Source organism: Quercus suber, unplaced genomic scaffold, assembly GCF_002906115.3.
Source record: "Quercus suber isolate HL8 unplaced genomic scaffold, Cork oak 2.0 scaffold_321, whole genome shotgun sequence".
Classification (NCBI taxonomy): domain Eukaryota; kingdom Viridiplantae; phylum Streptophyta; class Magnoliopsida; order Fagales; family Fagaceae; genus Quercus; species Quercus suber.
Genome location: NW_027069775.1, coordinates 40,587 through 112,675, shown reverse-complemented (window position 1 = coordinate 112,675; position 72,089 = coordinate 40,587). Strand labels below are relative to the sequence as shown.

Sequence of the window (72,089 nt, the reverse complement as noted above, 5' to 3'; positions counted from 1 at the left end):
TAAATCTTCCAAAAAGTATGCCCCAATGCCAGCCCCTGAGGTAATACGATATGACCCTTCCCAATTAGGTCCTAATTTTCTTCAAGCTGGATTTCTCGCAGTGCCTACAACTTTCTTGAGCACTAGATCACCAGGTGTTAAAGGCCTTAGTTTTACGTTGGCATAAAAACCCTATCTGAGCTTTCGTTGGTAATATGCCAATTGAACCATTGCATTTTCCTTCCTTTCCTCAATCAAATCCAAGCTCCTCTCTAGCAGTTCATTATTGCCATTCAGACTAAATGAACTGGTTCTCAACGTTAGGAACCCAGTCTCTAGAGGGATAACAGCCTCAACCCCATAAGTCATTGAAAATGGAGTCTCCCCAGTAGACCTTCGAGGTGTAGTTCTGTATGTCCAGAGTACGTGTGGCAATTCTTCCACCCATTTACCCTTCGCGTCATCTAGCCTCTTCTTTAGTCCATTTACTATGACCTTGTTAACAGCTTCTGCTCGCCATTTCCCTGGGGGTAAGCAGGGGTGAAGTATCTGTTTGTGATTCCCAATTCGTAGCAATAATTTCTGAATGCTTTACTATCAAACTGAAGGCCATTGTTAGAGATAAGGGTATGAGGAATCCCAAACTGAGTGAAAATATTTTTTCAGACAAACTTCTTTGCGTCTACGTCTCTGATGTTGGGTAGAGGTTCAATTTCAACCCATTTGGTGGAATAATTTGTGCCGATCAAAAGATATTTCTTGTTTCCTGCTGCTTTAGGGAATGGATCCATGATATCTAAGCCCCATTGAGCAAATGGCCATAGGCTGGATAATGGATTAAGGATTCCACCTGGTTGATGTATGTTTGGTGCAAACCTTTGACATTGATCGCACTTTTTAACATATTCTTGGGCTTCTTTTTACATATTTTTGGGCTTCTTTTTGCATATTTGGCCACCAATAGTCTTGAGTGGTAGCTCTATGTGCCAAGGATCTACCATCGGTATGGCTTCCACAGATTCCTTCATGTAATTCCTCAAGGAGCAATTTGGTTGCTCTAGGATGTATGCACAACAAATACGGTCCTGAATAGGAGCATTTGTACAATTTATGGTCTTCGGATAGCCAGAATCTAGTAGCCTTTCTCCGAACTTTATCCGCTTTCAACCTTGCTTCAGGCAAAGTATCCTCCTTCAGGAACTGAATTATAGGGTCCATCCAAATTGGCTCAAATCTAATTTGATGAACTCAGACTACCACTTTTCTTATCTCCGTTGGTTTATGCAAGTCTTTGATGAGGATAACCCGAGGCAGATTCTATGTCGAGGAAGTTGCAAGCGTGGCTAGAGAATCAGCATGCGCATTACCACTTCTAGGGACATGTAGCAAATTAAAAGATTCGAACTGTGACTGGAGACATTTAACTTGGCTCAGGTACTTTTGCATTCTTTCATCCTTCGCCTCAAATTCCCTTTGTACTTGGCCGACGACTAGCCTCGAGTCCGAGAATATTTCCACTAATTTTCCTCCCATTCTCTGGATCATTGCCATTCCCATCAGTAGAACTGTATACTCTGCCTCATTATTTGTAGCCGCGAAGCCTAGTCTTAGTGACTTTTCAATAATGATCCTTTCTGAGGATATTAGAACTAGCCCCACTCCAGATCCTTTCTGGTTTGCTGCACCGTCTACATATACCTCCCAGAATGAGGGGCCTTTCTGAGAAATTACGCCAACTAATTTTTTATCCATGTTCTGTGTTGGTGTTAATTCTTCTAACGAAGGCTCAGTGAACTTGGCTACTAGATCTGTGAGGACGTGTCCCTTTGTGGAGGTGTGGCAGGGCATATACTTGATGTCAAAAGCCCCTAGGATAGTGCCCCATTTAGCTATTCTCCCTGTGCAATTTGCACTTTTGAGTCTGGTTTTAAGCGGAAGTTGAGTAAGAACAACAACCGTATGTGCTTGGAAATAATGAGGCAACTTCCATGTACCAAGCACTACTGCCAGGATGGCTTTCTCCAATGGTAGATGATGAATCTCGACCTCATACAATGACTTACTCACATAATAAACTGGCATTTGCACACCTTGGTCCACTCGTATTAACACTAAACTTACAGCATAAAGAGCCACAGCAATGTAACCAAACAAGACTTCATCTGACTTAGGACTGAACATGATTGGTGGCCGAGCTAAATAGTCTTTAAGTTGCTGGAAAGCTATAGCACATTCTTCAGTCCACTCAAATCCCTTCCACTTATTGATCCACAAGAAGAAAGGCCTACACATATCTACCGATCGAGAGATAAATCGGTTCAGTGCAACAGCCATTCCAGTCAACTTCTGGACCTCTTTGGGATTCCGATGAGGTTGTAAATTGTTGATGGCCTTTATCTGATCTGGGTTGACCTTAATTCCCCTATGGGTTATCATGTAACCCAAGAATTTTCCTGATCCCACACCAAACGAACATTTGGATGCATTTAAACGCAATTTGTATCTTCTGAGAACTTCGAAAATGTTTCCAAGATCTCTCACATGCTCAAAAACAATCTTACTCTTCACCACCATGTCATCTATGTAAATCTCAATACTTTTACCTAGTTGTGGCTCAAACATCTTCGTCATCATCCTTTGATAGGTGGATCCCGCATTTTTCAAACCAAATGACATTACTTTGTAGTGGTAATTTCCAATAGGAGTAACAAAGGCAGTCTTCTCCTGATCATCCAGAACTAATGGTATTTGGTGATAATCTTGGAAAGCATCCAGAAAACTCATCCGAGGATGGCCAACAGTTACATCTACTAGCTGATCTATTTTAGGCATAGGAAATGGATCTTTAGGGCAAGCTTTATTTAAATCAGTAAAATCTATGCATACTCGCCATTTCCCATTCTTCTTCTTTACCACCACAGTATTCGCTAGTCACTCAAGATAAAAAAACTTCTTTAATAGCTCTAGCTTGTTTGAGCTTTGTTACTTCCTCTCGCACTGCGTTAGCATGCTCCTTGGATGGGTGCCGAGAAGGTTGTTTCTTATGGGTGATCAATGGGTTGACCTTCAGATGGTGACATATGAATTCTAGATCCACTCCCGGGGCTTCATAAGTATTCCAGGCAAATACATCAATGTTCCTTTTGAGGAACTCCATCAGCTCTTCCTTCTCCTAGAGAGGTAATTGAGATCCAACTTGAAAAAACTTCTCCAGATCATCTCTGATAGCAATTTTTATCAAATCTTCACACCTTGCACCCTCGGCTGAATCATTGATGGGCAATGCCAAAGGTTTTAATTGCTATAAATCCTCTCCAACATGAGCCGAGGACTCAACTTTGGGCTTATGTTAGATGGCAGCCACTAAGCATTGTCTCGCCATAAATTGATCTCCCCGGATTTCACTAACTTGACCTTTAGAGGGATACTTAACCTTTTGATGCAGAAAGGAAATAGCCCCTAGCGTATAAAGCCAATGTCTGGCCACAATTGCAGTGTATGGCGAATACGCGTCCATGATAACGAAATCTACCTTTACTACCTCTATACCAGCCTACACGGGTAATCGTATTTGGCCCTTTGGGATAATAACTCTTCCTTCAAAACTCACCAGGGGAGAACTATATGGAGTTAAATCATCAGGTTTTAAGTTCAGCCCCTTATAGAAATCAGGATACATTATCTCTGCTGCATTGCCCTAGTCCACCATTACCCTCTTCACATCATACCTTTCAATTCTGAGGGTAATTACTAAAGTGTCATCATGGGGTTGGATGGTTCTAATCTTATCTTCGTCTGAGAACCCTAAAACTGGTGGAGTACTCGCTTTAGCTCTCTTCAGACCGTGATTAAAGTCTCCTATGGGTAACCGGGCTACCGACATTACCCTAGATGACCAGGATCCTGTTCTCCTTGATGCGGCAAAGATGACATTGATAGTTCCCAAAGGGGGCCTTGAAGCATCATCCCTTCGGGGCTCCGAGTTCATCCCTTCGAGGCATTGTTTCAATTTACCCTCGTGGACAAGTTGGTCCAAATGATCCTACAGGCTCCTGCAATCCTCTGTGGTATGCCCATAGTCCTGATGGTACTGGCAATAGAGATTATGAATATGCCTTTCAGGATTTCCCACCATCTTATTCGGCCACTCGAAGAATGGTTCATGCTTAATCTTTTCCAAAACTTGATGTACTGGCTCTTTGAATACAGCGTTGACTACTTGAAGATTTGATAATCCTGATTGCCCAGCAAAATCCCTACGCGGCTTGTTATTATTGTATCTATCCGACATGAAATCCCTCCTCTCTTGGGGGAGAACCTTGTCCTTTCCCTTGCCTTGCTGCTGATCTTCTTCAACTCTTTTATACTTATCAATCATGTCCATCAATTGACGCACACTGGTGACAAGTTTTCTAGTCAGTGATTTTCTTAAACCATGGTTGGCGGGGAGGTCGAGCTTAAATGTATTAAGGGCCACTTCATCAAAATACCCTTCCATTTCATTGAACATCTCCCAGTACCTATCTGAGTACGTTTTCAAGGTCTCACCTTTTTGCATGCTCAAGGATAGCAATGAAACTAAGGGCCGAGCGACTCTTCAGCAGGTGACAAAACGGGAACCAAATACTTGAGTGAGTTCTTTAAAGGAATTAATGGAATCTGCTTTCAAGCTGTCAAACCATCTCATCGCAATCGGTCCCAGACTGGAAGGGAAAACTTTGCACATTAAAGTTTCGTCCTTGGAGTGAACTATCATCCTTTGGTTGAAGTAACTCACATGCTCCACAGGGTTTGTTCTACCATTATATATAGTGAACGTCGGTTGATGAAAATGACGAGGAAGTCTTGCATCTTCAATCCTACGTGTGAAAGGCGATCTGGAGATTTGGTTCAAGGCCTTGCTCACAGCATTGTTCCCTACGCCTCCACGTGATGGGCTTCGAGGCTGCCGTTTACAATAATGTTCTTCTTCATAGGAAAAGGATTCACTAACTGGTGTTCAAAATTTCCGTTTATAAGTGACGTCTTGTTCGTTGTCAGAATTATCATTAGAGTATGAAGAAGTCTACCTCCTCCTTGCATGATGCAATTCCCTTTTTAACTGGTCAATTTCTAGTTGCATGTTTTTGTTCTTCTCTGCACGAGACACGTGACTTCCACCTTGTGGCTGGCTTCGGTCAGTATGCGTAGTATGTACACTACCTTCATGATCATGTCTTTGCTCCAAGTTGAGAAAAGGATCAATGTGTTGGGATGCCCTGGATTTTGCTAATTGTTGCCCTGGTTCAGCCATCATCAACTGTTGTTTCCACTCTCGCTCAAGCTCTTCCCACAGACAACGCCAATTGTAGGATCTATATTTGTGGCCTAAAATCCAGAGGTATAGAATATGAGCCCAACAAGCCCAATATAATGAAGTTGTAAAGAGTGGGTGAAAGAACTGGGCTGATAGTGAACTAAACAATGTCTAACAAAGATTCAACCAGTAAATAATTGCAAGAACAAACTTGAAACTTGAATAAATTGTTGTCCGAGGAGACAAACTTTCTTGTATATAGTTCTTAGAGCTACAGTAGACCTTCCTTCTCTCTTCCTCTCTCTTTTTTCCGATGCCCCTCTCATGAGAGGTCCTTTACATTTATATAGTTTTCTTTTTGTCTATCTTCATCATACACTTGTTCTTCATCTAAACATTCACTTGAATATATGTCCCATCAGGTATCGTCTTTAGCTCTCCATGAGTGGTGATAGCTAAGGCTGCACTATTCAGGGTCTTCTCTACATAAATGTGGCCAGAAAAGTTGCTGCAATACATTTAATGCGGTGGTAGCAGTTTTTCCTTTAGATATTTCTCAGTTCTTATTATCTTTATACGTGCATGAAGTTCATCCTTATTGTTGGAACTTCCTGGAAGATTGCCCAAGCTGCCCAGGTATTTGCTTGACAGTATTCTTCATATCCAAGAAGGATAATCTCCTCGGACAACATTTCTTTATCATTTCCTTACGTGATTTTCCACTTCGGGATCTTTTCTAATTATTTACTCCTTCTCGGACGGACCTCCATCTTCATATAGGGCCCAAGACCCAATATGTGAATTTGGGCCTTTATCTCCACATAAATAAACAAATAAACAAATATAGGAAAATAGGAATATATATAATTAAGATATTAATACAATGTATTTACAATGTAGAAAGTCAAAGTACTTCGTATTTTATACTAAAAAAGTATTTAGTAAGCACGTTGATGTTTGATATAAGCCTTGAACATGATATAATCAAGACAGCAGGATATAAATAAAATACAATTTTTTTCCAGGTTACTATTTAGCACAAATAGATTCGTGTTAAAGCGGATCTCACTTTGACACGATTAATAAATAACTCAATTTTGTGTTGACCTTTAGACCTGCAATCAACTTAAAAATGGCTCAAATTATTAGTTGTATCAAGACAAGTTCACTCCTTTTGACACATGCCCATTTAACCAAAATAAAAATAGTTGATTTAACCTACATATGACCTACTCGAAGCCTACATATTTTCTTGGTCACAATCCTCTTTTTTTTTTGTACGTGGATCCCATGTTTTGACCAATTTGATGTCCTATGTTGTGTTTGTGTGAAGCAATTGATAATTTCACATAAATTCACAAATGATCGGATTTTGCATCCCACTATTTAAAATTCCTTGACATACCAATGTCCTGATTTGGATATGAAATATATACCCAATGAAATTTCAACACCATATCACAGATCATAATTCAGAAGCTCTCTCTTTGCTATACCCTCTCCTTCTGATCCCACTTCCACCAACCCCTTCCTGAGGATAAGAAATTAAATTTTACATTCTTTAATTCTTTTTCTTTTTCTTTTTTCCACTAAAAAAGAACCTAACAAAAGCTTCAATTTCTGAAAGCAACTCCTGAACTGTGGCCATTGACCCCCACAAAAGGGGCTCTATAATGAATTGACATCTCACTTATGAAAATATTGTGCCTATAAAAGAAATACATATTCTTACATGGAAGAATAGCGACATGATCCAATCCTCTCTTTTACTTTTTTTTAATTTGGCAAATATTTGTTATTTATTTTTATTATGGATAATATACATATATACACATACACACATTTTTTTTTTATGAACCACACACATACATATCATCGTTATCATCATCATCACATTTTTCATCTCATTATTCATCACGGATGATAGTATCATCTTTACATCTTTATATACAAATTTAATTTAGAGAAGAAATGAAAAGCTATTTTCTTTTATATGTAAAATGTTGTTTGCCTCGAACTTTTTAGCTTCTCTAATTTTTAACAAATAATTTAATAAGAAATCAACAAAAAATTGCTTCCAAATAGACACTAATATTGAGATAAATCTCTCTCAAATTGGATAATTAATAAAAGAAATTAAATTCTATAAGGACGTGGTGTAAAATCCATGTTTTACCCATATTAATAAAAGAGATTAAATTCTAATTTTTTTTTCTAGGGTGCTCAATAACCCATATTAATTTAAAATTTTACTTTTTAAAGCGTATATATATAAATAATAAAAAATGGTTTCAATTCAGGGTGGTCCTGATTAATAAATAGAGCCACCCTTGGATCTAGCATTATTCATTATTATTATTTTGGGGTGGGTGTGATAAAGGTTGGAAAATCAATTTTCAAACTCAAAGACTCAAACAAGAAAAAACATAGAAACTCCAAAATATGGAGGCTAAAATAATATTTTCAAAAAGAAAAAAACTAGTAATTCATAATGTTATGAATTGATAGTTTTTTTTTTTTTTTTAATATGTGAAACCCAAATTCTTTGAGCTAACCCATTTGTGATTTTAAAAATAAATAAATAAATAAAATGGCTGCAATGTCATGTCATAGTTTTATAGATACATACTCAAAGAAACTAACAGAACTTGATGAATAGACCAATGATGCTCATTTTCTTAACTCCACATACCAATAAATAGTGCTCACTTGAAATTTTATGGACCAAAAACATTTAGTAGTTAAATTTTAAAGACCAGTAAAGCAATAAAGTATTTTGGCCTTATTCTAAAATATCATATCATATCATATCATATACTATATATAATAGCAGAAGCTGAAAGAAAGTGTCTATCTAAAATTTAGACACGTGTACAGTTAATCTTTAAAAAATCGTACAGTGCATCATTAGGAGAAACATCCTATTACAGCCTGATGGTCTCTAAATATAAATACAGCACTAACTGCTTAAATGGGTATATTACATTCAAAAGGCCTGCTCGTGTACGGAGAAAGAGAGAGAACAACAGAAAGAGGCAGAGTTCGCAAGGCCCCAAGAGAAGAAGAGAAATATCCAAGGCCGGCGATTGTTTGTTCCCTGGACAGACTTAGACCATCGGAATAGCAAGCACAGAAAGAAAATGTTAGGTCATATATCAACCACTCAAATCATTTGAACCAGCACCGGTAATTTTTTTTTTTTTTTTTTTTTCCATTTTTTAGATCTGGGTATGAAATTTGACTTTGAATTGAGTTTTTTTGTTGGATAGGTTTAGATTTGATTCATTTTTGTTTTGGGTTTTAGGGTTTTCTATCAAAATGTTTGTAGATATTTGCTTTTGTTTTGAGAAAAAAGGGAATAGTTTCCCAGTTCCTTTAAAAAATTCTTCCTTCTTCTTCTGACTTTTTGATTAACAATGCCTCCAACGAATCCCTATTCTTTCTCTGACTTTTTTTCCCCCACCAAATTTAAAGTTATATTACTTTTGCTATATGTTTTCCACTTATACAATCGTAGTTAGATTTTGGTTCCAAGAATTAGGGTTAAGGAAATCTAAATTATGATATGTGACTATTTTTTGTTAAATATTTTGGGTAATGGGTTTGTTTGAATTCTTCTCTTTTGGATTTAAATCATTCAATTTCTTTCTTTGCAAAAATGAAGTGGAATCTTTCTACAATCTAGAGTATCTAATTTAATCAAAGCAAATCGTTCGGTTAAGGTTTGTTGGAACCACAAGCACAGAGAGACATGCTGTTTAGCCATAACCAGTAAAGTTTTTGTTTTTGTTTTCATTTAATAAATCTAGGGATTGAATATGATTTAGGTTTGAATTTCTTGGTTGGATTGGTTTAGATTTAGATTTAGTTATCTGCCATGTACGAAAAATACCCGCTTAAAAAACAAACACGAGTAAAACAAACTTGAAACGCCACACTCAAAGGAAAATGATGCATTTATATTTTCTGCATAATCTGTGCTTAGGGGGGCTAAGTGTAATATCTGTTGCTATTTCTGTGATGTATGTCCATGGCTGTATTTCTGCTACTGCATATTCTATTTTCTGCCCAACAGGTTCAGGATTTTCTGCATAATCTATGCTAACAGGGGGGCTGAGTGTAATATCTGTTGTTGTTTTTGTTATGTATTTCCATGGGTTGTATTTCTGTTGCTGCATATTTTTTTTCTGCAGAACAGGTTCAAAACATAAATTTAGTTTCTGCCTATTAGAGGAACTTCCATTCATATTTCCCACACACACACACCCAAACTTCCAAGTCTTGACTTCACATTTTCATCATTTTTGTTTCTCTTTTCTTTTTTCTTTTTTCGATCTTATAAAATTTGGGGAATTTAAAATGTGATAATTTACTGTTTGTCAAATTGGAGACAATGAAGGTTTTTATTTTAATTTTTTCATTAGACTTCCAGTTCTATGTATTTTCTGAAATGTCTTTCAATTACCTCCTTTTAGTGGGCAAGAAAACGAGTACAAAGTACATTTAATGCTTACCATAAAAATGATTGTTTTTTTTTTCTTAAGCTCATGGTGCAAGTTACAATAGTATAAATGCCCAAATGAATTCTCCAGCTGACATTGGCTGAATTTTCTCTTAGATTGTAGATTGATACTGAAATTGTTGAAGCCATTTAATTCTCCTTTGTCTTACATCACTACCACAAATGATTTACAATTTTTATTATTTTTATTATTATTATTATTATTATTTTATGACAGTAGGTAAACACCTTACAATTGGTAAATAGCTAAACATACATATACATTACCCTTATCAATTTTAGTATCATCTACTTGGGTTTTTATCAAATTTTTCTTTTTTTTACTCTCTAATCTTCCATGGAAAATTGGCAACACATTATTAAAAGATAAGAAAAATATGATTATATTCTAATAGATACTTTCCTATGTTTTTTTTTTATTTTTTATTATTGGATTTTGTTTTATAAGTAAAATTTTGATTTAGAAATTTTTATTAGACATGTTTAAAGGAAAAAGAAATGGTAAGAGCTATCTAACACTCATTCCATGTGATCTACATTTTAGATTGTAGAACTAATTTTGCATTTGTATGTGATCTTCATTTGGAATCAATTTAACATTAACATTTTGTTCTGAATCTTCTTATATGTCCAGGTATGCAAAAAGATCCTCAATGGCTTGGTTGCTTACAACATTAGACCCATAAATGATTCGTGTTAAAGCGGATCTCACTTGGACACGATTAATAAATAACTCAATTTTGTGTTGACCTTTAGACCTGCAATCAACTTAAAAATGGCTCAAATTATTAGTTGTATCAAGACAAGTTCACTCCTTTTGACACATGCCCATTTAACCAAAATAAAAATAGTTGATTTAACCTACATATGACCTACTCGAAGCCTACATATTTTCTTGGTCACAATCCTCTTTTTTTTTTGTACGTGGATCCCATGTTTTGACCAATTTGATGTCCTATGTTGTGTTTGTGTGAAGGAATTGATAATTTCACATAAATTCACAAATGATCGGATTTTGCATCCCACTATTTAAAATTCCTTCACATACCAATGTCTTGATTTGGATATGAAATATATACCCAATGAAATTTCAACACCATATCACAGATCATAATTCAGAAGCTCTCTCTTTGCTATACCCTCTCCTTCTGATCCCACTTCCACCAACCCCTTCCTGAGGATAAGAAATTAAATTTTACATTCTTTAATTTTTTTCTTTTTCTTTTTTCCACTAAAAAAGAACCTAACAAAAGCTTCAATTTCTGAAAGCAACTCCTGAACTGTGGCCATTGACCTCCACAAAAGGGGCTCTATAATGAATTGACATCTCACTTATGAAAATATTGTGCCTATAAAAGAAATACATATTCTTACATGGAAGAATAGCGACATGATCCAATCCTCTCTTTTACTTTTTTTTTTTTTTAATTTGGCAAATATTTGTTATTTATTTTTATTATGGATAATATACATATATACACATACACACATTTTTTTTTTATGAACCACACACATACATATCATCGTTATCATCATCATCACATTTTTCATCTCATTATTCATCACGGATGATAGTATCATCTTTACATCTTTATATACAAATTTAATTTAGAGAAGAAATGAAAAGCTATTTTCTTTTATATGTAAAATGTTGTTTGCCTCGAACTTTTTAGCTTCTCTAATTTTTAACAAATAATTTAATAAGAAATCAACAAAAAATTGCTTCCAAATAGACACTAATATTGAGATAAATCTCTCTCAAATTGGATAATTAATAAAAGAAATTAAATTCTATAAGGACGTGGTTAGGGGGGCTAAGTGTAATATCTGTTGCTATTTCTGTGATGTATGTCCATGGCTGTATTTCTGCTACTGCATATTCTATTTTCTGCCCAACAGGTTTAGGATTTTCTGCATAATCTATGCTAACAGGGGGGCTGAGTGTAATATCTGTTGTTGTTTTTGTTATGTATTTCCGTGGGTTGTATTTCTGTTGCTGCATATTTTTTTTCTGCAGAACAGGTTCAAAACATAAATTTAGTTTCTACCTATTAGAGGAACTTCCATTCATATTTCCCACACACACACACCCAAACTTCCAAGTCTTGACTTCACATTTTCATCATTTTTGTTTCTCTTTTCTTTTTTCTTTTTTCGATCTTATAAAATTTGGGGAATTTAAAATGTGATAATTTACTGTTTGTCAAATTGGAGACAATGAAGGTTTTTATTTTAATTTTTTCATTAGACTTCCAGTTCTATGTATTGTCTGAAATGTCTTTCAATTACCTCCTTTTAGTGGGCAAGAAAACGAGTACAAAGTACATTTAATGCTTACCATAAAAATGATTGTTTTTTTTTTTCTTAAACTCATGGTGCAAGTTACAATAGTATAAATGCCCAAATGAATTCTCCGGCTGACATTGGCTGAATTTTCTCTTAGATTGTAGATTGATACTGAAATTGTTGAAGTCATTTAATTCTCCTTTGTCTTACATCACTACCACAAATGATTTACAATTTTTATTATTTTTATTATTATTATTATTATTTTATGACAGTAGGTAAACACCTTACAATTGGTAAATAGCTAAACATACATATACATTACCCTTATCAATTTTAGTATCATCTACTTGGGTTTTTATCAAATTTTTCTTTTTTTTACTCTCTGATCTTCCATGGAAAATTGGCAACACCTTATTAAAAGATAAGAAAAATATGATTATATTCTAATAGATACTTTCCTATGTTTTTTTTTTATTATTATTATTGGATTTTGTTTTATAAGTAAAATTTTGATTTAGAAATTTTTATTAGACATGTTTAAAGGAAAAAGAAATGGTAAGAGCTATCTAACACTCATTCCATGTGATCTACATTTTAGATGGTAGAACTAATTTTGCATTTGTATGTGATCTTCATTTGGAATCAATTTAACATTAACATTTTGTTCTGAATCTTCTTATATGTCCAGGTATGCAAAAAGATCCTCAATGGCTTGGTTGCTTACAACATTAGACCCATAAAGACTTTTAACAAAGAAAGCATGACGTCCGTAAACAAAGGATTAAACTATTTGACTTTTGGTTTATTTTAAGATTATAAATGTTATTTTGAGATATGAATCTAAATTTTTCTGATGTTATGAAGAAAGGTTTCTGTTTTCCTTCTGTTGTAAGTTTTTTTTTTTTTCCCTGTTATTCAAATTATGTTAATCTATATATATTAAGAGGATTCAAAAAGTTAGTTATTGTTTTTTTTTTTACTGTCAAAAAGACCCCTAAATTAATTAACCAACAACTTAAAAATGAGGTTAAAATAGTAAATTAACAAAAGAAAGTTAGTTATTGCTTTTGTTTATAGTAAAAAATACCCCTACGTAAAACTTAAAAATTGTGTTAAAATAGTAAATTAACAAAAATAATAAATTCATACTTCTACGTTGAAATGCCTTCCTACTTTTAATAAATTCTTACTTCTACTCAATAGCTTAAAAAACTTCCCATGTATTTATCTTCTCCACATTTTTTGAATAAAATTTCTCATAAAAAAGAAACGTGTACAATAAAACTTCCCCACTTTTCTTCTCAAAAAAAGAACTTCCCACTACTCACGTTTGAAAGAAAATAACTACCCCTCCAATACAATAAGGGAAAACTATCCCATGCTTAAAAAAAGAAAATTTGTCAGACTAAACTATCCCATGTTTCTTTTTGAAACTATTATATTATCATTTTTTTTTATAACTATTACATCATCAATTGGATTTGGATAAGCACGCAAAAACTTCTAATTAAAAAATGAATCCTATTCTCTTTGAAAAAAAAAATTCCTATCTATTTTTTAAAATTGTGATGAAAGAAAAATTATAATACTAAATCTAAAAAAAAAGAGCCTCATTTCACGCGCGAAGCGCATGTGATGAGGCTAGTATATATTATTATGATGGAGTATTATTTACTTTTGATGATATTTTCACGCATGTGATGAGGCTAGTATATATTATTATGATGGAGTATTATTTACTTTTGATGATATTTTATAAAAATCCCGTGCATTTGCACGGGTTATAAGCTAGTATAAGATAAGTTTTGAGACCCCACAGGTAGTTGGAGACTTGGAGGATGGGGAGTTAATGTTTCTGAATGTCTTCTTCACTTGGCAAACATTCTACCATACCCTAACTCCTACGAATAGTGACCAATACCATAACCTTTACATGGAAGGCAATGTGGAAACTGTCACTCTTCTTTTAAGTTTTGAGACCCCACAGGTAGTTGGAGACTTGGAGGATGGGGAGTTAATGTTTCTGAATGTCTTCTTCACTTGGCAAACATTCTACCATACCCTAACTCCTACGAATAGTGACCAATACCATAACCTTTACATGGAAGGCAATGTGGAAACTGTCACTCTTCTTATTCTTAAGCAAATACAAAATAACAGAAGATACATAAATTTGAAGCTACGGCATTATAACCTATTGATCAAACCCATCTGCTTACAGTGACGCATTAACAACATCTACTCTCTCTCTCTCTCTCTCTCTCTCTCTCTCTCGTATTAATTCATCGTTAGAATTCTGGACAGCTAAAAAAAATATGATCTCTTTTAACTCAATAAAAAACAATTAAATCTCCTCTGTTGAGGCTAAGAACACAATGTGATGATGCAATCCCACATTAAAATATAAAAACATTTTTAAGAATAATTAAAGCCATATGATAGTTCAATAATTTTTTTTAAATAATCTCTCCTAGCTATGTCCACACATTCTATTCAAGTCTTAGAAAGATAAAATTTGCCAACCGCCTGTAATGATCTACTTAAAAAAGTAAGTCATAATTCTAGACTGATATACATTGTTGTCCATCTCCTGCATAAACTTAGGAACAACTTAATTGTCTCACCGACATTCATCATATCATGTAGAAATTTATAAAGTTCTAGTCTTTTTTGTTTTTCTTTGATTATTTTTTTATTTTTTATAATTCAATAATTGATAGAACAATGATTTGGTTCCTAAACATTTTTGTTGGAAATATCATAAAGTGTTAACTGCAACACTCATGACTTATTACCACCACACACCCTTAGTGCGATTAGTCACTCTACAAATATAAGTATTTATGGGGTGTGGGGGGTAAAGGTCGGGATTCAAGTCTCCAATAGAGAGTTTTACACACATATACACTTAGATTAGGCTAGAGTAGAATTTCTTTCTTATATAAAAAAATAAAATAACACTCTTGGCTTATTATTAATTTCATATTTAATACCTTATAAAGTTTGTGTATTTTATCATTTATAATTAAGTAGTGTCGTTGCCAAGAGTCTTGTAACTCAATTGACATTTTAAAAAAAATAGTTTCAGCTGACAACTTTTTAATGTTTCTAAGGGAAATATCTAGGATTTAAATCCTTACTCTTACCATAAGAATCAAATTTATATAAAAATAATTATATAAGTGATGGCATCTTCATAGTCCACAGTAGCCATATTGATTTTCTGCCCTTCAAGAACTGCAAAAGACATCAATGGATTAATTAACTTCTTAATAAGGAAAAGCCATATTTTGGTAATTTTACTGTTTCACCTTCGCCGATATGCTCTTCTGATTAATTAGTTGATTGTATGCTTGCCCTCTATTTTGCATATAGCTAAAATTAATTAACAGACTTCATACTGTATATGGAATGGACACACACATAGAATATATTTATATATATATATATAAAGAAAGAAGTACAAGCTCTCGATTTAACTAGCTAGCTACAATGATGTTCATATTGGACCATGATGGTGATGTAACTCCTAACTTATTAAGACTACCACAAGTTCTATCTTATTAAAAATTAGAAAAAAAAAAAAGAAGATTATAAGTAGTATTAAATTTATGTTAGAAGTGGAGTTAGGATTTAAGTTGAGAAGGGGGGGGGGCAAAATTTATAAATAACTCATAATTATGCACATCATGAATATATAGTATTTGACGCAAATTTGAAAATTTAAAATTTATTCATTTGAATATTAAATAATATTTAATGAAATGTTTTTTTTTTTTTTAACTTTCACAAAAAGAAAGTATATTCATTTTGTTGTATTTATCTATTTAGTTTTTACTCACTTTTTTTGAAGAAACAAACACACAAGAAAGAGAGAAAGTGAAAGACTTTTGCTCACATGAGCATCAATTTTCAAAGTCAAAAATCGAGTTATGAATGAAATGATGTGCAATTTTATGTAATTTTGATTAATAAAGACTTATAAAATGCTCAAATTATTTTATTAACAATAAACTTTTACTTATATATATATATATATATAAAGGCTCAAAATATAATGTGTGAATCTATAATATAATATTTTAAAATATAATTAATTATTTCAACTAATTTAAGCATACATTAATATTATACATACATACATACATATATATATATATAAATAATATATATATTTGACTGTATGCGTTATTAAATTTGTTTTTTTTTTTTTTTGTATTTTGGTTGTTTTTGTTTTAATTGTTGCCGAAACAACTAAACATGATGAGAAATGTTATATTCCAAATCAATATTTTTTTTTAATAAATATTCTTATATAAATTTTATAGAATAAATAAATAAATAATATATATATATATATATAAATTCATTTCATTTCTCGTCATTTTATGCATATTATACTATATATCCATCATAGGAAACATAAAATACACAATAAAACATATAGCGATTCCTAGAATTATATATAAATATAGTGAAATAATCAGTTTATACAAGATTATGGAAGAGAGAAGAGAAACAAACACATGGACTTTAATCCTATCAAAAAACAAATGGACTTTAATAGGGAGAAGAAGTGTGTGTGTGTGTGTTTTTTTTTTTTTTAATACAGGGAGAAGAAAAGTTATAAAAAAAAAAAAAAAAAAAGAAAAATTTAAAAATAGGTGAATGATGTAGCACAATAATAAAGTAGTACATATATTGATATGTCTCCATATATATATGTGTGTGTGTGTGTGTGTGTGTGTGTGCGCACGCGCGTGTATGTGTGTCATTAAATTTTTTTTTTTTTTTTTTTGTATTTTGCAAAACAAGAAAACAAGAGGAAGAATGTTATAAATAGTGAAAAGTGATGGTCCTATCATGATTGGTAAGTTACAATTAGTTTTGAAAATGTGTAATGGAATAAAGAAAAAAATGATAACTTGGCCGCTGATTAGACTTAATAAAAGCATATTAACAATAAATGTTATTGCAAGAGACAAAAAATTAGTTAAGCCAATTACAATATGCCACGTCAAATTTAGTGACAAATTCCAAACTTGTTTGTCATTAATTAATTAAATCAAGTAATACATGTGTCATTTAAATTGACATCACATTGGTGAATAAAAATTTGCTACAAGTATTTGAGCCCACAAAATAAAGATAAATTTTCTATTTAGAATTAATGGATAATTATCTTTATTAAAATAAAGAGAACAAAGATAATTATCTACAAGTAACAAATCATAGTGGGACTCTTTTTTTATTATTATCTTTCTAAAAAAAAATAGAGATGATTATCTACAAGCAACAAGTCGGGACTTCTGACTTTGAGCTAATCAAAATCCACTACTTATTTTTAAGGAGATCAATTTGAAGTAGGATTCATCCTTTGAAACCATTATAAATAGAGGATGCCCCTTTCATTCTTCCTAACTTTTCAAGACGTCAAAAGAGAAATTTTGCCTTAAGAGGTGTTCTTTGAGTTCTTTGAAGATTCTTTAAATGTAAAAGCTTTGGGGTGGAAGTTCTTCAGGGCTTTAGCTTGAAGAATAACAAATCTCTAAGAAGCTCATGGCTAGAGATTTGTTGTAAATACGCATTTGATCCATTTTCTAACCAAAGTGAAGAAAATTTTGTGTTTGAGTTAAAACTACAAGAAGATAGAATCAGAGGGTTACTTTTTGTAAAAGGATAAGATAATATACAGAGAATTGTACTCACTATTCAATCAATACAAATTTATATTTATGAAACTATTTTGATTGATTGATATTCAAACTTGAGAATTTTTTATTTACAACTATGCTTCATCATTTAGATTTTATATAGATATTGTTAGGTTCTAAATATTTAGTCATAAATGTTTAGGTTCTAAATATGTTGTATGTTGGCAAACCAAGAAAAAAAAAACTTGTTTAGGATTAGATCTTAGGTCTTTGAAGTATTTTAGACATTGCTCAAGTTGATACAAGTCAAGATTCAAGAACGTACAAGCTGCAAAAAGAAGAATTCAAAATCTGTCAAGCTTGACCGATCAAGAGAGAGCTTTGATCAATCAAACTGCGAATCTGCAGAATTTTTAATAAAGCCCAATAGCTCGTGAAACGTTTAGAGTTTAAGTTCAATACTACTGGGTATAAAACCCTAAAACACGGTTTTGAAGTCTTTGGAGTTATGTTTGTGAGATCTGTAAGGTTTTGTACCTTCTAACTCTATCAAGCACCTACAAGAAATCAAATCCATATAGCTAGTACCGGTGGAGTAAAGTTGCAGCCAAGCCTTCAGCTATCAAGTGTATTGAAGATCAAGACATGAACTGGTGGTTCATGTGAGAGCAGATCTAAATCAAAGAAGTCTGAGAAGTTTAGAGCTCAGTTTGGTAACTATGTTAGATTTACTACAAATTGGTATTCTTAACTATAAATCTCAATTTGATATAGTGGATTGTTCTCTTAGGATAATTCTCCCAAGTTTTTTACCTTGAAATGAGTTGTTTTTTTGGTTTTTTTGAGTCATCATATCATTGTATTAGTTACCTTTCTATCGTGCATGATATGTTTGATTATTGTTTAACCTGGAACTGGATAATTAATTTAAGTAACAACTTAGCTAATATATTAGGTTAAACAAACTGTGTTTTCCAATGATATAAATCTTTACAAATACAAATACATGAAAGGTTAAATAAGAATATTTCTATTCTTCTCAAGAAATGTGTCACTTGTCATAATCTTAAACCACTACCACTACCGCTAATATTGATGTTTATAACGCAATTTTCCTTCAATCCAATTTGGATTGCAAATTGCTAGTTTGGCAGAGCTCCTCTGGCTCCAAATGGTCAATTAGTCAAAATTTACTGCCTACAGTGGTTAACAAAGTAACAATCCATTGATACTGATCTGTAAGTGAAAATGATGTAGAAACTACGTGGATGACACGTTACACTATGGAGCGTTGAGGAGGAGAATGGACTACTAGCTAGCTTTAGACCAAAAAATTGGATAATGATTAATGTTAGATTTTAGAAAACAATAAAAGTATGTTTTAAATAAGAGCAGGCATGTGGGTCTGATCTGATCTGGAGGCATGCAAGGGACGCAATATTATGGGGTCAACAAGCCCAAAAATAAAGGCAAGCTTTGGGCCTTGTGAGTTGTGAGTGATGACTTTGCCTTTAATTGGTGTACAATTAACAAGAAGAAGGCATGTTTCTTGCTTTGCATTCTTAGCATCTCTCTATCAACGTCTCTTTAGTCTTGACTTAATTAGCGTCTGCTTATAAATACAACCACCTACCGCTTCTCTCTTCTTACTCTTACTCTTCTCCAGCAAACTTTTCTTCCATACAGAAGTATATATATATATATATATCCCATCTAGCTAGCATATTTTCCACACGGTTTTTCTTATCTATTAATTCCAATTCCAACAGTTAGTTGTGTATTGGGAGCCATGGCGGCTATTCTCGCACTGTTTATCATGACTTTTGCTGTAGTCTTGGGCCCTGCTGCCGCAGATCCTGACTTGCTTCAAGATGTTTGTGTTGCTGATCTCACTTCCGGTACACCCATCATCCTATTACTTTTTTCTTTTTCTTTTTTTCCTTTTAAAGTACTATCTTTATTTTCTCATGGTGAACATTCTAGTACTTCTTCTTATAAGAGAAAGCAACAGGGCCAGTTTCCTTATACTCAAGAGGTTCACTTCCCCTACCCTCCTCCCTACCTTCTCTTCTTCTTCTTTTCTTGGGAGGATTTTAATTCGATATTTGTGACTACATTTCTTCAACTTCAATTGATTTTAAGGAGATCGATCAAAGTTTTTATTCTTTTTTATTTTTTATTTTTGCTTTTTATTAACTTCAGTTCTAGTTAAAGCAAAAGAAAAACTTGATAACTTTAATGTCAATTGTATTAGTGTTTATTGGTTGCCAAAAAAGAAGATGTCAATCATATGGGCCCACAATATTCTTGGCTTGAATGATTAAGGGCTTTTTTTTTTTTTTTTTTGGTTTCTTAATTTGCTGTAGATATCTGCTCAACTCAACTGGACTTTTGTTTTTTCTTCACATGTTGGGGTTCCTTATTAAGTATTGTAATCATGATAACTTCTTAATTAGCCAAGTGTGAAGTAGACGGAACAACTAAAAACTTAATATTAGACGATTAAGACAAAAGTAAATGATTTCTAGGAAAACAATAGAGTGTAGGCGAGATGGGTTCATGACAAAGTTATTTTTGAGATGTACAAAATTGGTAGCAATTTCAAGTATTCATGAATACAAGTTGTGATGAACAGGTGTGAAAGTCAATGGGTTCACCTGCAAGGCCATAGCAAACATTTCTGCTGCAGACTTCTTCTTTAATGGCTTGGCCAAACCAGGCCTCACCAACAACACTTTTGGTTCTCTGGTCACTGCAGCCAATGTTGAAAAAATTCCAGGCCTTAACACCCTTGGTGTCTCACTGTCACGCATTGACTATGCTCCCGGTGGCCTTAACCCACCTCACACGCATCCACGTGCCACAGAGATGGTGTTTGTGCTGGAAGGTGAATTGGATGTGGGGTTCATAACCACTGCAAATGTGCTCATTTCCAAGTCCATCAAGAAGGGTGAGATATTTGTGTTTCCAAAAGGGCTGGTGCATTTTCAGAAGAACAATGGTAAGGTGCCTGCAGCTGTGATTTCCGCATTTAACAGCCAGTTGCCTGGCACACAGTCCATTGCTACCACATTGTTTGCAGCCACACCACCTGTGCCAGACAATGTATTGACTAAGGCATTCCAGGTGGGTACTAAGGAGGTTAAGAAAATCAAGTCTAGGTTTGCTCCCAAGAAGTAGATGTTTGAAAACATACATATACTGGGACTTGTTTGTTGTTGTTGTTATTTAACAGAACAAATTGTTGGGATTTGTCCTTGTGATTCATAAAGAACTGTGGGTGGAAATTTTAATTTCCTTTGTTTTCCTTGAGAACCAAAATTGATTCGTGTCTGTAAAGCAAAGACGCTTTAGTGTCAAAGTTCTTCCACTAAAAAAAAAAAAAAAACAACTTCTCAAATACCAAGTACAAACAAAAACAGAATTTCTTGGTTTAGAGCTCTTTCATTTTCTAATTCTATAGTTGGGGAGGGAAAAATTAATCCATGGATGTTTCCATTGCAAGCACCGGAAGCTACAAGCCTACAAGGCTCTTTGGCTAAAACTCTTCATTTTCTAACCAAGAAAGTACATGAAAATGCAATTGAGTAACATCTTCTATTTTTAGAAGCCGTCGGTGGCTAGATTTTTTCAAATGTGAAAGACTAGTCCACGCGTTGGTGATTTTTCGTTTATCTCACCAACTCAAGTGCCCCATATGTCTATTAGGTAGCTGGGTAGCTTTTTGCTATAAATCATTGCTCACTTTGTGGTTCAATCAGTTATTAATGGATGGATGGAACACCAATCTTTGCTGGCCCAGTTAATCATTTCAATTCAAACTTTCTACATACGTTAGCAGCAATTTTCGTATGTGTTTTTAAGATCATTTTGAAAAATTCATCAATAACATGTGCATGTCGCAAAGAGAAGGGAATTGAAGCACTTGCAGCGAAGGATGACATTGACCAGGTTAAGGTTACCAAATGGATATTCAGCACACAAAAAACAGGTTACCATATGGATGATGTTAAATCCTTAATTAGCTTGGATGGTACTTTGGTATTTCATCATATCCTTTACCATATGGATAATGTTAAATCCTTAGATTGGATGACTTCATTTATACAAAGCTTAGGATATGATAAAATACGAATAGTATCATCGTTAATGTTCCTAATAAAGCTGTCTTATGCCATTTTTAATTTAAGTGACAAAAGATCAGTTAGAGGCTGTCTATAAAATTAACACACACACAAAGCTGGTAAGCATGGGCCTTATATTTTATAATAGTCCCTAAGTTATGGCATGTGATCAGCAATTAACAAAAAATCCCTTATGCTATATTTTTTCTATTTGGTACTAGCATGCCCACGGGGCTGCCTTGGCCTTTGATGCGTGCCCACGGGGACTGCTTCCCAGTTGAAACATTAAACAACAAAGCTGATACCCAATATTTAAGCTGAAAGTGGCATCCCACTGGCCAATAAATGAAAGTTATATTATTTTTCTCATAAACAACACAATGATAAATAATTTAAGTATGCAGAATGTTATGGGCAGAATGGAAGATTCAGTATGACCACTGAGTGTGTATAATTATAATTTACTCCCATATTCTTCCACAATCTAGCAAATGCAAGTTAAACAAGTCTATAATCTATATGACATGTAATTGCCAATTATAACAAATACGAGAATACCACAGCAACTCAAAGACAAAAAACCACGCTTTGTTTTATAAAGATTAAAGAAAAATACAAAGATGTAAAGGAAAAAAGATTTACAAAGTAAAAGAAAGATGCATCAGTATTTCATATAAATGAGAGAGAGAGAAAGACTAATTCTCATCTGATAAAAGCACATTAAGTCAACAATGATGTTTGATAAAGGTAGACAAATCTTAGAACACTGATTAAATTATTCAAATGGAGAGGGTTTTTACTTCAAAGAGGTCTGCTGCCTGCCATCTGGGATTGCATATAAAACTATAGGCTTTGAAGGCCTAATAAAGGGAACATCACATCTAAAGTATCCTTTTCTCTCCAGCTGCAATACCTCTCCCCGCTGCAAATTCCGCATGTTGGAATCCCCTATGGCTGCAGTCTCCCTTTTTGTACATGGGTTAAGCACATCAAGGAAATCCTCTCCTTCCTCAAGCTGCAATCAAAAGTTACAAACACAATTATTTTAAAATCACACACCAACCTTCAAGCAGCAATCACAACTTACAGACTAAAATGTGGCATTCTTTTCCATATGTTAATCAATACACTTAGACATGACAGCCATGTCAAAAGTCTGAAACTGTTTGAAAACCACACAAACCCATATCCAATTTCTAAGAAATGAGAGCATGTGTATATTTATGGAACCTATTTATATGTTCACGATCTACAATGCACTTCCACTCAAGATACATGTTATCATATCTATATTATGAACTGATCGATGATCATTAAAAACAAGCCTATCATTTTTGCCACAAGTGCCTAACTAGGTTCCAGTCAAATAGATCAACAGGTTTATAAATGAAGGCCCTCATGTTAAGCTTTTCAAAACTTTGAATACAAATATGTCATACTGTGACATCTTTGTTGTCCACATCAGCAGATTATAACCAATAAATCTCTTAGAGCAAGATAATTCCCAGAAGAGAATAACAACAACAAATAGTCCATCTTGTTGTTAACTGGTTGATATTTTATGGAAGATAAAGCACGGTAGTGATAATCTAGAATTAAGCACTATATGAAATTTACATTTTTTTCATAGAAAAAGCTGATCTTCAGTTGACTAGCACGTACCTTCTTCTTTGTAATTAGATAGTCAAAATCCACCAGAGTAAGGTTAACTAGCTCACTTGTTTCAGGGAGCCAAGTAAGCTTCAACTTTGTGGTCTTGACAGATCCTTCAAGATGCAACATCCCACTCAGCTGGGTGATGTTTCCATCATGGTCCTTCTCTACTTGCTTCACAATAGCATTGCCCCAATCCATCAAAGTTATCTCCTCATCCGCTGAGATAGATTCTGCGTCAGCCTTGTCAATCCATATCCTCCTCGTGAAAGTAGTACATTTATCCCCAGCTCCTTCATACTTCTTATGCCTTGGTATGATGCGGGCAAATGGTTTCTCAGGACCATTTGTCAGGGTAATTAGCACACGTCCTTCCTCAATGACAGCAGTATGCCTGGGGCACACAGGATCAATGATCTTCTTATTAATGGTCCATAGTTTATCCCATTCCATTAGATTGAGATTTTTTGATGCCCCCTGAAACAGAATAACACTAAGATAATTGATAACCTCTTCATGAAGACCAATCTAAGAATAACTGTCTTGTACAATAAGAGTGCAAATCAATAAACAAAAAGTTTCATGATCAGGAACTAATGACAATTTCAAGAAGCTAGAGACCATTATGCAAGGTTTTGAATCTGAATTTGACACGAAAATATATATATATATATACATTTTTTTTTTCATATCGGTAGTGAAATTGTACTGAAAAATTACCTGTTCAAGAATAAACTGTATCAATGCTTCAACCTTTAGTCCTCTACGAATGATTCCTTGTACTGTTGGAAATCGAGCATCATCCCACCCATCCACCTTTCCCTTCTCAACAAACCATAGAAGTTTGCGCTTGCTGAGAAGTGTATAAACCATATTCAGACGGCTAAATTCATAAAGGTAGACCTTTCTCAATCCCATATCCATTTGAATCCGGTGATACTGAGCATTTCGGTCATGGTATTCACTAGATCTTAATGCATGTGTTATACCTTCTATGGCATCAACAAATGGACATGCAAAATCATAAGTTGGGTATATCTTATACTTGGAGCCAATCCGATGATGGGGAATTGGATTGCAACGGTAATATACTGGATCTCGAAGTGATTTATTTGGGTCTTGCATATCCAGCTTCCCGCGGAGACAGCACTGCAAACCCCTTTCAGATCCTGCAATCATTTCCTTCCATAATTTCAGATTCTCCTCCACACTATTGTTTCGACATCTTGATTCAATCCCATCCATTCTTTCTTTCTGCATTTGCTCACGTGGTGTATCATCAATATACGCTTTACCCTGGCGAATCAAATTCTCAGCCATTTCCATCATCTGAGGAAAGTAATCTGAGGTATATGTAACAGCAACATACTTGATACCCAAAGTCTCTATATCCTTCAGAAGATTTTCCACAAACTCATTGCTCTCTTTGGCAGGATTTGTGTCATCAAACCGCACAATAACTACGCCTTGGTATTGCTGAGCAAAATACTGGTTCAACAGGGCTGCTTTCGCGTGCCCAATGTGAAGATAACCGCTGGGTTCTGGTGCAAACCGTAAACGTACCTTTCCGACCTCAGCTTCTGGAAGATCTATTTCGTATGAACTCTTCGATTGATTACTGGCACCCTGTTGCTCCTTCAATTTGGAAGCAGTTGGCTTTCCTGATCCTCTTTTGCCAACATATAGAGCTGTGACTTCATTCAAGGCATCATTATATTCTGCCAATATAGAATTGAACCACCGTGTGAGATTTTGGTATTTTGTTGACTTCCTCAAACTTTCCCATCTCTGTCCACTTCCTGCAAAGCAAAGAATATTAAAAATCCATAGAACACACTCATTTGATCATCTAATAGGGAACATTTTAATTGTCATCTACCAAAAAAAAAAAATGATCTTGTTAAACCATGGCAAGGAACTGGATCCATCATGCTGAAAGAAATTCCCTAGTATGAGGGTATATATTATGAAAATGCCAAAAGCATCATTATAATCCATATAATCCGCCATAACTATTAGAAAGAATGCAATAAAACATGTGACTTTAATATATATATATATATAAAATAAAAAAATAAAAGTGGTAATTTATGGATAAAATGTCATAACCCTATCCACGAAAATGGGTTATGGAGAAATAATCAGATGATCCCTCCAATGGTATGTGAAGGAAATTTTTGGTAAGGATATCTCTAGATGATAAAACACAAAAATTCATGTATAATAAGGGGAACATAGACATTAATTATTCACCATGAGGTGGCTTAAAAATGTCTAAATAAAAAAGATAAAATAGGCAGTCTCCGAAGGTTGTACCTGCAAGAGCAGACCAGATTGCTACATCTGCAATTGAGAAGCAGTAACCGACCAGAAAGGTACGACTCTGCAAAAAATCATCAACGTGCTTGCACGCATTCTCAAATGCAGGACCCAATGAAAAGACGGGGGCATATTCCAGCCACTCATCAATCTGAGAAGAAGCAACAGCAGGATTAGAATGAAGTGAAACATTAACAGAAAACAACTTAAGAAAAGATTCCAAAGAAAATAACCTGGCCAGATTCATATGCATTCTGTCCATAGAAATTGGGAAGGCTAGCAACACGAGCAATATAGCGAAGAAGCACATATGTTCCATGTAATTTAAGCCTACAATGCAGAGGTTGAGTTTGAGTACTGTAGAATCTCTAAAATCTCTCACAGTGATTACATTACATATGGATAAAAGACAGCATCTTTGGGTTTTAACTTGAGAACCCATAAAAGGGGTACACTGATTGAATAAAGAACATAGATAGATGGAAGTGGAATCCCTATAAGTCGTGGAAGCAGCAGAAATATATAATTACATTAAAGACAAAAGAGAGAAACAAAACATAATACATCAATTCAACTTAAAAGACCCATATAAGTAAAAATAAAAACAAATACACAAAATCTAAGCTTTAGGAAGAAAAAACAAATCTTTATTGAAAAAGAAGAAGAATGAATACCCATTAGAGAAGAGAAGCGTGGGAGTAGAGTTAGGAGGTAGGGAAGTGAAGCATCACAAGATTGGCGGCCATTGCATGTGGCTGCCGTACATTCCGCCTCACAAGCTCTCGCCGGTCAGAACCTCAAAACCTCAGGTTGAGACGTGGGTTTGAGGAGTTTGAGGGGAGAGAGAGAGAGAGAGAGGCTGTCCAGTTGGACCGGATTCTCTTGCCAGTCTGAGTTTGCTCAGAAAACGAAGGTTGAGGCTGTGAGAGAGAGGCGTGAGGCTATGTGGGTGTGTTTGAGAAGAAGAAAGAGGCTGAACGACCAAGCTGAGGTGCCTCCTCCTTTTAAGTGACACCTGCCCCTATATGTAGGATTTCCTCAAACTTGTTTGGAGGAAATCCGTGTCCTTTAAAAAGTGCCAAATAATTTCTTTTAATAATATTTTAATGGCCACATCAGCACCATGTCAGCAAGCAGGATACTCCGTCTGCCACATAGGAATTTTCTGTTAGTGGGTTGATGGCAAGGACCAAAATAGAATTGATTTACTGTTTTTAGGGACTAGAATAGTAGCGAAATCAAATTATGGACCAAAATGGGAATCGGCCCAAAATGTAAGGACCAAAAGTGTATTTTCGCCATTTAGGAAATAATGATTTTGTTTTTTTCTTTTTCTTTTAGTAATTATATGTTGGATAAAGTTTGGCTACAAACTTCAATATATTTTGAAAATCTAATTGCTGGATTGCATATTATTTATACTCTTAACACACTAGTCAAATTTTGTGTCAACCGGATGTTATTTATTATATGATCCATAAACATATTTTTTATGCATAATTTTAGACTATAAAAACTTGTAATTTAAACAATTAATTGATAACATTACTATTGATCTTTAATTTTCTAAAAATTTTGCAAGCATAAAAATTATAAGAAGAAAATATAAACTAATGGTAGATTTGTCAAAATTCACATCCAATAAAATGATATTGAGTAAAGTTTTAGCCTTAAGATACAACTAAATTTGTAGCCAAACTTCTTCTAAAATAAAATTTAAAAAAAAAAAAATTGTAGCCAAACTTTGTCCTTATATATTATATTGTACTATCAATATAAATCTTATATTGCTAGTACAATGTAAATTAAAAATTTTCCATTTTTTCCCTCCATCCCCTTGTCACATCATTTTTTCGTTTCTTCTATCTCTCTCCCCTTCTCTGGCAAATAGATCATTCATTTTCTCCTTTCCTCATTAATTTCTAACTTTCTTTCTTTCTTTCTTTTTCTCTTCTTTTCTTACCTCATATGGTATGTGTTGAATACTTTAAACCAACCACCGTTTCATTGAAAAATAAAAGGACACTTCAAAGTTTATTTTTGGTCTGATATAGAATTTTACTCTAGTTTAGTCTAAGTGTATGTGTATCCAAAATAAAATTCTACTTTAGCCTAATTTAAGTGTATATGTGTGTGAAACTCCCTCCTAAAGACTTGAACCTCGAACCTTGCCCCTCCCTCCACCCCACAAGAATATTGTACTTGTGAAGAAACCATTACGCTAAGAGTGCATTGTAGACACTCGATTTTGCATCCATAATTTAATCTTGGGAGATGGCTAGAATGACCATTCATATACCCAAAAAATCATAGTTGCATTACATGCATTAATTCATTTATTGTATATCATAAAAATGATCTTGAGATTCTAACAGTCACGACGGAATGTCCAATTTGCAAATCAGACCGTCGTAATGAAAGATATCACAAGATCAAGTTTTCACGGTTTGCATGCATTGTATAGAGTGAAGCCGATCATGTGTGATTAATTGAAATTAATTTTGATTGGTTAAAATTAATTAAATGAATTTATGTGATTGGTAGAGTATTTTTCTTAAAGTGGGATTTGTTGCATGGGATTAAAACAAATAAGCTAATAATATTTAAAGACTGTAGATAATTAGGTTTTTAGGACAATTATATTCAAAATAATTATTTTAAAAATCCTAATAATCACTTTGGAATGAGGATTATCATGAAAATAACTCTTAAATTCGTCCAAATATAGTTTTAGAGTTGGAAAACACTTCAAAAACGTGCTAATCAAGTAGCAAATTTCAAATTCACGTTCCAATGAACTTTTGCATGGTATAACCCAAAATTAGGACTAGGCTATTTTTGGCAAAGTTGTAGAGAATCGAATTTTCCTTTAGAACATGGAGGTATGTTATGATTCTAGTGTCCTACATGGATTAAGTATAAGCTTTGGGCACCCTCCCCTTGCAAGCCAGTTTTCAAGGGTGAGTTCTACTCATGAGTTTGTAACAAATTCATACTTTCTATATTAAGTCAACATTTTACTTTTACTGATCAAGAGAGGGTCTCATCGATGTAAACAAAGTAGATGGAGATATGACTAGCTAATCTAGTATTGCAAATCACCAATCCAAAGAGTTTGGATATCCTTCATGGTAGTTGGCTAATGGTAGCCATGAGACAACATCTTTGCATCAAGTTAAAGAATAACAGAAAACTAAATCTATAATATAAATAAAATGAGGTTGATTTGAAAAGATGCGTGCACTCAAAAGTTGAGGGATTAAATTTTGTGAGCACTCAAAATTTAATCCCGAAAGTTAGAAGTGGGGCTACTTGTGAAGCTCAATTAGTGGTTGACCTAATTGATTAGGACTCTAGACTATGGAATAAAGGTTTACTTTCATACCTTTTTGAGCCAACTACAGTGAAAAAAATTCTCAACATTCACCTTACTCGGTAACCTGACGATGATCAAGTTTTTTGGTGCTTGAATCCTTCTGGTTAATTTTCAGTGAAATTGGCATATAACGCCATTAGAATTCCACCTCAACATATCACCATCTGATGCAAAGCAGGGATTAGGAGTTATGGAAGATGAAAATACATGCTAGGCTCAAGAACCTAAATGTGGAAATTGGCTTAGGGAAATCTCCCTACAACTTCTATACTAAACAAAAGCACCCTCCCATCAATTGATTGCCACTTATGTAGCAAGGCTCTAGAAACATTGGAGCACATATTTTTGCAGTGTGACTAGGTAACTCAAGTTTGGCTTTTGGCCCCATGGCCTTTGAGGCTGAACACCTTAGATTCCATATCCATTGTAGGTTGGATTAAGATGATTGTCAACCCAAAATCTACTCTGGGCCTAGATTAACAAGACTTGAGTGGAAGGAATCAAAATAAACCTAGCTTGCAAGTCAAGTGAATAAATCCTTTGAAGAACACAAGCAAGTTTGGAAGATTCATAGTGGAAAATCTTTTAAGGATGCAACTTGGATTCCACCTCCATCAAATTGGACTAAACTAAATTTTGATACTACAATAAGAGAGGATAAAACCTATGTGGTAGTAGTGGGAAGAGACCAGGGAGGCAAGCTTGTAGCAACGTGAGCAAAGCAACTGAACCCATGCAGCCCCTTATTTGGTGAGGCAAAATCAGCCTTGGTGGCCATTCAGAGAGCAATAACAACAGGTTGCAAGAATGTTGTCATTGAAGGAGATGCATGGAATGTAATTGCGCTCTAGAGAAATCAAGAGTCAATAATTATTAAGCCTATAGTGGATGACATTTTGTATTTTTTGTTAAAGATTTTGATAACGTTTATATATATATATATATATATAGAGAGAGAGAGAGAGAGAGAGATCATAGAAATTGGGAAGGCTAGCAACACGAGCAATATAGCGAAGAAGCACATATGTTCCATGTAATTTATGCCTACAATGCAGAGGTTGAGTTTGAGTACTGTAGAATCTCTAAAATCTCTCATAGTGATTACATATGGATAAAAGACAGCATCTTTGGGTTTTAACTTGAGAACCATAAAAGGGGTACACTGATTGAATAAAGAACATAGATAGATGGAAGTGGAATCCCTATAAGTCGTGGAAGCAGCAGAAACATATAATTACATCAAAGACGACAAAAAAGAGAGAAACAAAACCCAATACATCAATTCAACTAAAAAGACCAGACCCTTATAAGTAAATATAAAAACAGATACACAAAATCTAAGCTTTAGGAAGAAAAAACAAATCTTTATCGAAAAAGAAGAAGAATGAATACCCATCAGAGAAGAGAAGCGTGGGAGCAGAATTAGGAGGTAGGGAAGTATCGATTGGAAGAGCAAGGCCGGCGAGCTTGGCAGCCACAATCACCGGTAGAGGCGGCGGACTATCGGCAGGGAAAGACAATGTCCGAATCTCCATCTTCATAGTAGCGTTGTTTCGCTTTGCGTCTGTTTCTGTGTGTCTGTCTATAGGGTATATTAGACTAGTCTCTCTCTATCTCTCTTTCTCTCTCTCTCTTATTATAAACCGGGTGCGGCTTGTGTCCAGGCCCCAGGTTTCTTTCTAATTTCTACTTTATTGATGCTTAAACCCTACTTCTTTTCCCATTTATATACAATTACCCTCGTATCTTACTACTATTATATTACCCTTTTTTTTAATTGCTAATTACACCCATATATTTTATTTTTCGTGGGTATTAATAATGAACTAATGAAATTGAATTATACTGGCTCTAGCCAAGGTCATGTTTGATATGCATTAATAAATTTTGAAATTTTTTTCTGCTTCAAATCAATAAATTTCCTCAAAAAATTAATAAATAAATTTTAACATTAATCTTTATTTTCATGTGGAATAATAAGTATTTAGTCTTTTTATTTTTATTTTTTTTGTGGGAAACGTAAAACTTGTGACATGATTAGTATGTTTGGCAAAGTTATGAGTTATAGATTTATTCTGACTACGAGTATGTGAAAAATTAATAGAACAGAAAGATCTTGCAAACACTTTTGCATCGAAAATTAAATGACCATAAGCAACTAGAGATTCTTCATTGCTCTTCAACGAGTTAGTAATCAACTCTAAGAGCCTATTTAGTATATTGTAATCACCATTAAAATATAATAGGAATAAGTATTATAAGAGATACATGAAGTTGGAATAGAATAATTATTACTATTCATTGTTTGGTGATAACAAAGGAATAGAATTTATTTATTTATTTATTTATTTATTTTGGAGGGGAAGGAATAGAATTCTTAAGTAGTGGAATTGCATCATATTATAGTGAAATTTCCTATAATACCCCTTTTAAAAGAATTCCCTATTTCTAAAATAAAATTGTATGAAACAAGTATTGTCAGTTGTCATCCGAAGCCAAGGACTTCTACCACCAACAGATAATAAAGATTTGCGATGCTAGTGCGTTACTGGGGTTGTTCTTTATATATATATATATATATATATAAAGAAAAATCCCATCCATTTGGTAAAGAGAAGAAGAAAAAACAAAACCATCCATTATCTCGTGGTGGTAGAACAACCAATAAAATTTAAAAGAAATCTCATCAAAAACCTAAAGAAAATTTCAACACAGACATCGTCAATGAAGCTACAGTTATGAGAGAGAGAGAGAGAGAGTATTTAATGGAGAAGAGACTAGCAATAGTAGCCTTAGGTATTTTGGTAACTTTCTTTTAATAGATTTTTTTTTTTTTTTTGATAATTATGTAGGTTAAGGAATAGCAATTAAAATCATATTGAGAATAAATAACTATTCTTTATTTTACCACTACGCACCCTTACGGCATGTTTGGTAGACTGTAATAGACGTTGTAATGTAATAGTTATTCCTATGGTTTAATTATTCTTTAGTTTGATTATGTTTTTATTACAAGGAATAGTCATTCCTTATGAATAGCTATTCTTCAAAATGAGGAATAACTATTCATCTTTAAAAGGTTGTATTAGTTATTTCTTAGTAGGTGCATTAATTTCAAAACTTAATATATTTCTAAATAAACAAACCTTCCATATACATCTAATAATTATAAAAATAAAAAATCATAAAAAATAACACATATTTTTCTTAAATTTAAAAATAACAATTTTTAAGGAAATTTAATTATATGAATAAGATATTTCCTAAAATAAATGTTAAGTTTCATTCTAATGTTATAACTTACAACCAAACTAATGAATAGGTTTAGTTATTACATTACAACACATTTTATTACTAGTAATAAAGATTACAATTCCTGTTGTAATTCCCATTCAGTATACCAAACGTACCCTTAGTGCGGTGATCACTCCACAAGTATAAGTGCTTATAGGATGTGGGGGGGCTAGAGTCAATGTTCAAGTCTCCAAGAGGGAGCTTCACACACATATATACTTATATTAAGCTAAAGTAGAAATTATATCTTGTAAAAATAAAAAAATAAAATAAAACAGCTATTTTTTATTTTAAAGAATAGCTATTACTAAGGAATAGCTATTGCTTGTAATAAAAACATAATCAAATAATTGAATGATTATTCTCATATACTCCATTACAATGTTTATTATAGTGTACCAAACGTGCCCTAAATCACCTTCCAAAACAACTTCTAAATTTCCAAGATCTTGAGAGAACTTGAGAGCCTTCATAGCTACCAAAGCTTCAATCTCTGCAGCAGACTGAGGAAGAGCCATATTCTAAGACAAAGGTGCTATAGTTAAACCCTTCTCAACCCTACTGATAACCTGTATACTAGCTCGACCTTCTTTTTAGAACATGGCTCCATCAAAGTTGATTTAGAGCATACCATTGGAGCTAATTTATAGTGATCACAAATAGAGTCCTCAATTACCCTTTGACGCTCCAAATTTGCTTTTGCAAGCCCTCCAAAACATGTTTTTAACCTTCCAGGAGTAGCCATTCCCCAAACTTTCTTCCAAAATATTTTAGAGCTATTTCTTGGATTTAGGTTGGGGAGTTGATTATCACTTTGAAAGAAGTGATATCCAGATTTAATTGAATAAATTTCCTTCGGATCATGAGGCTAAAAAATTTTATTATCATTAGTGAAACGACTCAAAGGTATGGATTTTATAGTCATAGCTTCTTAGGGTGAAAAGATTGAATCAATTAGCTCAGTATGCCACTGTTTACTTTCTGGATTAATTAAATAACTCACTAGAGCGTCATCGTAGTCATTGAAAATTGGACAAAGGACCTTCGGTTGGTTCAGAATAGGTAGCCAATTGTCTTGCCAGATCTTCACTAATGCACTACTACCAACCCTGCCAAAGAAAACACACCTAAGCACATCATTCCCTTTTAAAATGCTCTTACAAGCATAAGACCCGGAATTAGAATCTTTGGCTTCTAAGATAGATTAGTTAGGAAAAAATCTCATCTTGAAAACTCTATAAAAGATAGATTTTTGGTTATGCAGCAGCTGCCAAGCTTGTTTGGCTAGGAGAGTTTCATTTAAAAAGGCAAGACCTTTGAACCCCATCCCACCATCAAACTTCTGTTTACACATATCTTTCCAGTTTACCCAATGAATCTTTCGGTGATCATCCAATTGTCTCTACCAAATTTTTCGAATAAGACTTTCAATCTTATTACATAGACCCATTGGGAGCTTAAAGCAACATATATCATATGTGGGGATGGCCTATGCTACAGCTTTTATTAGAATCTCTCTGTCTACTTGTGATAGTAACTTAGTCTCCCACCCTTGTAATTTTTGCCACACCCTCTCTTTAATATAGTTAAAACTTGCTTTCTTTTGCCTCCTCACAAGAGAAGGCAGCCCCAAGTACTTCTAAAATTGCTGGATTTCGACCACACCTAAGGTATCTCTAATTACTTGTCGCAAGGTTGACGAGGCGAACTTACTAAAAAAGACATTTGTTTTATCTCTATTAATCTTTTGGCCTGAAATTTTCTTATAAGTGGACAACAACTCCAAGACTTTATTACATTCATCACAAGTAGCTTTACAAAAAAGAAGATTGTCATTCGCAAAGAGTAGATGGGATAGTCTTGGGCTTCACTTGCATAGAGAGTAACCTCTAATAGCTTCATCGATAGCCGCTTGTGAAATAATGCCATGGAATCCTTCAGTACATAAAAGGAAGAGGAGGTCTCCTTGATGGATTCCCCTAGTTGGAGAAATCATACCTTTGGATTTACCGTTAACAAGGAAGGAATAAAAAAAGAGGGTGAACACATACCGGCATAAAAGAAATCCATTTTCTTGGAAACCGAGCTTCCTCATCATAACCTCCAAGAAAGTTCATTCTACCATATCAAACGCCTTACTCATGTTGAGTTTGAGAGTCATGTACCCTTCTTTTTCAGACTTGTGATTCTACATACCGTAGAGAGTTTCAAAAGTTACCAATATATTATCTGAAATTAACCTATTTTTGGTGAAAACACTCTGATGTTCTGAAATAATATTTATAGAACTCTTTTTAATCTTTTTAAGGAACCAATCATTCGAAGCTAAAGTTCGATCAAGCCTCTCCCATATAGAATGGCCAGATTTGAAAGTTTTTGCCAAGTAATTGCAGAACCTGAAAAGCCAAGGTCCAAGAATTCCACACTCATCAATAGCATCTTGGAAGAGCTCCATTTGACCATTACCTCTATTACTTCCACCAAGTTTTTCAGTAGATCGTGAAATTTCATGTTTAGCTTGCAATGAGAGTTAAAACTTGATCCATGGTGTTTTATTTTAGTTTATTATTTTTATACAATATGATTTAAATTTATGACATCCATTCTAAGATAATTAATTTTTATTCTAAGACCAAGACATTAATTGGTTTTTACTTGGAGCTTTTTTTTCTTCTTCCTGTGGTATTGTTAAGGAGAAAATCCATTGCCTAACTTGACAATATTACTTGTCCTGTGAAAAATTTAAGAGCCAAATAAGGGCCAAGCACAAGGATTTCAAGAATGGGACCAAAAAAATTCCTACCTTAGATTGGAGAAATGTGGTGTATTTTTTGGATAGATTAATAGTATTTCAAACTATGACCACCGTTCCATGACGATTGCTCTTTATTATTAAGCCAAAAAAGCCAATTGATTTTCAGTGTAGATGAGTTTAAACCCTAGATCTCTTATTCGATGACGAGAGATTACACAGGTTAAGCCAACTAGAAAGTGAGATAAATGGGGTTTTCGTTTAATAAAATAAAATAATAAAATAAAAAATCCCTTCTCCCCACAAGTTGAGCTAATTAGAGAGAGTTAGTAATGAACAAAGTTTCTCTCCAAACTAATTTGGAGAAAAACCCTACAAATTTCTCATATATATATATATATATACTAAATGTGAATTTTGAAAATCTAACCGTTGGATTGCATGTTCTTATTATATCCTTTATGCTTGCAAAATTTCAAGAAGATCAAAGATTAATTGCTATGGCATCAAACAAATGTTAAAATTTCAAGTTTTTGTGATCTAAAATTGTATATAAAAAATAAGTTTATTAATCAAATATTAAATAACATCTGATTTGAACAAAATTGGATATGCATGTTAAGAACATAAAGAATATAAAATTCAACGGTTAGATTTTCAAAATTCACAAAAAATAAAAGATATATAAGAAGTTTGAAAAGTCTCTCTCAAAACTAGTTCAGATAGTTTATTAATGAGAAATGGAGTTTTCATTTAATAAAATAAAAAAGAAAAAACCCCTTTTGTTGGATAATCACATGTTTGTATTGCATACAAAACATACGCAGCGGAAAATTAACAGATCTAATTCATTCGCAATTGATAACATGCACTATGTAAGTTTTAGAATATAGAACAAGAGAGTGTATCTTAGTGCAGTAAATTTCAAAACCAAAGATCAAAAGTTCTCGAGGACACTTTCAATCTTCACTTCAATTCCACTAACGCCAAGATGTATGGTCTCTTAGGGTCCGTTTGTTTTGGTGGTAAATGATTTCAGGAAATCATTTACCACCTGACCCATGTGTTTGGCAAGCAAAGGAAAATTCAATTTCCGGAAAATATGCCTTATCTTTGACCAAATTTTCACCTTTGACCCGGAAATGGTTTTACGCTCCTATTTTACCTTCAAACCATTTCTGGGTCTCACACAACAACACAGACACGCAGAAAAGAAAAGAGAGCCGCTGCACTTGGTGAGAACAAAAACCAGCAACAACACAATCAACAGCCAAGAACGCAAAAAAAAAAAAAAAAATATATATATATATATATATACTAAATGTGAATTTTGAAAATCTAACCGTTGGATTGCATGTTCTTATTATATCCTTTATGCTTGCAAAATTTCAAGAAGATCAAAGATTAATTGCTATGGCATCAAACAAATGTTAAAATTTCAAGTTTTTGTGATCTAAAATTGTATATAAAAAATAAGTTTATTAATCAAATATTAAATAACATATGATTTGAACAAAATTGGATATGCATGTTAAGAACATAAAGAATATAAAATTCAACGATTAGATTTTCAAAATTCACAAAAAATAAAAGATATATAAGAAGTTTGAAAGGTCTCTCTCAAAACTAGTTCGGATTGTTTATTAATGAGAAATGGAGTTTTCATTTAATAAAATAAAAAATAAAAACCCCCTTTTGTTGGATAATCACATGTTTGTATTGCATACAAAACATACGCGGCGAAAAATTAACAGATCTAATTCATTCGCAATTGATAACATGCACTATGTAAGTTTTAGAATATAGAACAAGAGAGTATATCTTAGTGCAGTAAATTTCAAAACCAAAGATCAAAAGTTCTCGAGGACACTTTCAATCTGCACTCCAATTCCACTAACGCCAAGATGTGTGGTCTCTTAATCAGTATATGTGTATGTTCTAGAGAAAATGAGAAAGTGTCCAACTCTCACATTCATGCCATTTCATAAACTTGTTGTTTATTTCAAAATTCTGTATGTTTCTCTCATAATAATTAATTATCTAATTGGGCTAGCCTTTTGGGCATTTCCAATTGGGCTCTAGTATGTGGCTTGAAATGAGACCAAAAGGGAACAAATAAGACACTAGTTCCAATGGGTCTTGAGCTTTTTCTGTCAACTCTTGACAAGTCCAAAGTTACCATTAATTATATTTAATACCACTTCCATGATCAAGACAAATCATTTTAGTTGACATGTTATAGTCGTCGTAGATGAAATGTCTAATTTCATTACCGACTACGAACTAAAATTCTGAGTTTACAAAGAACTTGTGATTTATATCTTCTGTGACTTTTCACATAAATCACATACTATGCATCTCATGGACTATATGATAATGTCCGAATATTCATGTTATCATTATTTTAGATAATAATAAAACAACTTTATTAATTACAATATTAAGTCATACATAATGTCATATATAGTATCATATATAACATCATACAATAGGATTTAAGGGCATTAATCACAACACCTTCACCTCATTGTTTGCTGAGCTTAATCTAATGAGCTTCAAATGAACCAAAAGAAATATAGGAACCAAGAAATTATGTGAAAGATTATTCTCGAAAGGGCTAAAATAGAAGTTTAATGTATGTTGATTATAGTCCTCATGATAAAAGTTACATTAAAAAGAGAAGAGGGTGAAATCCAAGTACAAGGAGAATATAAGAAACAGCGCAAAAAACTTGTGAAATCCAAAAATACATAGATCTAGAAGTTCCAACAACACAGATCTAAAAATTACTGATCAAAAGCAATCTAAACAGACTACCAAGAAGGAAAAAGGCATATATTCACTTGGGAAGCTTGCTTTCCAAGATGGATTATTAGGCACGAGTCTTTGTAACGTTTTCGCCATCATCATTTGAGAAACCCCAGCCAAAATCATTCTCAGCTGAATAGCCAGAACAGAAAGGACAAACAATCTCTGGTAATTGTTGTCCTTTTTGAGTTAGCTGCAAGCTTTTTCGTTCAATAGTCAGCCAAATGACTATAATCATCTATCTAGTCTATACCTCAATTTACTATCCAAAACCTTACGAAGAAGATTTCCTTACCAGCTCCTTCAACCTATTGAAGCAACTAAAGGAGATTTCTATCAGCTGTCCTCACTGCAAGATTGCTCAAGAGGGAACCATTATGGCATTCATCATAAAACAAATGCCACAAATCTAAGAGTTTCCTAGCAATGGGAAACTTGATTAGAAAACATTGCAAACTTGCTTATTTACAGGTTAAACCAACACAAAAATGTCAACAAAAGACATAAATAAAGGAGAATTACATTGCAAGTGAAATACAGCTTTGAGCTTCTGTTCTTCTCAAACGGTAATAAATAGATTGCGCAACATTTTTCTTTGAAAATCTTTTAGGCCTGCTACTTATGTGTGGCAGCAAGTTCAACAGATATGATGAAGGTTGATTTTCCTGCTTCCCTTAGATACCGTACATCTCCATTCATGAGCTTTAATAGCTTTCTGCTAATGAACAGGCTGATTCCCTCCTCAGATGGATCTCCATCAGTTCCAAACATCTGGTTCAGCAATGCTTCTGGCACCCCTCCACCTGAATGTGAAATCCTGATCCAAGAAATAAATTTAAAAGGTTATGACTTTGGATGAAGATAAGTACTCTGTGTGCTCGTAGAAGTCAGGAGCAAGTACAAGTTCCTTTTATTCACAAGGTCAAGTATTTGTCTGAATAAATGGCTATATGCATCAGGTCCAAGAATTTTTTGTTCTTTCATGCACTCAAATTCACGTTAGGAGCAGACTACACACAGCAGAAACAGATGTACTAATATTTTTTATGGACTCAGTGTCAATTTGTGCCCGAGGAGTTTGTACCTGAGCTCAAGACGTGCAAGATGAACAGATTGCCCCAGTTGATCCTTGGTCAAACTGGCTGCAACATTAAGCTGGCCTCCAGTTGCTGCATAATTTACTGATATCAACAAGAAATCAGCTAAGACCTGTTGAAGCCTAATACTATCACCATATAAGGTTTCATTCACAATCTCCTCTGCCACACCATTGACCATTAGGATACCCTTGTCATTGCTCTTTGCCATGACTTGACTTATAGAGGCAGCCAATATTTCATGCAGTGTAAATTCAACCATTTCGAGATCCAAGTAGCTGTAGAGAATTCATACAACAAAGGGAAAAGAAATTATTAGGTTATAATAAATCATGGTCAGAATTAAAACTGGAGAAATAGATTTACTCCCTTTGTTATCCTTATGTAATCCTGGTATTCTTAACACTTCATCATGTAAATTGACGCTACCCTGTGCAATAGCAAATAACTCTTCTAAAAAATAGTATGGGCATTAAAATCAATAACCTTCTTATAGTTGTGGATAAAGATTACTATAGTGGATCAATTTTGACGACAGTATTTTACCAGAAATTTCTTCACTATAGGCTTCATCATATGACTTAAGTAATGAATCAAAATGATCTGGTAGACTCTAAAAACCTAGGCCTGATCATCTTTTTCTACTCATCTAATTATTCCATCTATAGTCATGAAACCACATAGGATGAAGTGCAGCAGAGTATGGAAATTTCTTTTGATAAATGCATGGATTTGTAATAACATAAAAGGATAGGAAAGTCACTTGTTAAGAGTTTAAATATATCATACCCATCAATGATGCTATCAAGATCTGAGTCGTCAATAACCTTGCTGATCTGGTGCTGGCACTGGACACTAGTATGCAGAAGCTGTTTTTGTTCAACTCCTAACTCAGTACCTTCCATCATTTTCCGAGAAAATATAATCCCAGATAAAGGATTTCGTATCTGCCTTTTTATATAAGCCAATGCTTTCAATCTCTTCATGGCAGTTTGCTCAGATAAACGCTGTATATGAAGTGCTTGTTGCAGCTCCTGGCTAGCAAGCTGCAAGAAGCAAAAGACCCCAGTGACTGCACCCTCTCTGTCCAATTTCTTACTCACACATAGCAGGCACTCCACATACTTTCCACTCCGAGCAAAGAAACTGAAAGTGACCTTCTCAGATTCCTGACCAGTCATTACATTATTAAGTACAACTCCAAGATTTACAAAAGCTTCCTGATTCTTGAGGCGACAGCAAGATGTATGTGTCCCAAAAACCTCTCCCAAGAGCATTTTATCTATCACTTCCTCTCGTGTCCACCCACTTACCGTTGTCATTGCTGGATTCCACTCACAGCACCACCCAAATTCATCCGTACCAAATATTGGAGGAATCAATGGGTTCGGATTTTGTACAATAGCTTTGTAATCGCCTTCAATCCTGGTGAACTTATCCATGACTATCTTCTGACCAGTGATGTCCTGGGCCACAAAACAAACCCCCACAACATTATCTCGAAGATCCTTACTTGCACATGCATTCACAACTAAGCTGATGGGACCAGAATCACTCTTAGACCCATGTGTTTTGATCTCGAATTGGATGTTCTGCTCTTCTTTTCCTGATCAAATGAGAAGGTAAAAGAACATAAACAAATTATTATAAATTCTTAAGAAGCAAAAGAAAAAAAAGCACTAAAAAAATATCAAATCCCTTTGTTTCAGGCATGGTGAACACATCCCAAGCCATTAACTCCAATATCTCTTGTGCTTTCTCACACTTCTCAATTAATTTGATGCACAAGCATGGTATTAGATAAAATAATTGGGATATGCCTAAGTGTCACACACTAACTCATGCTTATGCATATCTACGTTACTAGTCTGAGTTAATAATTTTATGAAGTTAAAATAGAAAATTTGGATAGCCAAAAGTCTTGTAACTCAACTGACACTTCTTGTTGTTTCTAACAAAGATGTCTAGAGTTCAAATCCCCCAACCCCAGCTATCAAATTATAGGGGGAAAAAAAAAAATCTGGATGGAAAATACCCTGCAGTGCCAAGGACAACATCCTTTTGACTATATCAGTCGAAGAATCTTCTACAAGTGTGAGAAAATGATTTCCAATTGCTTTATCAACAGCAAGACCAGTTAACTCTGCAATCTTTGTATTCCACCCATTAATCAGCCCATCAACATCAACTGCCAGAATTGGCACTGTGGCTGTTTCAATTAAACGGACCATCTCACTTGTCACTGCTTCCAGTTCTTGCATCCCTTCAATTTTGAGGTCACTGAGCTTCATGTTAATTGCATTGTTACTTATATTTGTCGCTTCAACATCTTTAAATGCATTCCTCAAGATAAGCTGCAAAGAATGGATTGCATCCATTTCATAGTCCTTCCAGGGTAAACTCCTTGTCTTGACAACATCAAGGAAAGCCTTGAATGAAGATCTCGGGTGCATCCTCCTACCGTCATCCTTCTCACCAGGTTCATGCTTTGCACCACCCCATTGAATTTCAGCAGCAGTGTGGGAGCGAAACCAGAAAATCATGTCCTTGGAAGTTATCCTCACAGCTGCCATTCCACATACTTCATCACCAAGCGCAAGAGCCCCTGGGAACCCCGCATCATACAGACTATCTGTACTCAAACCTGTAGAATCCATATGGTACTCCTCGAGCCATGATGCTATGTCATGCAGCTGGAAATCACTTGGAGTAACTCCCAGTCTCCATATCTTATTCTTGTATAATAGGACAGCACCATCACACTTCACGAGATCCATTATATTTGGGCTTTGTGAAACAATTCCCAAGGGTGCATCTCGCATCAGCAAATCGCACAAGAGTGTTTGGGTACGCAATATGTTCTTCTCAACAATTTGATTTTCCAACTCCAATTCCTTATTCACATGAATGGCAAATACTTGGGCTAGGAACTCACAAGCATACCTAAGAGGGAATGGAACAAACCTTGGAGTTGTGTTATGGCATACTACTAAACCCCAAAGTCTCTTTCTCTTTTGAGGCTGCACAGAGTTAGAGTTGTCCCCTTCTTCATCCCCCTCATTGACTACAACTGCCATAACCAGAGAAGCAATGGAATTCATATTCTCCATGTACTGTAAATGGCAACTGTGTGGAGCCCTTAAGGTTGAACCACACAATGTCAGATCAAATGGAAGCTTCTCATCTTGAAGCACCTTCACATTTCTGGCATGACAATCAACAATCAGACGGACCTTATTCTTCATAAATAAGAAACGAGCAGCCTGAGGGATATCAGTGGCTGGATAATGCAAACCCAGATATGGCTCTAGTCCTGGCTTTGTAATCTCAGAGACCACTTCACCATGATCATCATCATGAAATTTATATGCCATCACCCTGTCATAACCTGTGAGCTCAAAAACCTCCTGAACCATTGTATCACAAAGCCTTTCCATGCTACCACTAGGCAAAGACTGCAATCGGGTAATTGCTTTGGCTGCAAGCTTGTATGATTGCAGGGCACCAGCAGCCGTCATCGGGACTTCATAAGGCTTCACTGGCTCAAAATCAATGATCAAGCTACTTGTTACCCGATGCACAATTGCGTAAAAGGGCTTCCCAGATGTCTTGCAATGGACTAAAATGGGATTCAAAAGAGAAACATCTGCAAACCCTAGGGCCTTTTGCAATGCAGAGGCACTGGGAGCAGTGAAAATAGTCCTTACATCTGTTCCAATGCCAAGAACTGGGTGGTCTCCAACACTTGGGACTGCATGACTGACCATGGTCAGCATTTCAGGGGCATTCTCACTGTATGCAATGACCTTGAAAGTTTTGTCATCTAAGGCTAGCAAGCAACCAAATGGCTGGATCAGCTTGCCTTTCTGTATGTGATGGAGGTAAGCTGTGGTTACTTTGTCAGACCTGGGTTGTTGATCCCCAGTAACTGCACTGGTAACACGCACTGAGCTAGAGTAATCAAAAGAATCACCCGATGACTCAAAATCTGCGTGAAGCTTTGCATCAACAGTGGTCTGAGCAATAATCCTGGCACTGTGTCTTGAGCGCCCTGAATTGCTGGATGAACGGCTGGGCCTTGAAGAAGACATTCTCACCCAAACTAAATTCCAAAAAAAAAAAAAAAAACCCATGAATGAGAACATATCAAAAGGGCTGCCAAAATTGATTCTAGTAAATAATTATATAGTTATTATTGTGATCATTGTCATTGTCATGATATCCATCATCATCATCATCACAGTAGTATTAGTATTATCAGTAAGAATAACAATAGCGTCGCACTAGCACAGGAAGTATTATGAATATGCTCTAAAAACATCAAAATTTTCTAAATATCTCCCTCAATCATTCAATATAAGGACACTGTGTATACAGAGAAGGGAGAAATCTGTTCACAACTAAATCAATATACAAGTCTTTTTCCTTAAGATTAGTAAAAAAAGGATGCTTTTTGATTGTATGAAGCATATTTCCATTAGTTACAGCAACATAATAAAGAGTAGAAACAACAAAGATTCCTTGTGATTATCTTTGATTCTTTGAAGCATATTTGCATCAGTGACAGCAACACAGTTAACACTTAACAGTATCAACAGATAACAGTAGAATGTAACATTGCTTTTGTAAAGCACACCATTTATTGATTAAGTACAAAGCCGCATATATAAAACGTTAACAGACACTAATTTTTAAACCACACACTAAAGAGTAGTTGCAGTTCAGCAAAAACAAAAGCCAAGAAAGATAAGGGGTACTAGTACGACAACCGATCAATTAAATTGACAAGACGAAAACTTTAACTCATACATGGGCTATGACTGACAACAATTTCTAAAGTAGATGTTCAATCCGAGTAAAGAAGTAAGTTTTTACAGAAGATGTAAAAGAAAGAAATGGAAAAAACTCTAACCTTGTTTTTTAAAGCTTCAGGAAACAAAACCCAGATGTCTGAGAATCAGTCTGGCTCAAACTGAGATACAAAGCAGGTTGGAGAAAGTTTTATTAGAGAATCCAAAGTGTGTCCAGTAAATCCCAACCCCATTTCATGGAAAAAACCACATCATCTCGATCACCACCTCCACTGTCTGTGCTTTGCCTTCAATCCCAGCACTTCGCAGGGACCACCTGTACTAATAGTAGTAGTATTTTTTTCATAGATAAACAAACTCACAGACAAACTTTCTTGATGGGTTCAGAATGATTTTTATGTAACACGTCTCCAAGACATGGATCCAAGGGGAGTGAGAGAGTCACCAGCTGTGCCAGTGATACATATATTAAAATATTATAATAAGGAGGGCGGTTTGGTTTCCAAAGAAGGATAATAGTGGTCGTTGATGACACCCATAAATAGCATGATCTTGAATTTCTATTCGTCCCTGCCTCTTAACAGTGCTGAAATCACTTTCTATTTCAGCTAAGTCGGTTCCCATTAAAAAATAGGAATAAATCCAACAAAAGATGTGCTATAAATAAAAATATAGGAAGTGGGATCACACAGCCTTGGTGATTGTCAATTAGTCATACATGAGAAATTGATGATAATAATAAACAAATGGAAAGGAGGGTGGGAGACAGAGAAAAAGAATTTGCTTTATGAGAAAGTTCCAAATTTTGATATAGTTTTGATGGAGATAATTAATCGTGAGGAGTGAATTCATATAAAAGGGTGTTTATTATTCATAATCGATCACTTCGTAAGTGTTTATTGCTCATAATTGATCACTTAAACAAATAATGTGATTCAGTTTGTTGCGTTTGTGCGAGGTAGAGTGGACAGTAACTCATCAACAAGAAGTAGGGACTTCAGTTGTACAAGAACAAGTTACAAGTTGGGAATGGGAATGGGAATGGGGATAGCCCATACTCTTTTCTTTGGACACATTCTACAAGAGTGGCAACAAAGTGAGCTATGGGAGTCACGTGTAGGCCTCAATGTCCTGTGTCAGATTCGATAAACAGGATTATGGGTTTGTGTTTTGCCAATCACAATGTACTACGCTCTTGCTCTGGCTCTTGGTGGAGGTGATGGGTCAGTTTTCCGGATCTACAGGGAATCTCACTCACAATCACATTACAGGATTTTTTGTTTTGCTTTGCTTTTCTTTCCTTTCCTCACTTTTATTTTATATATATATATATTATATATTTATAGGTGGCAAATATATTGTCCTGCACGTGCACGTGCTCACTTTTTATTCTTTCCCTTATCCGATGGGACTTAGTACATCTCAAAAAAAATGTTGTTGAAAAGGCTTGAAGATAAGGACTCCTTTTATGGCATCCCATTTTCGTATCTCAAACTGAAAACAAGTAGGACATGTTATGCATTCTGAAGAAAAACTGCCTCTTGTCTTTGTGGGTTGAATCAGGAGAAAGTGATTCAACAATGGCACCACCCATACATCTTTGGATTTCCATCTTAAATTTAATTTGCAAATGGTGTTTGACATTTCCATCATAATTCTGTTTTTGGTGTCACCACCTTGAGGAATTCTAGGAGTGACAGACCAATTAGCACAGCTGCATGACATTTTTTCATGCTATTATTGCAAGTTTAATTACAAAAATGAGGTTTTAAAAAGCTAAAAAGTTAAAAGAAAAAGATGATGTCAAACATAATAGGAATGTTTGATAAGACTATAAAATTGGTTTACAATTGTAATACAAAAACTATTCATATACAAATTTATAAAATTTGACAAACACAAAAACCTTGTTATACTATTCATAGTTACTCAATCTTGTGGTTTGCAAAACACCCCTGATGTTATCTGTTTAAATACCCCATAATAAGGTTTATCTGAACAACAATTGAACTAATTAAACTGTTTCAAATGGATGCATTTTACTACTAGAAATCTGCCTCCAGATACCCAGCAAGAAAACTATTAATTCCTCTTCATATATTGTGCTTTACATGCTACATAATTTTTTTTTGGGCTGAAGTACATGCTACATAATTAATATGTAGCTCTTACTTCTTGCTTATATAGTACCGTTGAGATTAAATATATCTTTTCATGTGCTTTAAAATATTCCGAGCAGAAGTTCTTTGTGCCCCAATCACCGCTGCTTGCATAAAAAATCAAATATGTACTTAACCCTCTAATCTTTTCTTTTGCTCAAAGGTGTCCCAGGTTACTGTGGTCCATTCATTTGTGGTAGAAGACTTTTAAGATAAAGCTTCTAGCAAGCATTTCCAAGAGAATAAATCTATCTATGGCAAAGCAAAAAGAAAAGAGAATATAAAAACACTTTTTCAAATAGCAGATGTCCAAAAATCGTCCATATATCATCCAGAATCTGTAACATGTGAACTTGTACGTGAATTATGCTTCAAAGTTTCCTTATGTGAACAGAAGACAAAGATACAGCACAAAAGTATATGTACACGACTTAAAATGTTTGGGATCCTTTAAACTATTTATCAGTCATAATAGAGAATTCCGATTGTCAATTATAAATTGTATATGTAGGAAAAATTTAGTATAAAGGCACAAAAAAAGCCCAACAGCCAGACTTGTAAAATCTTACGATTGCGAATCTTTTTGCAATTGTGCTAGTGCTATCCTAAATGTAGGATGGCACTGTAGCACTTTGGTAAACATTATAATATATTTTAATTGATAAAGTGGGAGAGAGATGGGGAGAAGAAAGAGAGAGAGTTGTATTGAAATATATTATATTATTTTAGTGGGTAATATATATTATTTTAATAAGTAGAATAGGAAAATAAAAGTTGGGATGTTGGTTTGTTATAAAATGGTATGGGATAATTGAATAAATAGCTTTTTGAGATTGTAAAATAAAATAGGATTGAAGTTGCAGATACAAATGCTCTAAGCTTTTTAATTTTTTTTTCCTTAGGTAGTCATAAGCTACTTCTGCTGAAGAAACAAATTCATTATTTACCAGTGTGAACCTTTTCCCAACTAGCTTCCAAAATTTGGGGCCAAAAGATAAGCTGAATAATGTTTTCCCAAAATTTTAACTCACCTCCACATCCCTATTGATAAAAATCCTATCTTCCGAAAATTCTACTGGTAAAAAAAATCTATTTAAGTTCAGGAATGATGTGGTTTTTTCTCTTTATCAGCTAGACAGCTAATGATCTGTACATGTAATTGGCACAAGATAAATTTCATTAACCACAAGCCATGGTCAGTTATTATATAAGCCCCCAACTTATCTTAAACATCAGTCACAGTGAATTAAACCAGTTTGCCTTTCTAACCAAAGATAGCTTAAATTGCAAATTCAAGAATCTTCCATTCTTATGGAGCTTTTGGAGATTAGTAGCAATCCAGTCAATCTTGTGCTCAAAAAGTGCTATGAAAAGAAATGTTGTCCTTATATAAATTTTAAGATGGTCCCCCAAACTAGGAAGGTAGCTATCAGGACAGGGAAGAAGTTAGGTGCTTTAATTGATTCCAACATCATACTGATGTTCAATAGTTTATAAAAGTATAAAGAGAAGGGAGAAGAATGGTATTTTCATTAAATAACCATGGTAGTCTAATTAGTAAAATGGGTCAACTGATTACTTAACTATTAAGTTGCAAGCTGAAACCATAGAGTTTTTGACATAAACTAGTTATCAGAATATGCAAGCATTCCAAGACACTAGCTAGACAGGGTCAGGGGAAAGAAACTATATGATTCTTAAATGCCAGACTACAAAGATATTCATTTCTCATAAGGCTCTTCTAGAAATTTGAGAAATGGAAATCATATCATGCTCTAAACTAGATTATAGAAGAATTTCTGAATGAATCTTATTGTTGCTTACTATAAGAACATTGTTCATCCTATAGAAACTTTTATGTTTCTTTTTTTTTTACTTGGCATTAAAATTTCATTACCATATGCTAGGAATAAAACTTCAGGAAACAAAAAGAATATATACATTTCTTGGTTTCCAATATCAAACTGATGATCAAGTACAGGCAACAGGTAGAAATATAGTTTCTTCACCAAAAAATTATATTAAAGCAATACCAAATAACTCAGCTGCTTGGTAAAATATTAATAAGTTGTGCAGCTGAATACCACTGGGGGGCTAACAGATGCAAGCATATCAGAAGAATGAAAAATCCAGTAAACTACCAAGACTCTTTAAAAAATACCAATTACAAAGACTCAATTGGAAGTTTAGAAAAGATCCCCTAGAAGCAAAGCCTAAGAGTTAAGACATTGTAATCATTATTGATTACCATTCCCCAATTTCCTCAACATGTAGTCTGACATAGAATGTCAACAGCAAACTGGCAGCCTATTATCCATGGACTAGATATTCAAACACAGTATATAATCAGAACTCTTCTAGCAGGAAATATAAAAAATAAAAACAAAATAAAAAGAAGAAGAAGGCATAATCAGAATTCATGCTATCTGACCCAAAATGCTATAGAATATTTCTTAAGAAATTTTTTTCCTCCAATTATAAACCAAGATACAATGACAGAAAAATCAGGGAAGAAAAGAAAAAACACACGCATGTTGGATGTTAAAATGTATCCCAGAAGCCTATGTTAATAATAGTGGCATTCTTGAACAAATAATGAATAGATATAGGAAATTCTGTTAAAGCCAAAAGCTACAGCAGAGACACCAATGTAAGTAAAACTATAAAGAAGTGCGTGTTACCAGACCAAATCTTTGCTCAAATATTAACTGATCTGAATTTGTTCTCATTAATTTGCAATCCATCTCCACATCCCCATCAAAAAGAATGATATACAAATTATAAGAATTCAATGGTTTCAACAACCTGTTCCAGTCCAGCTATGGATCAATGTACTCTTCCTCTAAAAAAACATATTGATTTTTACTATACAGCATCTACTTACACCTTTACTTTGCACTGAATGTAAAAACTTACTAACATGTTCAATAAAGAATTAAATTTCTTCAAGGAGCAATAAGGGATGATATGAGTTGACTAATGACTCATAGGATAACAAAAATTGCATCCAAATTTCTAAACCAAAATGACAATTGGATGGATATAATCCCGGTTCTCGCAATTCGTGCAAATGCATCCTCAGCTTATAGTTGCATACTTTTGGAAGCTAACATGGAAAATGGCTGAAACATCTAGGACATACTGTCATACTTCCTCATTCTCACACAGAACATGAGAAAGTGCCCCAAACTCTTCCATAGGCAATTCATAATTTCATATGAAAATGCCTAGAATTGCATTATAACCCAGCCATCCTTGTCCTTAATCTGTATGTTCTGTAACCCGTTCAACTATTGATAACATTCTCAGCAATCACTACCAAACAACAGGAACAAAACGATAACGGAGGAATCAATTTCACACAAGTCCTTCACTCAGTAGCATGTGAGGAGAGATCAAAATCAAAGTGGGGATTGCATTCTTTGGAATAGAAATCATTATTCTCTATGAAAGCTTTCAGCATGTCATAGGTGAAATTTGGGTCATTTGGGTCACTTGTACGAGACCCAGAATTTGATTCCAAAGTCTGAGGTTGCCTTAAACAAAAGCAACAACCTTTACCACCATTATTAAGACAACCAAACCTCTTACCTGAAATCCTGGCACCAGTAGACCCAGAAGATGAAGAAGAAGTCCTATTATTCTTTCTTCTGAGAAATTGTTTCTTGGCTTTTGTAAATGGATTTAGGAACGCTTGCCTTGCTTTAGTGAAACTTCTCGTACACCCAACACCACATCCATATCCATACCCTCTTTGCTTCTTTCCATTGTCATCATCGTCAACAACATCACTGGCGTGGACCCCACCACCAACACAATTGTTGTCATCATCGTCATCAGCACCACCACCACCACCACTGCCACCAACATTGGCGATCTCTTTATCAGACAAAGACATCAACTTTTGTTTGTCCAAATATACAGCAAAACTTCAAGAAAGGACCACACAGTTGAAGGGAGTACTACTTACTAGTATAAATTTGATGAAGGAATATGGGATTAGAGAAGAAAAAGGAGAGAACCCAGTTCCAGTTGAAAAGATTGGGACTTGGATTTGAATTTGAAGTTTCTCAGAGAAATAGTTTGAAATATTCGATTTCTTCGCCGCAGGATCGGGATTCAGGAGTCGGGGGGAACACATAGCAGCAACCGTAACGCTAATTATTTTATTTTTTTGAAAGGAAATTATGTAATAGAAGATCAAACTTAATCAATCATACAAGCAGTGGTTACGTGTTTGATATCAGATGGTTGGCCAGTTATTATACGTGTTATATTTTTCTCAAAAAAAAAAAAAAAAAATTATACGTGTTATATTTTCGTACTCAGTGTGTGGACCAGATTGTCTATTCTGTGTTCTTTGTAACCTAGTAGTTAATACAGTACATCTAGGCTCTACCCTAGTAAGGTACTTTTAGCGGGACAAGGGATGATATCAATGCGGAGGAAAATAGTTAACTAATTTTTTTTTTTTTAATTATCTAGTTAGTTGTTCCGTTTTCTAAACTATATTACTTACTAGCATTTCGAGTCTCTTAGACTCGATTTTGGCCTATAAAACGAGTTTTAAAAACTCGATTTCTATAGTCTGATGTGGCATATTTTTCCACGTGAAGACCACCTAAAAATCGAGTCTTAAAGACTCGATTTACAATTCAAAAAAATTTGAAAAAATTTTCAGACTCCACGTCTCTCATGCACAAGCCAAAATACCCCAAAAAAAAAAAAAAAATACAATCAGATCACAGAGAGGAAAAGAATCCAGAAAAAGATCATTCATCAGTGAAGAAAAAAAAAAAAAAAATGAAAATGGCTGAAACATCTAGGACATACTGTCATACTTCCTCATTCTCACACAGAACATGAGAAAGTGCCCCAAACTCTTCCATAGGCAATTCATAATTTCATATGAAAATGCCTAGAATTGCATTATAACCCAGCCATCCTTGTCCTTAATCTGTATGTTCTGTAACCCGTTCAACTATTGATAACATTCTCAGCAATCACTACCAAACAACAGGAACAAAACGATAACGGAGGAATCAATTTCACACAAGTCCTTCACTCAGTAGCATGTGAGGAGAGATCAAAATCAAAGTGGGGATTGCATTCTTTGGAATAGAAATCATTATTCTCTATGAAAGCTTTCAGCATGTCATAGGTGAAATTTGGGTCATTTGGGTCACTTGTACGAGACCCAGAATTTGATTCCAAAGTCTGAGGTTGCCTTAAACAAAAGCAACAACCTTTACCACCATTATTAAGACAAACAAACCTCTTACCTGAAATCCTGGCACCAGTAGACCCAGAAGATGAAGAAGAAGTCCTTTTATTCTTTCTTCTGAGAAATTGTTTCTTGGCTTTTGTAAATGGATTTAGGATCGCTTGCCTTGCTTTAGTGAAACTTCTCGTACACCCAATACCACATCCATATCCATACCCTCTTTGCTTCTTTCCATTGTCATGATCGTCAACAACATCACTGGCGTGGACCCCACCACCAACTCTATTGTTGTCATCATCATCATCAGCACCACCACCACTGCCACCATCATTGGCGATCTCTTTATCAGACAAAGACATCAACTTTTGTTTGTCCAAATATACAGCAAAACTTCAAGAAAGGACCACACAGTTGAAGGGAGTACTACTTACTAGAATAAATTTGATGATAGAGAAGAAAAAGGAGAAAACCCAGTTCCAGTTGAAAAGATTGGGACTTGGATTTGAATTTGAAGTTTCTGAGAGAAATAGTTTGAAATATTCGATTTCTTCGCCGCAGGATCAGGATTCAGGAGTCGGGGGGAACACATAGCAGCAACCGTAACGCTAATTATTTTATTTTTTTGAAAGGAAATTATGTAATAGAAGATCAAACTTAATCAATCATACAAGCAGTGGTTACGTGTTTGATATCAGATGGTCGGCCAGTTATTATACGTGTTATATTTTTCTCATAAAAAACAAAAAAAAAAAATTATACGTGTTATATTTTCGTACTCAGTGTGTGGACCAGATTGTGTATTCTGTGTTCTTTGTAACCTTAAGAGTAGTTAATACAGTACATCAAGGCTCTACCCTAGTAAGGTACTTTTAGCGGGACAAGGGATGACATCAATGTGGGTCAATTTTTAGAATACATCATATTCATATTCTATAGGATTAGTGGACAAGACAGCCCCAAGCGAGTAGCCTTAGGAAAACTAGGCATGAGTATGCCCGTGACCAGATATTTTTCTAATTTTTAGAAAAAATTTAATAATTTATATTTATTATAATTTAAAATGAATCATATTAACAAATGTTTTTAGAGTATTGTTTAACAATACATTTTAAGAAAATTTTTGCACCACTTTTATGGGAAATAAAAAAAAACTATCAAACATTAATTTTTTTTTCTTTTTCCCATAAAAATTTTCTTTAAATAGATTATTAACTAATATCCTAAGAGTATTCGTTAGTATTTCTCATTTAGGATTATTACATTTTTCAATCACAAAAAATTTAAGGGTGTGATGAGTTTCATCACACTTTTAGGTTTTTTAATAATTGAAAAATGTAGTAATTTCAAATTATAATGGATGTAAATTATTAACTTTTTTTTCCTAAAAAATAGAAAAGCCTTTGAGCACTGCTCAGAGACTAGTATATTATAATTTAAGATTACTACATTTTTCAATCATTAAAAAAAAAAAATTAGGGGTGTGATGAGTCCTATAATGTAGTCACTAAGTACACATCCATAACAAAAATTTAAATGCCTAAAAAAAAAATTAAATAGGAAATCTCTCACGTTATTTTGTTTTGCCATCAAGTTATTCTTTTTTAATTTTTATTTAAATGAGAGTTATCAAGGTTTTCTTTTCTTCTTTTTTTTCTTTTTTGCTTTTTTAAAGATAACTACTTAGTCCTATAATGTAGCCACTAAATACACAGTCATAACCAAAAAAATTCAAATACCTAAAAACCAAAATAAATAAATTAAATAGGAAAGGCTTTCACAGTCTCAACTCTCACCCTGTTTGGTTTTTTGGGATAATTACAAATTACCCATCTATAGTTTAGCCCGAATTTAACTTACAAACCCGTAGTTTCATTTTTAATACTTTATCCACCTGAGGTTATTTCTGTTTAGTCTTTGTTACCCACCTCTGTTAAAAAAGAAAGGTGAATAAGTCTTTTTACACCCATTTTATGTCTCTCCCCTCCCAAAACAAGAAAAAGAAAAAACAAAAGAAAAGAAAAGAAAAAAAAGATTAATATATTGTATTAGTTTCTCACAATTCACAAACATTAAGAAACAGAAACAAACATGAAGAATATACACCAAAAAAACTAATACAAATCAAATCAAGCAATACTATCAAAGTACAAACCACAAATCTATCAAAATACCACCCCAAAATCCAAGTCAAAATACAAACATCAACACACCCACACACATCCAAACCCAGGTTCAATGTATTGAAATAATACATGAATTGTTAGTGACAAGATAAAAAATGCAACAAAACTTGGGTAGAAAAGAAAGAAATATGCAAGAGGAAAATAATGGTCAACATATTTAATTAAAGAATGGAAAGTAGCGTTATGCCCTTCCACCTCTCTTTCTCAATCTCTAATCTTTATAGTGTCCCTGCCAAAACACTCTGTTCATTTTTTTCCCTTCAACATTCTTGATTCAAACCCTATGGAGACCCATCATCAATCAGAAGAGTCACAAGGTGACAGGCTTTGGCTGCTTCCAAAAACAACAACAACATTCCCATCTCAAGTGAGTATTTCTTTTTCTTTCAAGCCATCGTAGGCGGAAAGAAAATGGGTTTATTCCATTTCTTGAATTGGTGGTTTTCCACACCCAAAAATAAATAAATAAATAAATTGATATTTAGGAAAATGGGTTTTTTTTTTTTAAATAATCATTATCACTCAACACAAAACCCACTTTGATTATGCCAAAAAAAAAAAAAAAAAAAAAAAGCAATCACATTCACAGTTCCAAACACACCCATTTGCCTAGAAAAAAAAAAAAAAGAATTATCAAAGAAAAGTACAACAATTAAACAAAACTCAGACGAGAAAATTAAAGAAAGTACATATATTCAAAAGCCGTAGATAAGAATTCACCTTATCTGATACTATTCTTCTCTCTCACAGAGCCAGACCCCACCCCAGCAAGGAGAGAGAGAGAGAGAGAGAGAGAGAGAGAGAGAGAGAGAGAGAGTTTTGTGAAATAGAGAGAGCGGTGAGAAAACGATCTCTTCTTGGAATGATTGATTTGTTTGATTTTAAGCTTGTAACAAGCTTAAAATGCTGAAAATTTGGGAGTATTTGATCAGTTTTACGTTTTATTTTCCATAAAAAAATGTGTTAGAATAACATGTGAAAGGGGGGTAGGTTACGAAGTAGTAATGGAAGAAAGTATAGGTGGTAAAGTGTTAAAATAAAATCACAGGTAGATAAGTTAAATTCGGGTTAAACCACAAGTGGGTAATTTGTAATTATCTCTTGTTTTTGTTTTTGTTTTTGTTTTTTTTTTTTTTTAATGGGAGTTGTGAAGTTATATTTACTCCTTAAAAGAAAAAATTATAAGAAAGACTATCAAAAATGTAATATCAAATCACCAATAATATCATTTAATTTTTAAAAAAATGTATTTTCTTGAAAAAAAAAATGAAAAGAAGTTTGTGGGGCCAAAGAATTTGACAACTACGGCCCATTTTACACCAAGTCCAAGGCCCGCGCCGAGGAGGAAGAAATGTCCGAGGACGAACGAAGCAAGTCCAAGGTGCCATGAAACATTGCTGAGAACGATCCTGTTCTCGGCGAACCAAGATCACAGAAGGAAAGAGCGGCATGCCATCAAAGGCAGCCTCCCGAAGCATCCCAAGGAAAAGGACAGGTACAATGGATCAGCCATGGGAGCACAGTGGAGGAGCAATTCAAGGAGAAACTGTCACATCTACATTAAATGCTCACAACTAACGTCTTGGCCGCATTAATAAGGAAATGACTCCTGAACAGTGCTACCTCGATTACCGCAACTCACAGAACGCCAAAGAGGGTGTCTGATGGGACAGACACTCAAGTATAGACTTGGATGATCAACAAGTGTAAGACCATGATCGTTTAAAGAGGACTATATAATAGGAGAAAGCCATCATAAAGAGGAGGCTGGGAGGAGGGGAAATAGCACTGTAACAATCTCAAGAACTCTTGTAACCATTCTCATTCAATATTTACTAGAACAAAACTCCTCGGATTATGCCGAGAATAAACTTTCTTTGATAAACTCAGTTCATCTCTGTTTGATTGTCATGAACATCATATTAACTGTTGCCCATGCACTAAAGCCTAGCTCTTTGATCCACTCTCTACAAATTTATTATATTGGGCTAGTTGGGTTTGAGTCCACTCATCCAACAGGAGGGGTTTGAGTCCACTCATCCAACAGGAAAACTGCTCAAATCCAGTCCCTACAATTGACGCCATTTGTGTGAAGAGCTTGTGTGATAGTGAGTGCAACGGTTAGTTAAGATAGGATCAGGCCCCCATCAGTAAGAGTCCTTGGGGAAAGCCATTATGGTGGCCAGTTTACTATGTGAGTAAGACACTACATGAGGCACACACAGTTGTTGTCCTAACTCAGTTTCTACTCAGGTATATTCTTCGAAGTGCGGATTATACGAGGAGGATTGCTAAATGGGGCACAGTTCTAGGGGCTTCTGACATTAAGTACATGCCCCGTACCTTTGTCAAGGGTCAAGTCCTCGTGAATCTGGTGGTTGAGTTCGCTGGACCTCCATTAGAGGAAGTGGCAGCAACACAGAGCGATTTAAGGGGGCTCCGCGGCAGGGCTAGTTCTGGAAGATATATATTGATATCTTATAATCTACTGAAGTGGTTAAACGAAGCCTTAGCTATGATGGGTCCTCGGACCTCCTGCTTTGGGGGAATTAACACACACTAGCAATTATCTAAGTGTTAGACAGAACTAAGGTCTTGCATGACTCCTTGGACCACGAACTTATGGGGAAACTAATAACTTTTGGCAATTATCTAAGTGTTAGATAGAACCAAGGTCTTGCATGGCTCTCGGACTACAAACCTATGGGGAAACTAATAACTTTTGACAATTACCTAAGTGTTAGATAGAACCAAGGTCTTGCATGGCTCCTCGGACCACAAACCTATGGGAAAACTAATAACTTTTGACAATTATCTAAGTGTTAAACAGAACCAAGGTCTTGCATAAGTCCTCGGACCACAAACCTATGGGGAAACTAATAACTTTCGGCAACTACCTAAGGGTTAAACAGAATCAAGGTGTTGTACGGATCCTTGGACCACAGCCCTTGAGGAGATTAACTACTTCAAGCATCTATCTGAGTGATGAGCAAAATCTAAAAGGATTCCGGCTCCTCGAATCGCCTACTCTTTCCCCACGCAACAAAGATGTAAACAAATGCAAGTCCATGAGCATCACTTAAGGCATTCCAAGTACGTTTAACCAAAAAAAAAAGGGGGGGGAGGGGCAAACTGCATAAATGAGATTACTCCATTATCAAGTAAAGCGTGAGTTGAAATTTGCATTGTGGGCTTAATATTTTTTGTTACCTATTCAATAAAAGAAGAACCTTAGCTATGCCAGGTCCCTCAAACCTCCTGTTAAGAAGAACCTTAGGTATGTTGGGTCCCTCGGACCTCCTACTAAGTGTTAAGCATAGCCTTAGCCATGCCTGAATTCTCGGACCACATGCTTTGGAAAAATTAATGCTATGACATCTCTTTACAAGTGCTTAAACAGAACCTAAGGCATGCCTGGATCCTCGGACCAGACACTTGGGGAAAACCAACGCTATGACATCATTATAAATGTTGAACAGAGCCTTTATGCACGATGGTCCCCTTGGATCACTTACTTTAAATCCAACATTCTTTGATGGTTGCACAGTTTGCGGTATAGAGCACATGGTTATGTTCCTGATTATTCTTACATAGTTAACTTATTTAAAGTTAGCAACCGGGTGTTACTGTCGGTTTTGTTATAGTCAGGGTGACAACTTTTCGTTATCGTCAATAGCATTAATTCTAAGTTCCATTGGAGGAAAAAATAACAACACACCCATTAATGAAATAATTACTGTAGAGAAAGGAAAGATTCATAAAGTAAAAAGTGCAGCACTTTTTATTAAATAAAGGAGAGGTACATCATATACCAAGCGGCTTAGGTAGGCTTGTTTTAAAACTAACTATAAAAAGAGAAAGCCCATAGGAATGGTAGATTCATAATCTTACTCTAGCAGTAATCGAGCCAGTATGGGTGGTATCGGCGATGAGAAAGAAGAAGAGGCGGAAACGCTTGATGGACCCCTTTTCTCCTAACTGCAAGATGTCCTGCTATCAAGGCTAAGAAACAGGAAACCCGTTTATCCTTGTCCTTGTTGATTTGCTTGATCAACCTTGGGTCGCTTTCACATCTATGTACACATGATATATGTCGCCAGGTGAGACCCAAACTTTGTTGCACCAACAGTCTAATGCGATCTACACCTGCTTTGGTTCTTGGCTGAAGGAGGATGGTTTTCTTTCTTGCTCGGTTGAAAGGTAGGAACATCTTTAGCCTCTGCTTCCTTTGCCTCAACTGCACCATCCAGGATCTGGGCGGCATCCTTGGTTTTGAGGGGGGCTTGGTTTCCTTGCCCTTGCCTTTATCCTTGGCCACCTCATTCCCTAGGCCTTGAACACGATCTTGGCAAGGTCCTTAGGAATGCTTGAAGGGTTGAGAACTTGAGATTCCTGCAGAACTCAAGGATCTGTAAATGTGAAAGAACGATTCCCCCCAGGGTGCCTTATATAGAAGGCGAAATCTAGTGGAAATTAATTCACACGAAATTCAAAGAAAGAGTTATAAGCGAAATAAATCCCGCCCAATTTCCAAAGAAATCCTCAACCGTTGGATCTGCGTCACTTCATAAAGATATTAATGAGGGCGCGCCTCGTATACCAAAGCACCAAGAACGTGCCTTGGACAACTGAAGAGACTTTAGCACTGACAGAAGACAAGACTTGACAAGCCATGACAAAGGCCCGAGGACATCAAAATCCTCCTCTCCGTCTGAGGAGCTGGACAGCAGGATTTCGAGGGGCTATTGTGGGGCCAAAGAATTTGACAACCTTGACCTATTTTACACTAAGCCCAAGGCCCGTGCCGAGGAGGAAGAAATGTCTGAGGACGAACGAAGTAAGTCCAAGGTGCCATGAAACATCGCTGAGGATGTTCCTGTCCTCAGCGAACCAAGATCACAGAAGGGAAGAGCAACATGCCATCAAAGGCAGCCTCCTAGAGCATCCCAAGGAAAAAGACAGGTACAATGGGTCAGCCATGGGAGCATAGTGAAGGAGCAATTCAAACTGTTACCTCCGCATTAAATGCCCACAACTAACATCCTGACCACATTAATGAGGAAATGACCCCTGAACAGTGCTACCTCGATTACCGCAACTCACAAAACGCCAGAAAGGGTTTCTGATAGGACAGACACTCAAGTATAGGCTTGGATGATCAACAAGTGGAAAACGAAGATCGTTTAAAGAGGACTATATAATAAGAGAAACCCACCATAAAGAGGAGGCTAGGAGGAGGGGAAATAACACTGTAATAATCTCAAGAACTCCTATAACCATTCTCATTCAATATTTACTAGAACAAAACTCCTCGGATTGTGCTAAGAACAAACTTTCTTTAATAAACTCAGATCATCTCTGTTTGATTGTCATGAACACCATATTAACTGTTGCCCATGCACTAAAGTCTAGCTCTTTGACCCACTCTTTACAAATTTATTGTATTGGACTAGTTGGGCTTGAGTTCACTCATCCAACGGGAGAAGTGCTCAAATCCAGTCCCTACAAAGTTGTAGTAAAAAGACACAACAATTTTTAGGGATAATTTTATATGAAAGAGATGAGATTGAGAAAAATGGAACAATTATCACTAATAACAAAACAATTACTACGTTAAGAGAATACATATAAAAAAGTGAATAAAACCTAGACACTAATATATGCAATCCAACAACATTCTACAAAAAAACGAAGACAAAAAACCTGGGCACTTTATAACTTGATTAGCACTGTTTCTGCTTAGGAAATAAAAAATTGAAAAAATATCTAAAGAAAAGCCGCCTCATAAATAAATTTTGTTTTATTAAAAAACATAAAATATGTTTCAAGTTTCAACTGCTTGTGCCCTGCACCACACGTGGTTGTTGAACCTTATGCTTCAAAAAATTTGTTTCCAGATGATTACAGAGAAGGGAGAACGGGAGAAATAGCGTCTTTTGCCTATTTTCAAGCACAAAAACCTGTCCATACTAAAGCCCAATAATCCGATTAGAGCTTCTTCTTTTTTTATTTTTTATTTTTTTTTATAATTTAATTTACAAATATATTAGTAATATGGTTGTATATAATAGTCAATCACTCTTTTACGTATATATTTTATGCTTCGAAATAGAGTTAAGTGCAATATAATTAATTAATGCGTGATTGGTATTTTTGTTGGGTTTCTATAATATCTAAGTTTCAAAAAAAATTTGTCTCTCTCATGACTATCAAATTATATAAGAAGCAAATATTTTTTGATATTTTGTTATTTAAATTTAATATACCCTCTTAACATTAAAAATTAAGAAAATAAGAAGAAAATAAGAAGAATTTGCAAATTGCACGTGTTGAGCACCTCCTTCTAGATCGCGTGAAAGGAGGACCCTCACAAATTTGTTTACGGCTAAAACAGCCCCAGGGCAAAAGTGATGCTTTCGCAATTTCAATTTTCAATTTACGATTTGATTTAAATATATTATTTTAAATTGAGTTCACAAACGCATAGTTTTTTTTTTTTTTTTAATTATTTCAAAAACAAAGATATTTCAAGAAAAAAAAAACCAACATAATTTGAGATTAAGGAGCAAATAAACACTCATCAAACTAACCAAATAAAAGAAAAGAAAAGAAAAGATAAGATAATGATATAGAAAGGATAATGATAACAAAGTAAGGAAACCAAATATTGGAAAGTAAATATTGAATGACAACTCATAAAAACAAACGTAATTTGCTGTAATACTGAGAACTCAACACACATGAGGCATTTAAATAGAGGTCATAAAAAATACTTACATTTTTGCCATTGACTACACCTCAAGTCCAAAGTCCAAATAGTTAGTTGGAGTTGGAGTATAGAGCACACGAAAATCTTGAAGATCCACACCCTAGTGCATGTTCCTTGAAGTTTAGATATGAAAATCTTGAAGATAGACATCCTAGTGCACGTTCCTTGAAGAAATATACACCAGTGTGCATTCCTTAAAGAAATATGTGTAAGAAATCACCCAATGAATATTCCTTGAAGAAATATGTGAAAGGAATTAAAGGTGAGGTTGAAATAGAAGGATTATTTTACACAAATATTTGATTTGTTTCTAGAATATAAGAAGTTGTTCATGAATTGGAAAACCAAAATAGAAAAGAAGAAAAGACCAATGTACATTGACATACACAAACTATTGAGCAGGAGCAAATTTCAATCGAGCAAATAGAAAAAATGATGATAATGGTGAAAAGAAGATTAACACAGAATTGAGAGAATGAGAGAATTGGAGAACTGAAGAAGAAGTAATTTGATTTTGAAAATTAACATGAGTGTATTAGGAGTGTGGTCCTATTTTGTAGATAGTGTTTTACGTGGAAGTTAAAAAAACATTTTTACCAAATTTTGCCCCCACTTAAATGTAGGTTGTAAGGGTATTTTGGAACCCAAAAAATGTCCAGTCCAAACAGGAGAAGTTTCTTAAATAGTAGTATAGATACTACTCTTGTTCTTCTTCTTCTTCCTCTTCTTCTTCTCCTCTCTCTCTCTCTCTCTCTCTCTCCTCTCTCTCTCTCTCTTAAGAATCATTTTGAAGACCTTTTAGGTACACCATTTCAAGACCTTGGGATATGCTTTTTTAAGAGTGACTGAGAGATGATAAACCATAACCTTCTTCTTCTTCTTATTTATTTTTTATTTTTTTAGAGAAGATTGTGAGGATTTTATTAAAGCAAAACAACTACATCAACCTGAAAAATGAGGCAAACTTATGGTGGAACATCCTCTATCCACACAGTACTATATTAACTGCCAACTTAACCAAACTATGAACAACTTTATTACCTCCCCACTTAGTGTGAGAGTAAAGAAACTTAGAATAAAACCCAGAAAAAAAACCTTTGCTTCTTGAATCAAAACACCATATGATGTCATATTCCTTGACTTGTTAGCCAAAGCTTTCATGACCACAACTGAATCTACTTCCACAATAGCTTGATCTATGCCAATTTCTAAGCCAAACTGAAGTGCTTGAGTTGCTACCAAAGCTTCAATCTCCACGGGTTTGTAAGCTTGAGGAAACCATTGGGATACAGACATGATGATTGCGTATAACCACTCCAATACCAGTTTATTAACTTCATCAAAGATGCCTCCGTCAAAATTAAATCTTCATCAAATTAGGTGGGGGGGGGGGGGGGGTTTTTTTTTTAATTATTTCAAAAACAAAGATATTTGAAGAAAAAAAAAACCAACATAATTTGAGATTAAGTAGCAAATAAACACTCATCAAACTAACCAAATAAAAGAAAAGAAAAGATAAGATAAGATAATGATATAGAAAGGATAATGATAACAAAGTAAGGAAACCAAATATAGGAAAGTAAATATTGAATGACAACTCATAAAAACAAACGTAATTTGCTGTAATATTGAGAACTCAACACACATGAGGCATTTAAATAGAGGTCATAAAAAATACTTACATTTTTGCTATTGACTACACCTCAAGTCCAAAGTCCAAACAGTTAGTTGGAGTTGGAGTATAGAGCACACGAAAATCTTGAAGATCCACACCCCAGTGCATGTTCCTTGAAGTTTAGATACGAAAGTCTTGACATACACAAACTATTGAGCAGGAGCAAATTTCAATCGAGCAAATAGAAAAAATGATGATAATGGTGAAAAGAAGATTAACACAGAATTGAGAGAATGAGAGAATTGGAGAACTGAAGAAGAAGCAATTTGATTTTGAAAATTAACATGAGTGTATTAGGAGTGTGGTCCTATTTTGTAGATAGTGTTTTACATGGGAGTTAAAAAAACATTTTTACCAAATTTTGCCCTCACTTAAATGTAGGTTGTAAGGGTATTTTGGAACCCAAAAAATGTCCAATCCAAACAGGAGAAGTTCCTTAAATAGTAGTATAGATACTACTCTTCTTCTTCTTCTTCTCCTCTCTCTCTCTCTCTCTCTCTCTCTCTTAAGAATCATTTTGAAGACCTTTTAGGTACACCATTTCAAGACCTTGGGATATGCTTTTTTAAGAGTGATTGAGAGATGATAAACCATAACCTTCTTCTTCTTCTTCTTCTTATTTATTTTTTATTTTTTTAGAGAAGATTGTGAGGATTTTATTAAAGCAAAACAACTACATCAACTTGAAAAATGAGGCAAACTTATGGTGGAACATCCTCCATTCACACAGTACTATATTAATTGCCAACTTAACCAAACTATGAACAACTTTATTACCTCCCCACTTAGTGTGAGAGTAAAGAAACTTAGAATAAAACCCAGAAAAAAAACCTTTGCTTCTTGAATCAAAACACCATATGATGTCATATTCCTTGACTCGTTAGCCAAAGCTTTCATGACCACAACTGAATCTGCTTCCACAATAGCTTGATCTATGCCAATTTCTAAGCCAAACTGAAGTGCTTGAGTTGCTACCAAATCTTCAATCTCCACGGGTTTGTAAGCTTGAGGAAACCATTGGGATACAGACATGATGATTGTGTATAACCACTCCAATACCAGTTTATTAACTTCATCAAAGATGCTTCCGTCAAAATTAAATCTTCATCAAATTAGGTGGGGAGGCAACACTGCTTGATATTCCTTATATCAATCCTTAGAGACCTAGGAAATTTGGTCGACATTACAGCTCGGTAAGTGTAAGTCTGATTTCTTTGAGTCCATATTGACCAAACCATTGTAGAAAATAGTTTTTGATTTTTACTATGTTGCATAATCCATGACACTAGGTCCTTTCTCTACAAATTTGGATCCACAAGAGGGAAAAAAAAAAAAAAAAAAAAAAACAACTGTTGGTGCAAATACAATAATAATGGAAATAACATAATGAGAAACTGAATAATATTTCTAAATATTATTAATTTGAGATTAGAAAATACACAACACTATTTGGGCTGAGATACGACACCGCTCTCTTTAAGGAGATTTAAGCCCTTGGTTAGCTAAACTTTGTAACTAATGCAGACTTTCTTTGACTTGTTTCCCCCAGGATATAACGACTCAACAAATATCGTATAACTATAACAACCTCTGCACAAAGTGTTCAAGCCCAAAACTCCACAAGAAAGAATACCCTTCCTTCCTAAGAACCTCTCTCTTTTTTAATGAATAAGAATGCTTGCAATTTGCTGGATTTTTTTGGTGTACTAAGGCTGTAACTTGTATTGGGTCTAAATGAGTCTATTATAGACTTAATGGGCCTCACGAAATTACTACCAAAATTAATCTAATTAGTTAGGTCCATTATTATAATGTATTGGATGTTTCAAGATTAATTGCTAGATATTAATTTGATGGACTGGAGTTACACAATTAATTGATGAGATAAAGAGTTTCTGAAGAATGAAAATGCCCAAACAACTAGTCCATTAAGTGGGTTAATGACTCTTTATTTTCCATAATAAAAATGTAGTGGATCCAAGAGGCTGATTCATTTCTATTTTTGACACCCCCCTTGTGCATGTATCTAGCTCAATATTTAAATCAATACATATTAGCCCATTAGTCACCACAATTAAAAAGAATAAAATAGTCTCTCTCCTTTTCAATGTGAGATTAAATATTTTCACTAACTCCTCATCTTCCATATTAACTCCCACATTTTTACATTTATGTTGTAATATAAAACCATTTTAATTATATAATATTAAAATGTTCCAACAACAACAACTCGAGAACCAGGCAAAAAAACCTCGCTGTCACAACTAACTTCGCAAGTCCTTTCTCTACTACTTTGGATCCATAGGATAAAAATGTTGAAAGTTGTCGCAAGCAGGATTAAAGGGTAAGATTTAGGTACAGTACTTAGATATTGTTTTTTAGGATTCCTTTTTAAAATTTTGGCATGTGAATTTTTTCTCATGGGATAGAAGTGTATTTTTTAGTTAAATAGCTACATGGCTAAATCTTAAGAAATGAACCTAAGGAATAGAACCTAAGGAACAGTACCTAAGGTACTGTACCTAAATTTTGTCCAGAATTAAAACTTGTATTTCATAGTATTGATTTGCATGTCTTGAGTGGCAAACATTGGGTCACACACCTTTTGTTGGTAAGTTATGAAAAAATATTATATATAACAACAACTTATGAATTAAATTAATTAAAAAATTAAATGATACAACACAATTGGACCCTAGTCTAATCTCAAAAATTTTTAACTTCTCCCTTTTCTGATTCTTTGAAAAGTTTGGGTTTCAAAACTATGAGCATTTGGCTATCAAATTTGCTCAATTTCTCTCAACCTTCATATCGGAAGTTAGGGTTTTAATTTTGTGAAAAATGGGGTATGTAGATGAGGTGGGTAAAGAATGGAACAACAAGAGATTTCATAACTGAATTCTCTCCAGTTTCGTCAATTTTGCTCTAGCCAACGTCGTACAAGTTTCTCGCAACTTGCTGCCTTAACAACTTTTCAAAATGCAATCACGTGTCATTCTGCTAGACAACAACCAATTTTGCTTGACTGCAATGATGACTTGTACAGCTTCAATTTCAGCTTTTGAAACCATGGTTTTTAAACCTCGGTAAAGTTAAAGGACCGAAAAAGGGTATGATTCCCCATTTTTATGGTTAACCCACCGATTTTTATGTTTTTTACCGGACCAATTGAGGTCTAGTTTTAGGTTGAACCGGCCGGTCCGATATAGTTTTAAAGACCATGCTTGAAACCTCATCCCAATTACAATTAGACCCACAAAATAAAAATTACATAGTTTCACGGAATATGCTAATATACTAAGACCCTAACAAAAATAGTACCCTTTTTATTCTTCCTTTTCAATCAAACTAATGAATAGTGATGTTGGTGGAATTGTCATTTGTGATGATTATAAACTTAGAATTGACTACTAGTAAATGAAGCATGAGAGTTGAGAGAGAATCATGCAGCATCTTGGTTAAAAGCAACCATCTAAGAGAAAAATGGTGAACCTTGAAATCCGCAAACTAATTATATAGAGACGTGCATTAGACTGCAAATAGCAACAGGTAAAAGCCTTGAAGACTGGTAATGGTCTAACACATAACCCTCAGAACTTGTGGCGGTTGTGCAGCACTCGATCCATATTTGGCAGCTCAGACATTTTGTGCCAAGTTTCACCCTGAATCCAGTATTAGTCCTCCCTCAAACCAGCTATTACATCGTTTTTTTTTTGGGCTGAATCAAACCTACTATTATGTCCTAGAACTTCATGATGCTTAATCCTAAAGGAACAGACCTTAAAGCAAAGTCTACGAACATTCTCACCAAATTATACAGGATCAAGAGAAAGGGTTGTCTTTAAAGGTTGATTTGCGTTACTTGGAGTAGAATTTGATGCAAAATGGTTTCTTGGCTGAGGATTAGACTATAATGTCTACCTTTGCCATGGATGCACTTCTGCACACAGATTCAAAATCAACCTTAGCCCTTCCTCACCACAGGAAAGAATAATTTCTTGTTACATTTCAGAAAGTCAAAACTGTCAGGGAGAGAGAGCAAAAAAAAAAAAAAAAAAAACGGTTAGAAGGGTCCGATGGTGTTCTATTGGTTAGGATCAAGAGAAAGGGTTGTCTTTAAAGGTTGATTTGCGTTACTTGGAGTAGAATTTGATGCAAAATGGTTTCTTGGCTGAGGATTAGACTATAATGTCTACCTTTGCCATGGATGCACTTCTGCACACAGATTCAAAATCAACCTTAGCCCTTCCTCACCACTGGAAAGAATAATTTCTTGTTACATTTCAGAAAGTCAAAACTGTCGGGGAGAGAGCAAAAAAAAAAAAAAAAAAACGGTTAGAAGGGTCCGATGGTGTTCTATTGGTATAAGTGAATGGGACAATGTAAAACTAAACTGGATTCATGCACGCTCGTAACTGGATTCATGGGACAATGTAAGACAAGAAGTGTGTATGTGGTATAGCTAAGGTTCAAGCTCCAAACCAGGTCGTGTAGCTAAATTAGCAAAGGAAGTCCGTGATAGTTTATTAAGCCAAAGTGGAGTACACTCCTAACCAATGTAGGACTAAATGAAAAGGCCAAGTATTTGGCACACACACTAACATCAAGTATACGAGTCAAGTGTGGACCTGATTTCAATTTTCTAAACTACTTATGCTCTATCCCCATGATATGCCTTATCTCAAATCTCCATGATTATTTCTTTCCATAAAGCTACATATTTTCAATCTTTCTTTTATAATTTCACAAAATAGAGTGGGAACCATAAAATTTGTAGCAGACATTTCTTAAATGCTTTCATTAAAAAGAAAAAAGGAAAAAAATTGAGCTAGGGAAGGGAATCTGAGAAAGCTTACGAACTTGTGTTTCCAAAGAGGAAAAAAAAAAAGAAGATTCCTGTAGACCATATTCATGATGTCTTCTAATGAATATAGGTTTGGTTGGTGGATATAAAGGTCATCAAACAAGCTCAAGTATGAATGAAACATCGCTGTAAAGTAGGGAAGGCACTAGCTTTTATCAAGTCAGTCTCAGCCTCTCTGGCCCCCTGCTTCAGCTACTACTTTTCCAACTAACACAAACATATATCTATTTTCATGAATCCTTCCTCTCCCCTCTATAAATATATAAGGAGAAGAACGTTGGGAATGGTCCTACCCATTTACACTATACTCCATCACTGCCAATAAGTCAAGTGTATCACACTAAGATATAGTTGTGCCAATGTGTACTTGAGTTGAAGGCCAAGTTAATTATAGGGACATAAGTGTATAGTTTTCTATGATGAGGAGAGCATATCGCAAAATGTGGCGGGTGGTGCCTTGTGCGAGCAGGAAAAGTTTGAGGACAGGCTCCCGGAAGGACACAGAGGAAATACTCAAGACCAAGCTTGCAACAATCAAGGAAGAGCCAGAGAACGAGCAGAACCTAACACCAGCAAGACATCGTCGCATGGCTAAGAAGGGAAAGCAGATTCGATTCAAGGATAAGATGGGAGGTTCTTTCATGCCCCAGTTCAGCCTCAAAGATTCCTATGCCCTATTCATGACTGGCTTTGCATCTAAAGGTAGCTTTGGTGGACTTCTTCAATACTGACCTTAAGCTTATGTATAAGCCTGTTTAAAATGCATTCACCTAGAAATGTGTTTATTAGGACTACAATAAAGAGAATGCATGAGGGGGCCAATTTGGTACTTGTAATTTAACATTTTAATCTGTTAAGCATATTGTATAAATTCCTGCAAGATCATAGACCACTGGGCCTTCAACGTGTAATTGTTATATTGGCTCCTGTTTTCATTTCGCCAATTACTGCTGGAAAATATAGAGTGAAATACTTGAAATATCTCTATGAAAGCGTGTGTGACATGTGATTGATTCAATTGAAGTATGTTCTCTCAGTTTTTATGGATTAAATTCCGCCTTTTGACGGAAGCATAGGTTAATTTTTGTTGAAAATGATAGAAGTAATGCTCTAGGAGAGGTAAGTAAGATGGAGGAGAATAAGTGATATAACTTGGTATTAAAAGACCCTATGATAAGATCTGAGGAAGATGAGACAAATTTAGAGCAGAGGATTTTCCATGACATTGCAAAGCAGGTCAAGACCTAGAAAGGAGGCAGGAAGGAAAAAGTAAAAGGCATGACTTATGTCTTTTAAGTTGCAGGTAGCAGGGGTGGGAAAAGATAGTTACTGGCTAGATATTGGTCTTAAAATACTGTTTATGCAATATATGCTTTTGAATTTTTACTGTTTATGCAATTTATGTTTTTGATATTTTACAAATTCATGTAGCTACATGTGCTAAGGGAGGCGTTTACTTGCTTAGATGGCGATTGTACAAGTTTTGTAGCTAGATACGTTTCATGGTTTCATTTTTTCTATTATGCTTCTACTGGAAGTTAAGAGGTTTGCTAGAGTTCTGATTCGGTGGTTGTATCAATATACCTGCCTAAGAGAAAATCACACCTTCTAAACAACTAGACAATAGGAATATTTTTATTTTATTTTATTTTTTTACTTTTTCAAAATGATTAACCTGAGGACATGTGAGACAGTGATAACAGAAACCATATGCATTGGGTCACATTCACACAAGGGTACGCATCATTTCAAAAAATAAGAAACAGTTTAGGTCATAAAAATAAAAAAATAAAATAAAAAAGAGGAAATTTGCACTTTGGTTAATCACCTTTTTAAAGTCATTAGGGACTGATGATCTAAGAAGATTGGAACTAAGGGAAATTGCACCGTCAATGAACGTATATTTCGTTTTGCTTGCTATTTTTGAAGAGTATTTCTCCATAAAGATAGAATTTTATTTATTTATTTATTTATTTATTTATTTTATTTTATTTTATTTATTTATTTTTCTGGCTATATATGGAGAGAACTGCCCATTTCGCAGGGTGGTGTATCTTCTATGGGGGCATTCTGTCTTTTTTGTTAAAATTAAATGATTAAACTATAAGATTAATGAGCTGCAAAATAATTATAAAATTAAATTAAATTAATGAGCTGCAAAATAGGGCCCAAGATCCTAGCTAGAAATACCAGCAATTTCTTAAATGTGGTGCACTGAATGCACAATTTGGAAGTCCTACTTACTCTTGCTTATTGAAACTTGGGGAAGTATTGAGGCTTGGTGAACTTCAAATTATGTTCATAGATGAATAACAGGTCACCCAAGTTGAAAATTTGAGAGAATAATTGAGGAAACCTCAGAGAAATATGCAATTTCTCAAAGGTCCACTCACATGTTGCATAAATGTTAGTGGATTAATTGGCTGATGCACAGGGTCGATTGGTTAGGTTCAAGTTCAATGCTAATATTGCTCACCAAAACTGTTGGAGGATTGGTTAAATATTATGTTTACTTATTTTGGTTGCAAATGTTAATTGTAGGGAAAAAAAAAATATAAGACAAGCAATCACATGCTTCTAAAGAAAAAGATATGATATAGTAAATCGGTCAACATGATATGGAATACACTCTTTTCTATAAATGAAAACCTATTTGGTCCTGCAGTTCCTAAAGTTTCAACTTAATCTATGTAGCCATAATGTGAAACTAAGACTGGTGTAGTGGAGAATGGGTAGGGTTTATTTTATTTTTGCCAAAAAAAAAAAAAAAAAAAAAAGTGTGCAGTGAAGAGAGCTGGAATGGTTAGTGAATAGACACCAAAATTATTAGTTTCTGTTATAACAGAAGGATGCTACTGAATGTAGGTCAAATCTCTATTAAGAGAAATGACACTCTTTCTACATACAGAGGGATGAGATAGAACTGGAAGACCCCACTGAGTGGGGTAGATGATAGCCGGGCACACACCATCAATGTTAATTCTTTTTGCAATATCAGCATACATCTTTGCAATCCTGGCAGGCAATACCATCATAGAAAACGCCTTCAGAGTAAGCTTCCTAGACCGGGATAAGCGAAGACCCTTTAGCCTTCCATTCATTTTCTTCACCCAATGCCTTCTAGGCCTTGCCACCTTTTCATCAGCATTGGTTAGCTTTTTGTACCGACATTTCAAGCGTCCACCAACTAAGTCTTGGAAACCCATCAGCAGAAATGAGGACTAATGGGAGGCAAGAGATGAAAATTGAGTTAATTCAAGGGAGCTTTCTGTGTGGCTATGATTCAATGAATGCCATCAGTCATATGAAAATTTATGTGTATATAAAGAGGAAGAGCAAGTTGAGAATGGGAGGCAATGATTGTGCATAATACACATGGAGAATCTGGTTTTAATGAACCTTTAAACACAAACTAGTAACAGGAAGAGATGGATAGCACCTACATTTGGATTCTTTATAACACATGGCTGCCATTATATTTTAACCCAATATACTCTGCTGAAAGAGACGGAGATGCCATTAATTTCTACTTTTTAACACATGGCTAGCATCATTTAACATAACCAGCTCGGTGGTTGGCTGATTGCAAGCCTCTCTGCCTCTCTCATTTCCTTAAATGTGAGAGTGTAGTTAGTTAATCATGAAAGGAATATAGGAGGCATGTGCAATGATTGAAATCCGTATTAGAATACAAATCGAGGCCAATCATTTGGTAAAGAAAGGAATGTATGTGGTTGTGATCTTTAATCAAAAGCAGATCTACTTGTTTGTTTATTTAAATGACAGAGATTAGTCGCAGTCAAGTCAAGCGAATGAACTGTTGGTCTAATTTGTCCCATACAGAGGCTTATATTTATTTACTTTGTCTATCTTTGTGCCTTGACTGGTTGAACAAATGCTTGTTCATAGTGCTCACTTCAGGTCCCATTATTGGATGGGCCCTGCTCTTTTTTAAGGCTATGGTTTAAAAGGCCGCCATTATTAACTGGCAGTGTCTGTTGCAAAGGAGTCCAAGAACAATGTAAGTTGGATTTTCATGAGGAAAAAAAATGCTTCAGAAAGTTGTGGGTTTTCCCAGGGAAATTAAACTTAAAATTTTAGTAAGCACTAACTGAGGCCTAGGGGGCTTCTTTTCACCCAGGAAGGAAGCATAATCAACTTGATCAATGACTGGGCTAAACTGCTAGAGCCACTCTTTGTAGAATTCTTAGTTCAATAGGACTCACATACACGTGGTACTCAATTGGTCATGTTTTTGTTCTCATGCACCCTTCATACAAATTTTCAGCCCTTCTCAAGACTCAAGATAAAGCATCAAGTTCTCACTTCTCAACCTACAAGTATATGGTAAGGGTCAAGCTTAGATTTAGTGTCCAGTAGTACTGGACCTATTGAGATGATTATATGTGTCAACTTTTGGACATGTATCACCATCTGACCGGGTCTAGTATATTGAAGGCACTAGACTTAAACCAAGTCCATATGATAATTGGTCAATCCATGTCTGCACATATTATTGCACTTCAATAAAACAGACGTAGGCATGACCACCACCCTACTTTTGGGCATGCATCGTAAGCCATGAAAAGGATCATGAAATATGGCAGATGAGGGAAAAAAAACTAATGGCTTGATCTTTGAATCTCAAGCATGCTTTTAAGAATTCAATTCAAGATTGGTTTGATATTTTTGGTTGTATTGTGTGCCTTGTAGCTGTATGATACTATACCTACTTTGTCATTTTAAGAGAAAGTCATGCTTGTCGTGGATTGTGATTATTATGCTTTATTACTTTTCATTCCTTTATAATTTACTAGCTTGTAACCCATGCATATGTATAGATATACTTAAAAGATACACATTAAGATGTATAGTATAATTTTTACATATATAATTTAAATATTATTAATAGTCATTCTTATATATATATTTTTTAATTTTTTAAAAAGTTTTGTAAAAATGTTATTAGGTAAAAAAAATGTAAATTGTCCATTTTTTAAATATTTTTATGTTTATTAATTCTAGACTCTTTGGTTTTTGTACACAATAACTCACTTGAATGAATATTTATGATATGGTCCCACATTTGATTCCAAAATTAAGAAATAAAATTATCTCTAAAAATAAATAATTTAGGACACATAGCGCAAAATTGGACTTCAATTGTAGAATCTAATTAGATTTTCTCTAAGTTTTACCTATTAATATATATATATATATATATATGACTTATAAATTTGA

General features: G+C 34.7%; 4 protein-coding genes and 1 non-coding gene across 7 annotated transcripts; 1 reads left to right on the top strand and 4 right to left on the bottom strand.

The window, feature by feature from the left end:
* Window positions 1-4,021: 4,021 nt before the first annotated feature.
* Window positions 4,022-4,537, bottom strand: LOC136071513 (uncharacterized). The gene has a single exon (XM_065782930.1). The coding sequence runs from the start codon at window positions 4,535-4,537 to the stop codon at window positions 4,022-4,024; it is 516 nt and encodes a 171-aa protein (XP_065639002.1).
* Window positions 4,538-19,262: 14,725 nt separating this feature from the next.
* LOC111997685 (germin-like protein subfamily 2 member 1) lies at window positions 19,263-21,037 on the top strand. The gene is made up of 2 exons (XM_024029802.2): window positions 19,263-19,638; window positions 20,376-21,037. Exons 1-2 carry the CDS (start codon window positions 19,530-19,532, stop codon window positions 20,918-20,920), a joined length of 654 nt encoding a protein of 217 aa, XP_023885570.1. The 5' UTR covers window positions 19,263-19,529; the 3' UTR covers window positions 20,921-21,037.
* Window positions 21,038-22,431: 1,394 nt separating this feature from the next.
* Window positions 22,432-30,892, bottom strand: LOC111997676 (glutamate--tRNA ligase, cytoplasmic). Its single transcript, XM_065782941.1, has 6 exons — window positions 30,605-30,892; window positions 26,070-26,166; window positions 25,834-25,987; window positions 24,238-25,316; window positions 23,527-23,994; window positions 22,432-22,879 (listed from the first exon to the last, which is right to left on the bottom strand). Exons 1-6 carry the CDS (start codon window positions 30,751-30,753, stop codon window positions 22,661-22,663), a joined length of 2,166 nt encoding a protein of 721 aa, XP_065639013.1. The 5' UTR covers window positions 30,754-30,892; the 3' UTR covers window positions 22,432-22,660.
* Window positions 30,893-37,902: 7,010 nt separating this feature from the next.
* LOC111997674 (phytochrome A) lies at window positions 37,903-45,023 on the bottom strand. Of its 3 annotated transcripts, none has more exons than XR_010632827.1 (6): window positions 44,076-45,023; window positions 41,199-43,265; window positions 39,953-40,769; window positions 39,151-39,441; window positions 38,589-38,883; window positions 37,903-38,486 (listed from the first exon to the last, which is right to left on the bottom strand). XR_010632827.1 is itself a non-coding variant. In XM_024029789.2 (5 exons), the coding sequence occupies exons 2-5, from the start codon at window positions 43,252-43,254 to the stop codon at window positions 38,682-38,684; spliced, it is 3,366 nt and encodes a 1,121-aa protein (XP_023885557.2). In that variant the 5' UTR covers window positions 43,255-43,265; window positions 44,076-45,023; the 3' UTR covers window positions 38,506-38,681. The 3 variants fall into 3 exon arrangements, 1 of the variants encoding a protein (XP_023885557.2); XR_010632826.1 differs by having other exon boundaries at window positions 37,903-38,475; XM_024029789.2 differs by lacking the exon at window positions 37,903-38,486 and having other exon boundaries at window positions 38,506-38,883.
* Window positions 45,024-48,825: 3,802 nt separating this feature from the next.
* LOC111997692 (uncharacterized) lies at window positions 48,826-50,379 on the bottom strand. The gene is made up of 2 exons (XR_010632825.1): window positions 50,104-50,379; window positions 48,826-49,990 (listed from the first exon to the last, which is right to left on the bottom strand). It is a non-coding gene; the product is annotated as an uncharacterized LOC111997692 (transcript).
* Window positions 50,380-72,089: the final 21,710 nt, after the last annotated feature.

Coding starts and splice junctions, on each gene's coding strand:
- LOC136071513 (XM_065782930.1), bottom strand. CDS start 4,537: ATGCAAAAAGGTGAGACCTTGAAAACGTACTCAGATAGGTACTGGGAG.
- LOC111997685 (XM_024029802.2), top strand. CDS start 19,530: ATGGCGGCTATTCTCGCACTGTTTATCATGACTTTTGCTGTAGTCTTG. Junction 19,639..20,375: donor TGTTGCTGATCTCACTTCCG/GTACACCCATCA, acceptor TGTGATGAACAG/GTGTGAAAGTCAATGGGTTC.
- LOC111997676 (XM_065782941.1), bottom strand. CDS start 30,753: ATGAAGATGGAGATTCGGACATTGTCTTTCCCTGCCGATAGTCCGCCG. Junction 26,167..30,604: donor ACGCTTCTCTTCTCTGATGG/GTATTCATTCTT, acceptor TCTGCATTGTAG/GCTTAAATTACATGGAACAT. Junction 23,995..24,237: donor TACAGTTTATTCTTGAACAG/GTAATTTTTCAG, acceptor ATTCTGTTTCAG/GGGGCATCAAAAAATCTCAA.
- LOC111997674 (XM_024029789.2), bottom strand. CDS start 43,254: ATGTCTTCTTCAAGGCCCAGCCGTTCATCCAGCAATTCAGGGCGCTCA. Junction 40,770..41,198: donor GTTGTCCTTGGCACTGCAGG/GTATTTTCCATC, acceptor TCATTTGATCAG/GAAAAGAAGAGCAGAACATC. Junction 39,442..39,952: donor CTTGATAGCATCATTGATGG/GTATGATATATT, acceptor AATTCTCTACAG/CTACTTGGATCTCGAAATGG.